At 44.8% G+C, this 71,303-nt stretch overlaps 3 protein-coding genes across 4 annotated transcripts; all 3 read right to left on the minus strand.

Annotated features, from left to right (window-relative positions):
* Positions 1 to 2,158: 2,158 nt before the first annotated feature.
* Positions 2,159 to 12,847, minus strand: LOC117051557 (kallikrein-14-like). Of its 2 annotated transcripts, none has more exons than XM_033158075.1 (6): positions 12,674 to 12,847; positions 9,141 to 9,227; positions 6,876 to 7,056; positions 5,911 to 6,161; positions 4,346 to 4,482; positions 2,159 to 2,769 (listed from the first exon to the last, which is right to left on the minus strand). In XM_033158075.1, the coding sequence occupies exons 2-6, from the start codon at positions 9,181 to 9,183 to the stop codon at positions 2,614 to 2,616; spliced, it is 768 nt and encodes a 255-aa protein (XP_033013966.1). In that variant the 5' UTR covers positions 9,184 to 9,227; positions 12,674 to 12,847; the 3' UTR covers positions 2,159 to 2,613. The 2 variants fall into 2 exon arrangements, with proteins under 2 accessions (XP_033013966.1, XP_033013965.1); XM_033158074.1 differs by having other exon boundaries at positions 6,876 to 7,062.
* Positions 12,848 to 24,853: 12,006 nt separating this feature from the next.
* LOC117051975 (kallikrein-11-like) lies at positions 24,854 to 32,166 on the minus strand. The gene is made up of 4 exons (XM_033158703.1): positions 32,030 to 32,166; positions 28,412 to 28,665; positions 25,410 to 25,555; positions 24,854 to 25,006 (listed from the first exon to the last, which is right to left on the minus strand). Exons 1-4 carry the CDS (start codon positions 32,164 to 32,166, stop codon positions 24,854 to 24,856), a joined length of 690 nt encoding a protein of 229 aa, XP_033014594.1.
* A 7,957-nt stretch (positions 32,167 to 40,123) lies between these two features.
* LOC117051559 (trypsin-like) lies at positions 40,124 to 46,625 on the minus strand. The gene is made up of 5 exons (XM_033158078.1): positions 46,567 to 46,625; positions 44,677 to 44,836; positions 43,137 to 43,390; positions 41,955 to 42,091; positions 40,124 to 40,409 (listed from the first exon to the last, which is right to left on the minus strand). Exons 1-5 carry the CDS (start codon positions 46,619 to 46,621, stop codon positions 40,257 to 40,259), a joined length of 759 nt encoding a protein of 252 aa, XP_033013969.1. The 5' UTR covers positions 46,622 to 46,625; the 3' UTR covers positions 40,124 to 40,256.
* Positions 46,626 to 71,303: the final 24,678 nt, after the last annotated feature.

The raw sequence follows: 71,303 nt of genomic DNA on the forward strand, positions 1-71,303 counted from the left end.
CCATCCAAAGGGGTTTGAGCATGGGCAAGGGCTGCACTCCAGGAGCTTCTCATCAGTTAGAGAAGTGGGATGAGCATAACAATATGATGCCCTTCTTAAAGGCATAGGAGCCTCTGTCGGGGACAAATAATCAGTGATGGGGAGAACATTTCAAAAGCAGATCAAGTGATCCACATGGGCAAGACCTCTCAGTCTGCGCTGCAACTAAGATCTAGCTATCTCCTGCATGTTCCTAGCACTTCCAGATGCTGAAGAGACATCACATGCATGATCTAATTTTAATCCTTACAACAGTCCTGCAAAGGTAAGTCCACATTGCACCCCCATATTGCAGTTGGAGAGGCTGAGGCTGAGGCCCAAGATCGGTTCGTGGTGGAGGTGAGAGTGAAACCGTGGAATTCCTCATTTGCACCTCGACGTCTTGCCCAATGCACCGTGCTCTTCATAGTTCCCAATAGGGGAGGGTCTTCTTACGTTTTTAACTTGAACATTTCCATCTGTCAGGGACCTTATTGCAGTCTCCAGTTGCAGTCAGAACTTCCTTACCTTGGTGGCTCAGACTTTTAATAGGTTCCTGACACTTTAAAAAACTATTTCTGCTTCTGTGCAGCCTGACATAGTGCCGGATTTACGTATAAACTAAACAAGCTATAGCTTAGGGCCCCACTCTCTTGGGGGCCCCCAAAAAAAATTAAAGAAAAAAACCTGGATGTACATTCCAAAATATAAGATAAAAAAACAAATAAAATAAAACCTACATACAGCAACAGTGTTTTGTGTTGTGTAGGCTCCTATGATGTAAGTAATGGTCCCCACCTGCTAGCCTGCTCCCTAAAATATCACTGGTTTGCTCATTTCCATAGCTGTCAACCTTCCCTTTTTTGTGGGAAATCCCCCTATCAGTACTATACTATAGACTATAGTACTGATAGGGGAATTTCCCGCAAATAAAGGGAAGGTTGACAGCTGTGCTCATTTCTATATATAGGATGCCTAAATTCTGCATGGACTGGTTGCATCTAGGCCCATAAATTACCATGTAGCATACATTCAACACAAAAAACAGTGACAATTTGTTGTTCACAAAGAACAGCTGGACCTATAAAGGGCCCCATTACCTTCAGTAGCTTAGGCCCTCATCAAACCTGAATCCGGCCCATCTAAAACAGGGATGGGGACACTTTTGGAGGCCGCATGCCAATAGTGGGTGGGACCAGAGGCAAGAGCGGGTGGAGCAATGAACATAAATTTTACCTTGGCGCAGGAGGCTAGTTTCTACACCCACTCACACACCCTTCTCTGTCCGCCATCCAGGCAAGCAAAAGTAATTTGGACACAATCCAACCTTGCAAACACACTCGAGAATGTGAAGCAAGGCTGGTGAGGGGGTGTGGCCTGGGAAGGTAGGGTATTAATTTACGAAGACCTGCACAACATAGGTCCAGGGTACTGCTTCATATGCCAGCATGATCGCTGAGATCACCTGCAGGGACATCACTGGTGGTTCTCCAAGTTTGCGAGGTTTATCTGAAAACAGCAAGAAACTTTCGTGCCATTGGCACTGTCCTGCGGAATGTCGTGCCAACAGAGAATTCAGAAGGAGCCTTTGCTTTGAACCTGCCAACATTTTCTGCGCTGCCAAATTTATGCAGTAATTGCTATTGCACTGTAAGCTCTGTGGAGAACTCCAGCTGATTTAGGGACAGTGCATTTTGTTAAGAGGACAACCTGTTGTGTTCCATCCACACTAGTGGGAGTGACCAGGTCTGCATTGTTTTGGACTAATGTATGGATGTGAATGCAATTCTCTTTGTGGTTCCACTACTCCAAATGTTGCAATGTAGCTCTCGGCTCAAACATTTTTTTTTAAAGCACATTTTGTCCGAAAATATGTTCCAAAACACATATTTAAGTATATAGATGCTCCATAACAGTTGAGTAAACATAGAGTGGCAATTATAGAGTGAACACCAAGTGTGGCAATAGTTGGCAGGATAATATCGATGAACAGCAGAGCTTATTGAATGGAAGATGTGAATGTTCTCTCAGAGCTTATGAAATGGGAATGGGACTGTTCCTTGGGGCTGCAGCCCTGCATCCAATTGTGTATGCACATAAGAATGAAAGGGAAAGTATGAATGCAAAGCCAGGGCGGGTATTTTCTTTAAATCAACATAATAAAGTGTATTAGTATACTGCATTTTCTTGGTAATCTCCTCCCTCTTAAAACAAGGTCATTCCACAATCACATGGACTTCTCCAAACAGGGACACTGTGTCCTAAACCCTGTCTTAATTTCCCCTCTTACACCCATTCTCATTCACTCCATTAACTTATAACACATACAAATACTGTCCCCCTAATACAACACAATGAGAAATGGGTGGTATAGCCAAACTAATGTTCATTTTCAGCAGAAAAAAATAGCTTAGAGTCAGCCTTGGGTAGTGCCTGGTCAAACTTTGCCAAAGGTGGAACATCCTTCACCAGCAAAGGAAGGAAAAAACTGATGTGCAAGGGGGACAATTGATTGCCAGGGTCTTTTTCCTGAAGCTTTTCCCTCCTCTGATTTCAGGGTCTTTTGGCTGAAGCTTTTTCTTCCGTCGAGGTTCATCACGAATTCTGATTGATCGTCTCCCGGATCCATGGCACGACACAGCACACTTTCGCATACACACCTGGGTTCCCTCTCTGCGCGCACACTTGTGTTCCCCAAGAAACCACACCTTCGAGTTGCCCGCCGCAGGTGAGTGGGCCCCCAGAGTCTCCCTGCATGGAGGAATGGAAGAAGTTTTCAGCAGGTGCACATTTCCATTCTGTGTGTCCCTTGGTGCTACTTAAACTCAGTTAAATGGACTGCTTTGTTTTGCATAACATAGCAAGCATACTTGGGTCTGTTATGTTCACCAGGGGAGAGCCGTTGCTCAGTGGCAGAGTGTAGTTTTGTGCGCTTGAGGTTTCACATTCAGTCTGGTCAGAGTGGTTGGTGGGGCTGCTTACCTGCCTTCCCAGTGCTGAGGCCTATAACCAAGGGGGAGAGGGTAGGAAGGACAGTGCAGTGCAGGTGCAGTGCACGTGCAACAGCAGAGCGAATTCAGTGCACCTCACTTACCTCCCTGCCACCTTGCCCCTCTCCTTCTTGGCTGCTAGCAGTGACCTCCTGCTTTGGGGAAGTACTAGAAGAAAAATAGTACTAGAAGAAGTTGTCCTCTGAATTCTGAATATGGTTCTCCATGCAAAAATGTACAGTGGTACCTCTGGTTACGAACTTAAATCGTTCTGGAGGTCTGTTCTTAACCTGAAACCATTCTTAACCTGAGGTACCACTTTAGCTAATGGGGCCTCCTCCTACTGCTGCCCTGCTGCCGCCGCGCAATTTCTGTTCTCATCCTGGGGCAGTTTGTAACCTGAAGTGTCTGTAACCCGAGGTACCACTGTACCAAAATGTGCACTAAAAACGCATATTTTAGGATAAAATGTGCACAAAATCTTCCAAAAGAAATAAGCTGCCCATACTGGTTCCTTAGTTTGTTTTGACCCTACAGAAGAGGTAAGCAACATACTATCCTGTAGTTAATATCCACCTGCCAAGACCTTTTCTTTCTGAAAAGCTTTCCCCATTGACCCTTTTCTTTCATAAAACCTACAAGTAAGTTGCGTGGCACAGTGGGATTTGGTGGAGTGGGTGCACCTCTGGTGCCCATCGGTTGCTGATCTCTGCTTAGAGACCTAAACACAGATTTGCTATCTAATTAGGGGGGTTATTGGGTTGTTGTTTTTATTTGATGATATATTTTGTGGTTTTATGTTATGATTTTGTTCTGTGAGCTACCCTGAGACCTCCGGGTATATTGGGTGGTATATAAATTCTAATTCTAATTCTAATTCTAATAATAATACAGTTGTATCTTGGTTTTTGAACGCCTTATGCATCGAACGTTTTGGCTCCCGAATGTCACAAACCTGGAAGTGACTGTTCCGATTTGCGAACTATTTTTGGAAGCCGAACGTCCGGCAGGGCTTCCACGGCTTCTGATTAGCTTCAGGAGCTTCCTGTAGCCAATCAGACACTGTGCTTTTGTTTTTGAAGATTTTGGAAGTCAAACAGACTTCTGGAGCACATTCAGTTCGACTTCCAAGTTACGACTGTAATAGTAATAAATCCCATACATTAAAAATAAATAAATGCAGAGTGATGCAGAAATGGGAGGGAACAGGCTAATAAATGAAAATATGTGAATCTGGCAGGGACCAAAAACAGATTGATCTGTCCATGCTTATGACCCTAACCCTTTTTCAACCTCTCAAAAGGTGTAGTCCGTCTTCACATCAGCCCTCCTCTCACCTGGCAAGAGTCTGTGCCTCCTTCCTGTACTCCAGCACACACCATGTATGGTGTAATAGCACCACGATACGCCATATTACACTGTGGTGTTGGGACAACGTTGACATCTGCACACTGTAGCTGAGCTGGAAGCTGAGCTGGAAGATATATGTAGAGTACCGAAAGGTCAGTCAGTGGTGGTGGTGTTGAAACAGAAAAAAAGTGCAAGCAGACAGTAAGCGATGCTAAAAAAATACTTTGAAGAACACATTGCTGAAAACGTCAATACCAACAACAAGAAGTCCTTTAGATATGTTAGTAGCAGGAAACCATCCAGGGAAGCAGTTGGACCCTTGGATGACAAGGGAGTCAAAGGAGTTGCAAATGAGGATAAAGAGATTGCAGAGAAGCTAAATGGTTCATTTGCATCTGTCTTCACAATGGAGGATATAGGACAGATTCCAGTGCCTGAACTAACCTTTGCAGGAGGCAAGTCTGACAAACCAAGACAGATATTTGTGACGAGAGATGTGTATTCCAGGTTTTGTTTTGTCTTTTGTCCTGCTTTTGTTACACTATTGTGCAAGGGCCCTAAGTTCTTATCTATATTTAATTTTTATTTCTTTGTACCATTTATATTGAAATAAATCTCTTAAGCAGTTTACAACATAGGTTGAAGCATTTTCAATAGAAAATACCCCCCCCCAGTCAAATAATTCCTACTTTCTATAAGACACAATTGACAACTAAACAGTGCATCCATGTAAACAGCTTTAAAAAATCTTCTAAATAACAGGAAATAAAATATTATAAATGAATTATCAACTAAAAAGTATAAAATCCACATTTTTAAATAACGTGATTGACCTTCTTTGGAGGTCTTTAAGCGGAGGCTTGACAGCCATCTGTCAGGAATGCTTTGATGGTGTTTCCTGCTTGGCAGGGGGTTGGACTGGATGGCCCTGGTGGTCTCTTCCAACTCTATGATTCTATGATAATTAGGCTAATTAGATTAATCTGCATGTTAGAGATGTACAGATCTGGTTATTTTTTTAGGAATTCGCCAGGATTTGAGTTCCTTGAGAACTCCTGGGCGGATACCATCCAGACCCAATGATTTGCCTGTGCTGACTGGGGGAGGGCTGCAGCTCAGCACTGGAGCATCTGCTTTGCATGCAGGTAAGGCTGGGACTGTCCTCTGTCTGACACCCCGGAGAGCCACTGTCAATTAATGTGGACAGTACTGAGCTAGATAGAGCAATGATCTGATTGGGTACAAGGCAACTTCCTATAAGCCCTATGTTCTTAGGATTTTAAAAAGTGGGTGGAATAATGAAAATGAAATTTATCTTTGTGCAGCAGATTAGTTTCTACGCACACCATCCAGATAAGCAAGAGGCATTACATGAGTTGAAGGCCACATCCCGGGCAGGTGAAAACTCTGGAGAAGGGTGTGAAGCAAGCCCAGGAGAGGGATTGGCTAAGAAGGGGATGTGGCCTGGGGAGAATCCCATGGACCAGTCACAGAGGTTTTTGTCTCCCAGTCCTGAGGCTCCCCTCCCACCTTCTAAAGTTTGCAAGCTTACCTTGAGGAGATTTGATGGTGCCCCAGCCCGAGACACTGCATAGACTCCCGTCATTAGGGCTACCCGTAGGTAGGTTGATAGTCCTTACAGTTTCGGAGAGTCTGGCACAGGGACGAAGTCGGAGAAGCATGAAATCCTTGTCATTTTGTCTCCGGTTGTACCCTGGGTACACTTTAACTTCACCGATATCCAAGCACTGTTCTCCCTGTTCAACCCTCTTCAAGTTGTGCTTTCCTAAGCACACCTTCATTCTGTGTGGGGGTACAAGGCAAATGCAAAACTGAACAAAAGAATAGCTCAGGCATAGGCAATCTTGGCCTGCTAGATGTTTTGGGACTACATACCTGTATACGGTCCTGTATACCTGAAGGAGCGTCTCCACCCCCATCATTCAGCCCGGACACTGAGATCCAGTGCCGAGGGCCTTCTGGCGGTTCCCTCACTGCGAGAAGCAAAGCTACAGGGAACCAGGCAGAGGGCCTTCTCGGTAGTGGCGCCCGCCCTGTGGAACGCCCTCCCCTCACATGTCAAGGAGATAAATAACTACCTGACATTCAGAAAACACCTGAAGGCAGCCCTTTTCAGGGAAGTTTTTAATGTGTAATATTTTTGTATCTGATTTTTGTTGGAAGCCGCCCAGAGTGGCTGGGGAAATCCAGCCAGATGGACGGGGTACAAATAATAAATATTATTATTATTATTATTATTATTATTATTATTATTATTATTACAACTCCCATGATCCCTAGCTAACAGGACTAGTGGTCAGGGATGATGGGAATTGTAGTCCCAAAATAGATAGTGCATGAGCTGTGTGAATGCTGATTACAGATTAAATCCAGCCCATGCCTCTTTGTCTAATGTGCAGGTTGCCAGGCTGTTAAAGTAAGGTTGTTGCTTGTTCCAGAGGAAACATTCTTCCCCCCACCTCCATGTCGCTGCATCTTGCTACAGCCTTCACTTACCCAGGTCTGGGTCTACAATGGGCTGCTGAGAGCACCCAGCATGGATGCACTAAGCTTCCTCCACAATAAATGTTCCAGTTGCCTCTGCGTCCGGTTACAATGGCTGCCTGGTAGGGTCTGGACTGTTGTGGACAAACATACCCTCCAATTATTCGATCAGCTGTGCCTGGCTGGGCAAAAGCTGCAACAAAACAAAACAAAACAAAAACTTTGTGGTTATTTCCATCATGTTTTTTATACCGATGGTTTGTTTCAGGAACTAGATTTCATGTAAGCTTAATGTGGGCAAGATTTAAAAAATTGTGAAATAATGAGACATCCTGAGTGTGTAATCTTTCCTTAACACAGATTGGTGGACCACAGGATTTCTGCTAAAAGAAGGAACAGAAGAAGCTGCCTTAGATCAAGTAAGACCATTGGTCCATCTAGCTCAGTATTGTCTACACTGATCGGCAGCATCTCTCCAGGATTTCAGGTGGGGAACATTCCCAACCCTACCTGGAGATGCTGGGGATTGAACTTGGGCTTTTTTGCATACAAAGAAGATGCTCCATCACTGGCCTGTGGCCCTTCCCCATTCAATGACCATTCTGGACCCACACAAAAAAGTTGTTTTCCCAACCTCTGCTTCACAATTCACTCATCAACATGGTTCGCCAGTGGCACCAATGCTCTTCAGAGACTTGTGAAGGCTAGGCACATACAAAAAATGCCTTGTACCAGGACAGACTATTTGTCCATCTAAGCACAGCATTGCCTACTCGGATGGGCAGTGGATCTCTGGGGTCTCAGGCAGAGTTCTATCACATCACATGACATCTGCCTTCTAGTAAGAGATGCTAGGGAATCAAAGCCAGGACATTCTGCATGCAAGTGTGTGCTCTGCATGCTCTACTACCACTGAGTTATGGCCCCTCCGTTATCTCTATTCAGAAATTTCAGGTGCCCCATTTGTGTATGTGTGCAAAATCTGACCTACAGCAAATGGGAGAGGAGGCTGAGTGATGGGACTTGGCAGCCTTCCCTACTTCAGTAGTACTTCTAAAGATAAAGGCAGGAACTCCAATTGCAACCTGGTAGTTCTCTATCTTATAACAGGGGTAGCCAATATGGTGCCCTCCACATGCTGTTGGACTACAGTGCCCATCATCCATAGACATCAACCTTGCCAGCTGTGACTTATGGGAGACCAATAATACCCAGAGGGCATCATGTATTGTTGGCTACCCCTGCATTACAGTATCATAGCTTCTTCCTATACAGTGTGGGAAATAATACACATGGAGCATATAATTCTTACAACAGGAGCAATTCTTGTGGGACATTGTAGCAGTCAAAGCAACAGCTCGTTTGGGTTTGCCCAATGAACATAAAAATATAAGAGCCTGCTGGATCAGGCCAGTGGCCTGTCTAGCCTAACATCCTGTTGTCACATTGGCCAACCAGATGCCTATGGGAAGCAGGCAAGCAGAAGAACAGCCTTCTCCCTGTTTGTGATTCCCAGTAACTGACATTCAGAGGCATATTGTTTCCAACAGTGGGGACAGAACATAGCACAGGAACACAAGACGTTGCCTTATACCGAGGCAGACCATTGACCCATCTATCTCAGTATTGTCTGCACTGGCTGGCAGTGGCTCTCCAGGGTTTCAGGAAAGAGCCTCTCCCATCAGGAGGTGCTTGGGGGTTGAACCCGGGATCTTCCCCATGCAAAACAGAAGCTCTACCACTGAGCTGCAGCCCTTCAGAACAAACGCCCAGTAAAGCAAGTAATATGGAAGCATTCCAGGATCAGGACTGTCCATTGGTTAAGTAGGGATGTTGGGACAAGATGTCTACTGCTGTTTGACGTTAGGTATCTTTATAATTGCGGTCTGATATGCAACATGTTAACAACCTTGTTTATCATTCCATCAACCTGTCTGGTAGGTCCTTATTATTTCCAGGTGAGAAATTGAGAGAGCGTGCCAGCACATTGCTGCCTCAGAACCCAGTTTGCCCAGCGCTCTTTGATTACCTGTAAGTCTCTCCATTTAAAATCCACATAAATGGTTAAAACACTGTTCTCACAGTGGCCAACCAGATGCCCATGGAAAGCCTGAAAGAAGGCTCTGAGCAGAAGACCACTGCTCTCCCCATTTGCGATTCCCAGCAACTATTCTCATTGCTCCCAACACTATAGGAACAACAAAGGAGGGGGGGGGGAGAAGAAAACAGTGAGCATCGAGCCGTTGCTGCCCCATGTCACTTTGCTTATTTCCTTACCTCCAGAGCTCATCAGGAGCAGCCCAAACACCAACAGCTTCATCGTTGCACTGGCAGATCAAGAGACCAGTCTTCCCAAGGAACTTGCTGCAGGGTAAAACATTTACGGTGAACAATTGTGATGGATGGATGTCAGATTGAGTCACTGATACCAGCACCACAGCACACACCCAAATGACGATAATGAACAACATTATCATCGGTAATTGTTTATGTAAACAACTCACCAGTAGTTATTATTCATGATACATTATTGTTAGCGCTTATGCTGAAGCAAACGTCAAGGTAAATGCTTCCTGTTTGGTTGAGGACACGTGTGACCCCTGAATGGAAAAGAGGGTGTGATTTCTTTCCTATCAGCCTAACAACAACACTAATAAAGTAAATGAAGGAGGAAAGCAATGATAATAACAGAATAGAAGAATTACTATGTTGGTTTAGCTGGCTGTTAGCTGCTTTGGGGATTGAAGAGCAGAATGAAAAGTTATGAAATAAATAGCAAACGGGAGACAAAGTTTTTAAAGCATTTTGAAAAATTGGATATGTTGTCCCTTAGATTGGTACATTATTATGAACCAATGCTAGTCCCACTTAGACCACACCTATTGAAATTAATGGACATGACTAACTTAGGTCAATTAATGTCAATGGGTCTACTCTAGGTGGAACTTAGTTGGATGCAACCCAGGGCAGAGACATTGAAATTAGTGGGCCCAAGTTAACTATGTCAATTAATTTCAATGGGTGTACTCTGAGGATGGTCAACACTAGATGCAACCCCAGGAATCCAAGTGAGAAAAAAGAGGGGCAGTGAGAAGTGATGAAAGAAAGGTTGGGCAACTTGGGGCCCTCTGGGTGTCATTGGACTACACCTCTCATCATCCCTGAGGAGATGGCAGTAGGATAGACAGCCGATACATTCTGTCTGCAGGCAGATGCAAATTCCAGTGATGTATCATTGCAATCAGGTTGTAATCAGACAGTATTTTTCATTCAACATCCCTGGTAATTGGGGGAGTAATTTTATGAGATACAGAGCACTCTGGATTTACCTTGAAGCAGTCACATGGTGAAGAGGCTGCATGGTCAAAATGCAGGTGACTGCTAAAAGCTTTGTTTATTTACATTATGCTGTTGAACTGAATTCCCTTCTGTCCTTTAATCTTACTTGATTAGTGTATTTAGAAGCTCTTTTATCTTATTGTTATCTTATTGATGTTTAATTATATATTGAGTACGATCTTGCAGTTGGAGTCCAGCAACATCTGAAGGACCAAATGTTGTCTATCTCTGTGTTAAAGTCCTAGACTGGGGCAAGCCTGGGGACCCTGTGACCCTCTCATTGGTGTTCATCTGGTAGGTTGGGACCTACTGCTGGGTTGCAGCTTTATCTAAGGCAATCTGAGGCACAACAGCAGTACTACCACCATACAGATACAAGGGGGGGGGAATTATGGAGATCGGAGTCCCCAAATGCATGTTTGGACTAAAGGTGGGTCTCAGATCTGAAAAAGTTAGGGAAGTCCCTAACTCACCGAGGGTTTGAGACCTATCGGCTACCCTCATGTAGTTTAGTTGGCCACTGTTGCATCTGGACAGTTGAATCTGGAGCCACAGGTGAGAGCTAAGCACAGGGTGGGGACCTAAGGTGGACAAGCTACCGCAGAAGGAGCACAATGTGTCCCCCACCAGAGGAACTACCTCTCCCCTAACTCCTCATACACCCCTCCTTGTATAACTCCTGCTCTCTGTATCTAACAGAAATTCAACTCTACAGAAAGCAAGCAAAATTCCAACGAAATTTTCATAAAGTCGTTCAAATAGTTGAAGCATAATTCCAAGAATTAGACAACTTCTTATCCGGGTGTCCATCAATACAACTGCCAATGGTTACCAGAAATGTAATTCTACTGAACTGAAGGGAAAGCCTGTAGTAAACAATACTGTGGGAATAATACTTGGGAATATAGTATTATTTTAAAATCCACTTGGAGGGGGGGAGAGAGGGGCGGGGAGAGAGAAAATCTTTCAGAGTGACCATGTCTTTTACCCCTTGCCTTCTGCAATAGTGGCCAAGGTTGCTTTTACTATTAATTGTTTAAAAATAAAAATATTGCTGCGATTTGTGGTAACCACACAGCTCGACATTCATCAGGCCAGCCAAAAGTTTCAATCAATCAATCAATCAATCAATCAATCAATTATTACGATCACAGATCAGCCATACACATGATATATTTAAAACATTGTCATGCCATTTTAACATTCATAGCTTCCTCCCCAAATAATTCAATGGAATCGTAGTTTGTTAAGGGTTCTTGGAACTGTAGCTCTGTGAGGGGTAAACTATAGTTCCAATGATTCTTTGGGGGAAGCCATGATGGTTAAATATGTTTCAAATATAAGGTGTGGATGACATTGCAGCCAACTGTGAAAGTTCAGACTCATCTGAATTTTGTGATGCAAGTCTCCAAATCATGTGCTTCAAAATTCATATGCAAGATGGGCATAAATGCATATATTTGGGTTCCAGAATTTCACATTTTGGGTTACACATTCCAACAGACCAATCCAGCATAAGCCTACTCAGAATTAGGTTCCATTCAGTTCATTAGGGCCTATTCTAAGGGATAGCATAGCAGTCTAAATCCATGTTCTTATTTTGGAGTAGAATGAACACACACACACACACATGGAGAGACTACACATATTTTTGTGCCAAGACGTGAGCCCCAACAACAACAAGAGTAGCGGTGAACAAAACAACCAAATTTCACCCAAATTCCCAGAATTCTGATACTCAAAAGAAATCCATGCATTCTGAAATCTCATTGGGATGCTTTAGTCACCTGAGTGGGCTTCAGTAAGGAACTCTGAAACCAATGCTGCATGGGTGGTATTCTCAGGTATCAGGGGCATTTCAACTCTGAACTTCAAATTGGAAAAATTCACCAGAATCACACACAATGTCTCTTCAACTCTTTGAATCCAACTACCTTTCATTAACCCACCTTAGCCTGTAGCTCCATGTTGCATTTCTATAATCCAACTGTATAATCCACTTAGAAGCCAGCTGTGGCATTAAGCAGTATACAAAGTAAATAAATAACTACTAGCAGGATTTTTTTTTTAAAAAAAGCAACGAAACACAGGGATTTCCCCTTGCAAAATTGCCTTCCAACATCCTGAGAAACAGTAGCCAAGTCTCTCCTATTGTTTCACTGCCAAGACTGCAAGAGAAGGAAAACATAGGCATGGATGGCTGATGGATGCCTTTGCAGCTTAGCTCCTTGACAGTCATGATGACCGATTAGTGTTTTAATTATTTGAGGCTCTCCATCAAATAGCTCCCCAACGGCAGCCAGCAATATGTCGTTTCATATGTTAAATAGCACTCCCAACGACACACACAAATAACTGGAAATAGCTGAAACAAGAATTGCCTACTGATTAATAAGCACAGTTTCTTTGGCTCCTGGATAACATTCTAAACATAACCCTAAGAGCGAATCTACCGGTATATATAGGCTTACCTGCCGTTCCTGACGGAGAAGCCCTGGGTGGAAGAAGCTTCAACAGTGATGCCTGGTAGGAGAGCAGGTGAATAACTAGTGGAGAAGTTAGCATTTAAATGCCAGGGGAGTAGGGCGGCCTTGATGGATTCCCTTCCTGATGCATCACAGCTTTGAAGGCTCTTGCTGTGACTCAAAGCCATGGCTGTATATCTTCTGATCTCTGAACTCCAACAAGAAAACCCACGTTAAGTGCTGAACGGGCCAAGCTGCTGATGGGTCCACCCTCCACCTCTTCATATGATTGCTCTTGCAGCCTTGCCAAGGGGCATTTGCAGGCAGGGCTCATCCCAGGATATTTATGGCACTATATGCAATGCATGCCCAAGAGAACAATGGCACCTCCAGTGTACCTTTTTCCAGTGAAGGGTGGCAGAGGAAAGGGAAATATGAAAACCATCCTTTGCACTCCTGAAAAGATTGGCACTCGAGAAACCTGAAAGGCAGGCTCTCCTTCACCTCCAAAGGAAAATCTAGATCTCTTGCGTGCCCATCAATGTCAGGTATACAATCCACCCTTGTTAGAAGTTTCTATTATGCATGTCTATTTTTCATTTTCTGTGCAGAGCAATGCTTGAGAAGAGACCTGGGCTTTTATAAATGTTCCAGCTAGACCCTTAGTGAAGTTGGATGAACAATGATTAGCAGGTGACCATCTTTAGAAGCAACATGCCATTAGGTTAAGATTTACAAGATGATTTCTGCACGCCAAGCTTCTGTTCACAACAGGCACTGTGGGACATGTGCAGTTTTGCTTATCACCTGTGACATGCTAGCCATGCTGGCTAAGGATGGGAGAGAACTGTGATTCAGTTCCCATTCAGAGGTATATTGCGTATTGCCACCATAACTTGTTGCAATTTATAAGACTCATCCTCTGTGGTTTTGCCTAATCCGCTTTGAAAGCTGTGGTTTTGCCTAATCCGTTTTGAATGCTATCAACACATCTTGCAGAAGCAAATTCCATAACATTGATTCCATAAAATAATGATACATTGTGTGAAGTACCGTCTATCCTGAGTCTTTTGCAGGCCAGTTTCATTGGATGGTCCCAAGGTCTTCTTTCGTAAGTGTCTAATGAGAAGCCCTTGGAATTGAAGCAGCTGAGTGGTGAAATGGAAGTTGCAATGAGCTGAGTCAACAACCCTGGGCAAAATCAGGAGCTGTTGACACATCCATGCCAGGATGAGAGATGGAGAAGAAAAAGCTGGTGGTTGTCTTTGGTGAGCAGCGTCATTCAAAATACCTTAGAGAAATGCGGTTAGGACAGCCAAGCCAGGATTGATAATAAAAACGTATTGCTCATGTAGGAACAATCCCTGTGATAACCACCTTGAGACAGTTATAGTGCAGCCAGCATACGTCTGTATGTGTGAAGAGGCAGAACCCTCTCTTATGCAATATGGTAAGGGAGGCAGTAGTCTCTAATAATGAGGAGTCAACGGTTCTGTGACAGCAAGTGTGTGGTTGAGCACACTGGTCTTTAGATGGTGGGTTAGGACCCACTAATGGGTCATGACTTGATCTAAGGTGGTTGCTACAATGCACAACCACCAGACGAATATATGATTTTTAAAAAATCAAGAAATGGGGCCAATGAATGTTTGAGTTCAAGGTGGTTCCCAGGTCAGGAAAAGTTGAAGATTACAGGTCTATCTCATCCCTGTTACTGGTACATCAATCTAACCCCTCTTGATGACTTACCATTAATTAGAAAATTGTCTCTTATAAAAGTTATTATAACCGTTGTGCAAATCATGAATACCAATTGTTTCATAAATGAGGTCTAGCAACATCCAGTGACTATCTAGATCAGTGGTTCCCAACCTTTTTTGGCCATGCCTCACCTAAGCATGTCTAAAATCCTGATCCCCCCCCCCACATTACATATAATTCTTATTATTCAAAAAGTGAACTTCTATTCATGTGGAGGAAGCCTAAAAGGCCATTCACTGTTAATAACTCATTGGTCAATCTTAAGCCTGTTGCACCTATTTTGTTCATTTCATTTTTAATTTGTATCTTCCAGAAAGTTTAATAAAGAATTTTAAAAAGTGTGCATGTGGTAAGTTTGCCTTTATAGGCAAGCTGAACTTAATTTGTCTTTCATCCCTGGTTGCTGTACTGATTTACAATTTTATGTGAGGTCCATCCCATCATGGACCAATACTCAATACAGCATATGCTGTGCCATTTAACATGGCCTGTGTGGTGCCCTTCCGGCCAACCAGAAAACATGTTGCTAATCGTTGCTGTGACTTGTGCAGTAATAGCACCACAGTGCAGATAATAACTATGGTTGCAATCTAGGGGAGGGACTGGGTTATAGGTTACAGAAACACACCCAGGGGCCAGACTGATACTTCGAAATCCCAGCTGTGATGTTCCAGGGAATCTCTGTGAATGGAGAAGTAGCCCTAATTGGGGTGTTTCTTTGGGCTGTTCCTCAGTGCAGATGAGGATGGAATAGTAAGAAACTCACCAAATTGCTGGAGAGGATGCACCTCCCCAGGTACATACCTCCACATGTAGAGGGGAATGTCCCCAAATCCAACTCTTCTGGACATCAATCATACAAGAAATATGCAAAATAACTAAGCAAGTATTAGAAGTCACCCCAGAACTGGCCCTACTAAACATCTTCCAGGACAATAATGCCCACTCACATCACAAAGAGCCCATAGCCCACCTACTCTCAGCAGCCAGAAGCATCATAGCCAGACACTGGAGAGACCTGTCAGGAGTAAGCATGGACCAATGGTATCAAATAGTATGGAAAACAGCATTATAAGAAAAACTAACCAATAAACTGAAACTGAAATAGAAGAAGACGCCTTCACCCCGGTATGGTTCCCCTTTATCACATACACAGCCCAACAAGACAAAAAGAAGAATCTGCCAACAGCATACAAATCAATCTGGCTAACCTGATCCAAAAGCATGCGTGCACGCGCACGCACACACACACACAGATACCACTCACACATAAAAACAAATCTCACTACAGACAACCAAAGATAACCAACCAAACCCTAGGCCACCCCCAACCTCTCTCACCACCAAGGAAATACAACAAGCGAATAGTAAGAGAACCCACACAAGTGACGCTGGCACAAAACCCCACACATACACTAAGTAGAAGAATAGGAGCATTGCCACCCGACCCCACCCCACTCACTATTGCCCCCTCCACCTCTTTCCCCCTCTTTTCTTCCTAACCTAACAATGCATGCAACACTAATGTCTCACAACAAATGAAACTGATCTGTAGAAAACCCAACTTGAAAAAGAGACAATGCATTTATTTTTGTAAACTAAGAAATCTTTAATAAAAATATATATTTAAAAAAACTAGGAGGAGATTGCTATTGCCTTCTGTGCATTGAGTATCAATGAGGCAAAAAGATTTCTGCATTGCAGGGAGTGGACCCCCAGGATCACTTCCAACTCTACAATTCTATGGGTCTATGTTTAGTAGAACACAATGCTGGAGGAGACTCTTGAGAGTTCCATGGACTGCAAGAAGATCAAACTTATCCATACTTAAAGAAATCAGCCCTGAGTGCTCACTGGAAGGACAGATCCTGAAGCTGAGGCTCCAATACCTTGGCCACCTCATGAGAAGAGAAGACTCCCTGGAAAAGACCCTGATGTTGGGAAAGAATGAGGGCACAAGCAGAAGGGGACGACAGAGGACAAGATGGTTGGACAGTGTTCTCGAAGCTACCAACATGAGTCTGACCAAACTGCGGGAAGCAGTGGAAGACAGAAGTGCCTGGCGTGCTCTGGTCCATGGGGTCACAAAGAGTCGGACACGACTAAACAACTAAACAATGTTTAGTAGACTGAAAACCACAACAGCAGTGAATATGGATAGTATTTTTTTCTGGATTGATTCCCATTCAAGATGTGGAACGAATAAGCAGACACTATCAATTTCCATTTCCTTTGGAATCCTCTGACGTTGATATTGAGAACACAGCAAAAGTTTTTTTGTTTTGTCTTTTGCAGATGGGATTATCTTCATCACCCGCCTCCGACCAGATGAGGAGGTCAGAGAAAGAGTCAAACGGAAGCAGGAAGTGTGCTGTTGTCGCAAGCTTATCTTAAAGATACTTGTTTCATCAGATGACCTGTTAAGTGCATCTAAGGAAGGGTTCTAGGAAGATAAAGACGGGGTTGGGGGCATGGAAGACAACCAGCACAATGGGCAGAGCATCAAGGTTGACTAAGGTCAGTCAGGGATAGGGGATCCGCCTGTCTGTTTTGTCCAAGAAGTCTGACAATGCAGGAAAGATGTAGATGTCTCTAACTGTTGCCAGCCTCAAGGCCCTGTTGCCACATGAACAGGTACAGAGATAATAATGCAAACACTTGGCCAGGAGGGTGTGGGCAAAGTACATAATTTCTGGGTGTGGCTGTGACAGGTGTTGGCGATGGTGACAGATGTCAGGAAAATGGGAAGCATGAATATGGAAAGTAGCAATTGCAAGTATGCAGGCAGAACGGAGTGTCCTGGCAATGGAGCAATTACTGCCAGGGATGCCTGAATGATCACAGGAAACCTCTGGACTGCACCAGAAAGTTGTTCCCATAATTCCAGGGTGAACGGAATGTGAATTAAGTTCATTTTGGGGTAGAACTCTGAACAATTTCTAGTTCCTCTTCCAAGTTCATTTTCTTACCATTTTTTTTTTTTACTCTTAGGCTTACTCCTGGGACTTAAAGATCATATTAGTTGGGGAGAAGAAATTAAGCAATTGACATCCTACTGGTTGTTTTTTTTTAAGGTTTCTTCCTCTTCTTATTTTATACTTTAGCACAGCAGCTTGCAACATCCCAAGTTCTTGATTGATTGATTGATTGATTGCTGAGGAACATTTGGGTGAACCAGAATTGAACCTTGAACTTAGCGTGAACTCACTTGATAAAGGGACAAATGTGATCTGGAATTAATTCTGTTTTGAGGCCCACCAAGTGATTCTGAGAAGCACACAAGATGGCTATAGTGAGTGGAATGAGCAGTGGCATCAGCCCCTAGTAAGAACATAATGGTGTTTTTGCACATGACGCACAAGCAGAGAGCGAGGAAGTAAGAAACTGAGCATCCCCACCACTGCTGGAAGATACACTGCTCAATGCTCACAGGTGATATCAGGGATGTCAAAAGAAGCATGCAGGGCCAAAAGTGGTGTCTAGACTTGCAAACTCTGTTGGCAATCCACCTACGCTCAGAAATTTATGGAGTTGTAGTCTGGCTCAGCTGCCGCCACCGCCACCGCCGCCACCGCAATCCCATATCCTTCCTCCGCCATTTAAACCCAGACAAACAGCACACACTGTGAAGGCAGGATGGAGAAGAGCTGCAGCTGTGGTGGTGGAAGAGAGCTCTTATTCCTGGCATCTTCATCCAGTGAGGGTAAAGCCAACCTGGGAGTGTTCCTTGGCTGCTCTCATGTCCTTTCTCCCCACGCACATACTCACAGGTACTTCCAGGAAATGATGTGGTTGCATTGCTCTGACGCGGCTTATGCGATGATGCCAACTGCTTTGGAGCAGCGATGCATCTAGTTTGTGGTTCTAAGGCAGGGGTAGCCGATGGGCGTGCCCTCCAGGTGTGCGGTTGAACTACAACGCCCACCAGCCTCAAGCAGCAGGGCCAATGGGCAGGAATGATGGGAGCTGTAGTCCAACAATATCTGGAATGCCATCACATTGGCTACCCCTTCTTTTAAGACCTGTGTTTTTTTGGAAGGGTGGTCTTCAACACTAGTGCTACTCAGAGTAGACCCATTGAAGTCAGTGGGCATAGCTTAGGTTTGTAACTTTTAACTGTTCTACTCTGAGTTGGACTTAGTCAAATACAACCCTCTAGACTGTTAGATATTTATTTCATTTTTGCTATCCATTACACACACACACACACACACACACACACACACACACACACTTTTGTTGGGAAGTGGTTTATAAGGGCTGTATGCAGTAGAGTTCTCCTGAGAGTAGATCCATTGCAATTAATGGTGCTAACTGTGTCATGCCCATAAATTTCAATGGGCCTATGCTGAGTTGGACTAGCATTATCTACAACCCTAAGTCTTTAAATAAATAAAGGCAGAGGTGTATAGGAGAGAGAGATAGATAGATTCCTAGGTGTGCTCTCCACTTGGACACCCATGTGTCCCAAACTGACATCTACCCGGTAACTACAGTATTCTGTAAATTGTGTACACATTTTGGGGTAGGGTGGGGTTATAAGAGAATTGCATGGGGCTGCCTTCCAGCTGTTCTCTGGGGCCACATTCTGCCCATGCACTGAATTTATTCTATTTTTATTTATTCAGTTTATATGCTACCCTTCACCAAGAGATCTCAGGGCAGTTCACAGAATAAAATACAAGATAAAACACAATCTGTCCAGATGTTCATCCATTTGCCATTGCTTAACCACAAGGTTGCTGTCCCTGGTCAATTCAACAGACCTGTGTACAATAACACATCCCTTACACCAGAGTAGGGAACTGTTGGCCCTTTAGATTTTGCTGGGCTACAGCTCCCATCATGCCTGGCCATTGGCCATGCTTCCTGGGGCTGATGGGAGTTTTAGTTTGGCAGCACCTGAAGGGCCAAATATTCCCCAAACCTGCCATATGCGTTCATTTTCCTAATAGAATGGATTCCCCTTGATCCTCATCATGCATAACAATGAAGCCGTCTGAGAATTCGGGAGCTGGTGATGTAGTCCTGGGTGTGTGAACATGAGGAGAGCGAAATGAAACTATTTGATCAGGTGTCACAGCAAAAAAGAAAAAGGATGTAGGCCTTTAATCTTATTTATTTATGCAAACATTTAAATCCCGCCCTTCGGCTGTGAAAGCACCACTTGGGGCTGCTTGCAACATTTAAAATTGCAGTTTGAACCACAATGTGAAACAATGAACCAGGTGTAAAAACACCTGCCACATGCAAGAAAAGCCGGCCAAAATAAAATGGCCACTGGGTATCAAGGCCGAAGGGTGAGTTTTGCAACTCTGTTCCTCCTGCTTCTTTAAATTGACATCATAACTCAAAAATGTCCTGGAAAAACCGGAACAACCCGTTTCCCCCACAAGAGCACCGAGGCCATCACATGAGATCTCACCCTGGGGGGGAAAAAGCTTTTTGGGGGGCTGCGATCCTATGTTGTTGTTGTTGTTTAGTCGTGTCCGACTCTTCGTGACCCCATGAACCAGAGCATGCCAGGCACTCCTGTCTTCCACTGCCTCCCGCAGTTTGGTCAGACTCATGTTGGTAGCTTCGAGAACACTGTCCAACCATCTTGTCCTCTGTCGTCCCCTTCTGCTTGTGCCCTCAAGCTTTCCCAACATCAGGGTGTCTTCTCATGAGGTGCCCAAATTATTGGAGCCTCAGCTTCAGGACCTGTCCTTCCAGTGAGCATATCCTTCAGAATGGATAGGTTTGATGTTCTTGCAGTCCATGGGACTCTCAAGAGTCTCCTCCAGCACCATAATTCAAAAGCATCAATTCTTCGGTGATCAGCTTTTTTATGGTCCAACACTCACTTCCATACATCACTACTGGGAAAACCATAGCTTTAACTATATGGACCTTTGTCAGCAAGGTGATGTCTCTGCTTTTGAAGATGCTGTCTAGGTTTGTCCTATGCGGCACTCCAAAACACATGTTTTGGGGTGCCATGAGAGAACAGCCCCCCAAAAGCATGTATTTGGGGCTCCATGATCTCACACGGGTTACATGACTCATGCAGGAGCATGGATGGGAAGACTTGTGTCCTGGTTCTGGGACTCAACATGATGCAGAGTATGTGATGTTAGTCTCTTATTGCAACAGGCCTCTGTGATCTGCCAGCAGCGACGGCTGCCTCAGGAAACAACTCTTTGACAGGCCCCCTTCTGTGTCAGTGAGGCGGCTGTGGGTTGTCATTTTATATTTCCCTTAATGTGCCTTAGGGGCATTGTGGGAAATTTAAAATGGCTGCTTAGAGACCTAGCCACCTGGTGTAAAGGACTCAGGGCAGGTGTGAGGTGGCCAAGTGTCTTACGTTACAGTCCTCTGTTTTGAAAGGCTTTCATAAGACAGGACTGGTTTCGAAATAATCCTCTGTTTAAAGAAGAAGAAGAAGAAGAAACACTAAAGAAGGGACAGCAGGAAGAGTCTTGGAGTTGCCTGTCAAGAGTTTGCACCTGAGAGACAAACAGAGCAGGTACACAGGTCATTCGGTCATAGTTTTCTCAACCATGGTGAGATGTATTGCATTTCCATCTAAATTGTAGTAATTCTGTCTATGTTTGCATCACTACATTTACATAAGCATATGCAAAAAAAAAAAAAATTAGCGCATATGTGCCTTCATTTCTGGTGATGTATTTCCTCTTCTCTGGTGATGCATCTGTTGCCACCTGAGCTGCGGTTGCCCTGCAGATATGAGCACGTCAAGTCCTCCTAGCTTTGGTCCTCTCTATCTGGCCCTCAGTACTCTTCCCAGGCCACAGAATGTCTAAGTGGCCACCCAAGGGAAGCATCAAGACTGGTGGGCCCTGCTATGGCCTTGGAGCCCCGACAGTTGCCCCAGAGTGCTTTGTGCTGAAGTAAAGCCTGTTGACTAAGCCAAATTCAGTTCACCAGGTTTGCATGGTGGCCTGCCAAGCGCTTGACAAATCTGTGGGTTTTGCATTCCCAGATGGGTAGTGCACGAGTAGCCTTATCAAGCATTCCTATCAACTGTGCGTGTTTTACATCCTCATGCTTGAGCTCTTCAGGAATCAATGGGACTTGAGGAATTCACAGCTGACACCCCCCTGATTTCAATAGAACCCAATCCTATTTATTTCATTCAGAGCTTTTGGCCTGGTTCACCTGCAACTTTTAGCCATGGTTTACTAAATCATTTAATCAGCTGAACACAGCCTAGCAACTTAACCATGGTTAACCACAAACAGACCAAGCCAATAATCCATGATTTGTTGTTGGGTTTGTGTTAATCATGGAAATGGGACCATTGAATGGAAGAAAAGCTGCCATGTGTTACATGCGAATGCAGCCATTATAGGGAAGAGAAGCTGCAATTCCCTTTTTAAGGAAAGTTGTTGAGCTTTTCCATCATTGGGATCCTGGACATGACCAGGAAAATCCAGGTGTATGGCAACCCTAGATTAACACTCACCATAGCTGTCAACCTTTCCCTTTTTTTGTGGGAAATTCCTTATTATAGCATTGGGAAACAGCAGGGAGGGTTGACAGCTATGATACTCACACATTATAGCCTAGAATGCCCAACAATGGCATTCACTCACACCTCCCTCTCCACCCTACATTCAGGCAAGCAAGAGGCATGATGAGCCTTCAAGGACACATTTGAGCCAAGCAGAAAGCTCGGGGTGCAAAGTAGGGCCAGCGAGGGATGTTGCCTGGTGGTGGGGAGTTCCGAGGGCCAAAGAGAAAGGCCTGGAGGGCAACATTTGGCCCCTGAGCCTGAGCCGCCCCCATCCCTCCAACTAATGGAAAAGGCAATCACGTCACCAGAGACACTGAAAATGTGCAGCTACCAAGTGTATGGCAACAAGCAGCAGAGGGAATCTGCCAGGCAAGGGCTGTTCTTCTTGGCAAGTCTCAACAGGTGGTTAAATGAGTGGAGCTGAAAAATAATTGGCCGGTGGTGAGCTGCGATACCATTCCTCACCTGCAGCTCTTTATGTGGAGGGACCTTTCTTGTTTGGGGCAGGCTAGGAAACCTGACTACCAAGAGCATTGTCCGATGGGAATAAGAATCCTGTTAAGTATCCGTGCCCCTCAGTAATACCCTCATGTGCATTAGCTGAGTTAATTATAATGCCTGCAACACAGCAAGCAACGCCTCTGCTCTGCTGGTGGGTGTGCCATTCCACTGCTGCCTCTGCGTCAACAAGACGATAATTATGCCAACCCGGCGACAACTGCTCGCTCAGCAAATCCACACTTCCTGTGCTGGAACGTCCTCTCATTCTTACTAAAGCACCTTTGAAAGATGGAAGCCAGATGCTGTGCCAAAGCTATCATTAAGATTCCACCTCAGCTTGGAATCCCTTTGCTCCGAGGTTTCTGAGACTCAGGCAGCTGGATCGCGTCCTCAAATTTAGCTGGTTGAAATGCCTCCTGGTATGTGTTCATGCTCCCAAACCTGCTCTCTCCTCTCACTTGATTGAGTGCAAACGTTACGAGATGTATCCTTTCTCGCCTGATATATGTATAGAGGCGAGAAGCAGCTTCCGAACAGTTCCGAACAGATAAGTTTCTTATCTCATCCTCTCTAGCACACACCTGTAGTTTACTTCAATTTTTTTAAAAAACAACCCAATTAGCAGGATAACTTGTGCTTCCAGGAATGGGATCGGGGGTCGCGGCAGCAGGAGTGCTCCATGCACCCAGTGCCTTTGCCTGCAATCGCATTCCATGGGGAAGCAAGTACCAGACCGCCACGCAAACTGCGGGTGAGAGCCAGGTTCCTCTTCCAACCGAAGAGGAATGCAGAAAATGCAATTCCCCCATCATTTTCTGATTACAGTGGTACCTCAGTTTAAGAACAGTCCGGTTTAAGAACGATTCGGTTTACAAACTCCGCAAAACTGGAAATAGTGTCCTGGTTTGAGAACTTTACCTCGGTCTAAGAATGGAATCTGAATGGTGGAAGGGCACTGGTGGCGGTAGGCCTCATTAGGGAAAGCGCCCCTCGGTTTAAGAACTGTTTCGGTTTAAGAATCGACTTCTGGAACGGATTAAGTTCGTAAACCGAGGCACCACTGTATCTCTGTCTCTCTCTCTCTGTGGTGTTGGGAGAGGCGTACATCCCCTGGCGCAAACAGGAAGCTGGCAACTTCTCCGTCACATCATGTATCTTTGCACCTGGAACACAGCAAACCTCCCAGGACATCCTGTTACCTCCACACACAGCCCCACCCTCCTCTCTGCTGAATTCTACAATGGCAACGCTGAAAATAAGAAGGAAGAAGAAGAGGAGGACAGGCAATACACCTCCTGGACTGGAAGTAAGTAAAAGGGCAAGCAGATGGTAGCTGGCTGAGGGCAACCTGAGGTCAGTGATGTGGTGTCCCTCTCACCCTAATGAACCAGCCTCCACTGATTTATAGCAGGGGTGCCACTGGTACAACCAACTTCTGGAAGGACACAATGACCGCTCCCCACATCAAATGGGGGTGACGTTTGCGTGGTCATGTGCAGCCCCCTGAATTCCTGGGCGACACCTGGAAGTTCGGCTGGCTGCACCCTCCCCCAGAAGGGATACCTGGGGTCTCCGCCTACCCCAGTTAACCGTCCAATCCCAGCTGGGGGAGGCATTGCTAAGGAATTAGCCAGGTAAGGGGAGGGACTACCTAGCCCACACAATAGAGGATGTAGCTTACCTGGGAAGCAGCAGTCGGCTCCAGAGTTTCTCCCACCCTCCACTCCCTCAATTAATGCTTATTTTGCAGGTTAACCTCATCTTCACAGGTACGCAGGCGCTGCTATGTCAAGGCCACTGTTGAAGGGCAGGAAAGGAATTTCCCTGCATTGGCAGGTTTCGCCTTTCCCGTAGCAACTTGTCACAACTTTGGTGGTTTCAGGCCTCGTGCGGAATCCTTTAGTCATCTTCCTAAATGGGGGGGGGCGGCATGAGGCAGTGACTCCACGCCCCCAGTGTGGCGGCAATAACAGGGTTCCCTGTTAAATGGGTATTGGGGGAGGCTTTGGCCATATGCTGAGAGGTTGTCATTGCTCTCCCCCACCAGTGGCGGCAAATGGGGGGTGGGCTCTCTGCTTGAACATATGTTCTCCAGAGCCAGCCCAATCCCCGCACATTCTGGATAACCCTGACGTTGCCCAGATCCCTGGCTGGGGGCTTGGTAGAAAAACGCCCAATGCCTGAGCCAAGGTCTCCCTACATCTGAATCTTAATAAAGTCGTGGCCAATTTTAATCCCATAGCACATTGTCTTGTGTCATTATTCTGCTCAGGGGTCGCCTGGGGTTTGGGGGACTCCGCCTGTCCACGCAAAAGGCAAAGAGACAATACCCAAGACTTCTTTCAAGAGCCTTTATTTTGCAATCTGAGGACAGGAGGGATAATAGGTTGTATTCCTCAGAGGTGTTAAGCCAAAGCCATTGTCTCCCGCAGCCAGTTAATGTAGTTGCAGACCTTGACAAAGACGCTGGGGGTTTCTACCTCAGAGCATTTTTCGAAGCCCCAGGATGTGATGCCTTGCAGTGCGTTATCGCAGACGAGGGGTGAGCCAGGGTCTCCCTGCGGAGGCAATGAAGAAATGCTGTTATGGAGTAAAAAAAATCCATCAATTCCAAGGTGCCAGTACTGGGATATAAAGCCTGGGACCTGCAGCGACTAAAGGATTGCCTCACCTCTCATTTCAGGAGTGGAGGCCAGATCTTAATCTCATCACCCATGATCCTAGGAAATCCTGGGAACTGTAGTTTGTTAAGATTGCTGGAAACGGTTGGTTTTTGAGGGGGAAACTACAGTTTCCAGGATTCTTTGGTGAAAGCCATGTGTTTTAAAAGTATTTTTGTGTAAACAGCCCTGGGTTCCATGCTTCCTGTTGTCAGCCATGTGCAAGTAAGTATCAAAGATTCTAGGAATAAACCAGGAGACATTATGGCCGGGAGAGGGTGGTAGGAATGGCCATGCTCACCTGGCAGGAATCAGATCCACCCATCTTGACAGTGGCACATAGCATGTGCCCCAAGTGGATAGCGGGATAGACAGCCAAACATTCCTGGTCAGTCAGAGTGGTGATATTTCCGCAGTAGAGGATGTCTGGTTCGTACTCTAATGGGGCTGAGATGGGGTAAGTGATAGAGGAATGGATGAAGTAGGTATTTAACATGCTACAAGAAAATCTCACTCTCTAATTATTTGCTGGATTCCCCACCCCCGCCAACACACTTTTGCCTTTTCTCATGGGGCCGATTCACACAGAGTTTGTGGTGGGTTCCTAGGTGTAAGAAGGCATTGTTTCCCTCTCCAAACCCATGCTAGTCGCATGCAGTGCTGTTTCCATTCAACTGCAATGCAGCTTGCAACAAAACACACACAACGTTATTCGTCTCAGTGTTCACTGCAGCAGAATTTCATGGAATAAACTACACAGGCTCAAATCCAACTAAGTTTCACTCAGAGCAGACCCCTTGAAATCAATGGTCCTTCGTCATATCCCTTAAATTCAGTGGGTCTCCTCTGAGCAGAACTAGCATTGGAGACAATCCATAATTAATCACATATTTATCACAGTATTCCACACCATTCATTTCAATGCAAAGGAAACACAATGCAAATGTGAGGGGGAAGTACAGTGATACCTCTGGTTACGTACTTACCATATATACCCGAGTATAAGCCGACCTGAATATAAACCGAGGCACCTAATTTTCCTACAAAAACCTGGGAAAGCTTATTGACTCGAGTATAAGCCGGTTCACCTTTGCCGCTGTGGAGGAGGAGGAGGAACGAGCAGCCCGAAAGCAGCCCTTTGGGCTGCTCCTTCCTCTTCTTCCTTTGCCAAGTTTGCATTTATGCGAGCAGTTCAGGAATGAAACAAGCTGCCTGGGGAGAGTAAAGAACCGCCGTTCTTGTACGCTTCTTAAGGAATGGTTGACTGGGGAGAGTGGGTGGCGGCACGAGCGGAGAGAAAGGGCTTCTTTCTCGCTGCCCCCACCGCCCACCTCACTCAAGTATAAGCCGAGGGCAGCTTTTTCAGCACAAAAAATGTGCTGAAAAACTAGGCTTATACTCAAGTATATATGGTAATTTGTTCCGCAGGTCCGTTCTTAACCTGAAACTGTTCTTAACCTGAAGCACCACTTTAGCTAATGGGGCCTCCCGCTGCCGCTGCGCCGCCAGAGCACGATTTCTGTTCTTATCCTGAAGCAAAGTTCTTAACCTGAAGCGTTATTTCTGGGTTAGCGGAGTCTGTAACCTGAAGCGTATGTAACCCGAGGTACCACTGTAATCAATTGTGTGTCATTTGTGGACTGAAAACAACTACAGCAGCAAGTACCGATTGTATTTGCTGGATTGAGTTTTGGGCTGAATGTGGGGTGACTCAGCAAACATTGGCCATTTCTGCTCCCATTTCCATTTCCATTTGAATTCTCTGACATCTGTAGACCTCAAGCTAAATGCCTTCAGTCACTGTCACTACTGCACATTTTCATGACCTTCTGCTCTGGGCCCAATGGAAGACTCCTGTACACTCTTTCTCAGCCTGCTGGGGAATGTTAGGGTGTTAATCCTTACAGAAAACCTAACCTATAGCTGCTGTTTATAGATGCTTGGTGGATTTTGGCGAGATAGAAGTTGAGGAACTTAGAGAAGCGAGGAACAGGGAATTATAAGACATTATACAGCCTAAACAATGGGAAATTGCTATAGGATCTGCACGAAATATTTCCTTGGACCTGAAAATTGAGATTGATGAGGCAAGAATGAATATTTCGAGGATAAGAGGGCACTGTTTAATGTAGGAGGTGTAAAGCTGGGAATTTCTATTTGATGCATATGGAGTGGGTTTGTACAGTGGTATATATTCCTTTTGGTCCGAAGTTGTTAGTCACATCAATTTAGTATTGGCATAATCCTCGATATTTGTGGGTGTTCATGTACTTTCAAACTGTATCCCTGTTGTATGGGGATTAATAGTAGTACAACAAGTGGGGTTTTCGTGAGCCCTTATGGTGACTTATAAACCTATATTTGAAACCTGGAAGGATACATACCCACTGTCTATTGCACAACGGTCTGAGTACCCTCACTGTCCTGGCTGCATGTGACCATATTGCATACAGGCTTCAGCAGTGCTATTTTTCTAGAAAAAGAGGTGCCGGAACTCAACATGAACACCTCCCTCTTTCTCTTATAATCGCAATGGCACCCACCTGAGAGGTGCCAAAACCAAGTTTCGGCAAGTTCCCCCTGAAAAAAGCCCTGGGCAACAGTATTGTGTGGCTACCTATCAGGACATCTGGAGGGCTTATATTAAATTATATATTTAATTTAAGATACATATATTGATGCTTACTGTGTCCACAATGTGAACTGATCATGGTCTAGTATTATTTGTATAATAATAATAATAATAATAATAATAATAATAATATCTCTCTTTCTTCTTTAATTTTATTCGACTTTTTCTCTTTTTCTGTTCCTTGTTAAGTTTTCGAATAAAAAATGGATAGGCAGGGTGAACAGTGGAACTTGGAAGATAAGAAAGTGCAGTGATAGAGGCTTCTCCCACTTCATCAGTAATGGGGATTCAACCCTACCCCAATTTTAGTACACATTTTTTTTTCCTAATGAGCACATTTTGCATGCAATTTTGCCAAATGTACACATTTTTTACAAAATAAACTGCCATTATGCAATGCATTTTTGTGTGCTATTTTCCCCAATATCTGCATTTTCATGCAGACTTTCTGCTAATATACACATTTTTGCACCCTTTACTCGGCTGAAGAACCATATTGCAAAATTCAGAGAACTGCCAATTTCGAAAGACTGCCGTGTTTTGGTTTGTGTACTGTTTCAGAAAATCTGAATCGGGTAGATCCGCCTTTAAAAGCAAATTGAGTCAGAGTTCTCCCCCATCCCTGTCCACATCCTAGGTTCCTTCCAGCTCCCCACCCCCACCCCCACTACCTTGCCGCAGAATGGTGGTGCCCCATCCAGCGAGGACACAGTAGCTGCCAGGATCAACACAGTTTCTGGGCAAGGCAAGTGGCCGGACGCTGTCGGTCACCCTGATGGGGGTCAGGAGTTTGACCAACATGATGTCGTTATCCTTGTTGAAGCTGTTGTAAAAGGGGTGCCGGATTGCCTTGATTCCGATCTTCAGCTGCTCTGTCCCTTCAAAGCTCATCAGGCTGTTTTCTCCGAGACTCACATAGAAGAAACTGTGGCACAAGGAGCAGATGTAAAAGACAAAGAGGCACCCAAAGGCATTGCAGCAGGTATGTGGCCCTCCAGGTCTCTCTCTCTGGCCCTTTGGAGTCTCCCTAGACCACACCCTCTCTCCAGTCACACCCATCTTCCCAGGCCATTCCCCCTCACCAGCCCTGCTTTGTACCCTCTTGAGTGCTTATGTATATTCCCAACATGGACACTGTCGTCACGCCCGCTAGTGCTTTTTTATTTTATTTGTTTTAACCTGTACGATTTTACTTCCAATTGTTTTAACTGTATCTGTTGTATTCTCTGCATAATCGTGTCAGGCTACTGCCTGGTCTTTTACTATGTGCTATGGCCATAGGGCTAATGCAATAAATTGATTGATTGATTGATTGATTGATTGATTGGCATGGCTAGAATGTGTCCTGAATGCTGATAATGCTTTTGGCTTGCCTGGATGATGAAGGACAGTTTGTCTTCAGCGTCCGTATATATAAAAACTCCATTTCTCAGACCACTTTTGCCTCTTATCTCACCAGGGCCAGCACTTACCCATGCACTGCTTGAGGCGAAACAGGAAGTCCTGCCCTGCTGCTGCTGCTGCCTCCACCACCACCAAAATACCATGCCTGCTGCTGCTGCTGCTGCTGCTGCTGCTGCCACCTTCACTGTACATTCTGCCACCTCCACCATTAGCAGAGAAGCAGCACAGGCATCGGTGCCAATTTCGGGCGAGATTTCAGGGTGAGATCTTGGACTTTGCACACCCCACAATATATTGGGAGATTTTGGCCAAGATCTCACCAGAAATTGCCCCAAGATTTCTCCTGAAATCAGTGCTGATTCTGGCACTTCTCCACTGCTGGTGGAGGTGGTGGCAGCCTCACCCCACCAAATGACTGTGCTGCTCCTAGGTCTCACCCACCACTGACATGTGGCCTTTGGATGATTGCCCAGAAAGGAATGTGGCCCTCAGGCTGAAAATCACTACCCATCCTTATTTTAGAGCACAAGGCTACCCTCGCTGCATTTGGTTTAGATATATCTATTCCTTTCCCCAGGATTAAAGTCTGCCTCTAAACATGCCACGAATTTGTCTGATGCCCTTTTAAGGCCATCTAAGTGGCCACTCTGGATTTCGCCTTTGGCAGCCTTCTCCAAGCTGGTGCCCTCCATATGTTGTTGGGCTACAACTTCAATCAACCCCAGATAGGGATGTTGGAAGAACACACACACACTTCCCATTTGAGCAAAACGTTTGGGGAAAGCTGACGTGGCTGTTTGCCATTGGAAAATTGTGTAAGAGCTAAGTTGAGCCAGAGGACAGCAAGCTGGAATCTCCCAAGTTGTTTGTGATTAATGACAAGTCAAGGCAAACAACTTCTTGGCACGCCAATAAAAATTTTCCCCAAAGGGCTTCATGGCACTTCAAAGGGCATTCTGAAGCAGGGTGGCCAAATTTGCTCCCCATCCTGCTCCTGCACACCTTTAAACAGCAGCCTGGCATAAAGGCATTGAGCAGGAGAAGCTTTTTCTAGCATAGTGATGCACAAGGGGAGGGCCAGAGCTCAATGGAGAAGCATTGGCTTCGCATGCAGATGGTCCCAGGTTCAATCCATGGCATCTCCAGGTAGGGATGGGAGAAATTTGCTGCTGAAACCCTGGAGAGCTGCTGCCAGTCAGTGTAGACAATAGTGAACTAGGTGGGCCAATAGTGCGACTCCTTACTGGGCATCCCAAGATTGACTCAATGCCTGGGGTATTCAGGGGGGAAACAAGGTTCTATCAAGAGCAGCCACCAATGCAAACCCACTGAAGACTGGCAAGCACCTCACCTCTGAATGGCACAAATGGGGATCCCCAAGAGTATCATTTGCTCTCCAGGGTGACCTCTTCTCAAAAAAGCTTGACAACTTTGGCTGGGTAAAAAGCCCTGGGTCTAACCTTCGTAGACTTGGTTGCATTCCAGCCACACAAAAGCCAATAGATGCACTCCTCTCCCCATCCTTCATCCAGGCAAGCAAGAGGCAACATCACAGTTCAAGGACACATTCCAGCCAGGCAAAGGCATGCAAGGAGGCTGTGGAGCAGGGCTGGTGAGGGGTGTGTCCTTGGCACAGGGGGTGTGGCCTACCCTTCCCTCTCTCAACTAGGGCAGTTCTGAATCTCTGAATAGCAGAATTTCTCAGGCTCTCCTTAATTCTCGAGACCAGGTTCAATACCTGCCAAGGTCCCCTTCTTTACTGACGGCCCCATCTGCACTATACATTTGAAGCTCAGTGATACCGCTTGAAACAGCCATTGCTTCCCCCCAAAGAATCCTGGGGAACCTCGCTCCTTGAGGGTGCTGAGAGCTGGTAAGGTAAAGGTAAAGGGACCCCTGACTGTTAGGTCCAGTCGCGGATGACTCTGGGGTTGCAACGCTCATCTCACTTCACTGGCCGAGAGAGCCAGCGTACAGCTTCCGGGTCATGTGGCCAGCATGACTAAGCTGCTTTCTGGTGAACCAGAGCAGCGCACGGAAACGCCGTTTACCTTCCCGCCGGAGCAGTACCTTTTTATCTACTTGCACTGTGTGCTTTCAAACTGTTAGGCTGGCAGGAGCAGGGACCGAGCAACGGGAGCTCACCCCATCGCGGGGATTTGAACTGCCAACCTTCTGATCAGAAAGCCCTAGACTCTGTGGTTTAACCCACAGCGCCACCCACGCTGACAGGAGGTCCCTACTCCCCCGAGAGAGCTGCAATTCCCGGAGTGGGTGAACAGTTGCCCAGTTTCTTTGGAGGGAGCTATAACCAGGGCTGTCCAGCCCATGGTGCTCGGTAAGGCAGCCGCCTCAGGCAGCAGGTTTGGGACAGCTGAGAAGGAAGGCAGATCTGGGCCCATGAGGAGCATGGTGGTCACTGCCTCCGGCGCTTGTCACCTGCTGCCACTGACTCCTCTTCCTTCTCCACCAGTAGTGACAATGACTCATCCATCCCTGCCTCTTCTTCCACCACTGCCCACCCCCCAACTGGCCTCCTTTTCAGCCTTCTTTTTTCTCCCTTGCCACCTTCAGCATACTGGGCCACCTCAGGTGGTGGAGGCAGTGGCAGCAGAGTGGAGGAGTCATTGTCATTAGTGGCAGTGGCAGGGGAGCATGGTGGTGGTGGTGGTGGTGGTGGAGGAGGAGGAGGAGGAGGAGGAGGAGGCTGTTTTCTGTTTTGCTTCAGGCAGCAAAACGTCCTGGTTCAGCCCTGGCTATGACGGTGCAAAGTGGTAAGATGCAGCTTTGACTGTGTAGCGCAGGCAGAGCCATAGTTCCACAATAACAGGCCTCCAGGTTGTCCTTTGCGATGAATGCAGCCCCTGCCTCCCAGTCACACATACCGATTTGTGAAGCACTGAGCAGCGGTGACCAGCCACTGGCTGTCGATCAGAGTCCCCGTGCAGTGGAACTTCCAGCCATCAAACAGTGCTGCTGTCCAGGGCTGGGAGTTTTTGTTGCAGTGGAAACCCCTGAGCATGCCGGGTCCGCTCTGTGCAGCCACTATAATAGTTTTTAAAAATGGACAGGGGTGTCACAGCAAAGGGCTGGGGACGGAGGAAAGCAAACAATGTTCTTCTAGCTCTGCTGCAGCAAGGAATGGTCGCATCTACACACCCATCCACCCTCCCAGCTGAGCGGAGAACACTGGTGAGGGCAAACGCAACACTGCTCCACCAACCTCAGCCAACCCTGCCTGCCTGCCTTCTTATTTGCTCCAAATCCAGGGTCTAGCACTGCCTGGCTTGCTTCAGTGTTGCCCTGTATAACTCAGCAGGGGGAGGATGGAGTCAAAACTAGAATTAATTGGCTCTGTTTGTCGTTGGCTCTAGCGCCACCCACTGTTGGTCTTCCTGCCTTCTATCCCACCAGTCCCAAAAGCGATACTGATCAAAAATGGTACTCATTTGTCCAGGTCGGCACCAGTGGGTTGGCACTGTTCGGCACTTGCTAAGAGCAACTCGCCAGGAAGAGAGCAGGCATTGCCAATCTTTAGAGGCCCCTAGGCCCTGTTGCTTAAGAATACAGGAAGCGGCCTTATGCTTGGGAATGAATCTGGGACCTTCTGCATGCAAAGCAGATGTTCTGCTGTTGAGCTATGGCTCATCCCCAAAGGAGCAGAGATACGGGAAGCTGTCTTACACAGACCATTAGTCCGTCTAGCTCAGTACCATCTCTACACTAACTGACAGCATTTCTCCAAGATTTCCAACAAGGTTCTCTCCCAATGCTACCTGAAGATGCCAGGGATTGAACTTGGGACCTTTTGATTGCAAAGCTGATGCTCTACCACTAAGGTACAGCCCCTCTCCTCTTTGCTCCCCCTACCTGTTCATCTGCCCTCTCTGAATGCACAAGCCGAGAAGCATGCATTGACTGTCTTGAATTCCTTTTGGCTGTATATAGTTTTCAAAAATAAATGAACAAGCATATCTGCTCTTCAAGTCTGACTCCCAAATGCATGATCTCACCTGCTGTGACCAGAAGTACAGCCATCGCTAGAAGCTCCATGCCTATCATCAGAACAGGCAGCAAGAGTAGGCTGTTGGGTCAACAGGCACTGGAAATTTTCTGAAGGATTGAAGGAGAACTGTCATTGCCAGCTTGGGAACAAGGCTGTACAAAAGGGGTGGCCAATGTAGTGCCCTCTAGATGCCCTCCTCCACCTGACCTCCGGTCATCCATTTTTGCTGCTGCACATCAGGACAGGGAGGGTTGAGGTCAGCATGGTTCAAAGGCACCAGTGGGAATGCCAAATTAGCCCCACTGGTGCATTTTCGCTGTGCTGAACTCACCAGTGCCTTGCATTAAGCGACAACACATAGTATACATAATCAAATGAAAGAAATAAATAAAAGTTAAAAAATTGTCCAGTAGCACCTTAGAGACCAACTAAGTTTGTTATTGGTATGAGCTTTCATGTGCATGCACACTTCTTCAGATACACTGAAACAAAAGTCACCATACCCTTATATATAGTGGGAGGGTGGGGTGGGGTTTTTCTCAGAAGGGTAGTGGGAGATGGGTGATTGACTCAATGGGTATGGTAAACCTGTTGACGACTGTTAACGACTGCAATTAGTCCTACAGGAAAAAGCAAGGGATAATATGCAGATGACCAACAATAGCTTTAGCCTATGTAATGAGACAAGAATCCAATATCTCTATTCAGACCAGGTCTCTCCATAGTTTTCAGTTTAGTAATAAGTTGTAATTCAGCGACTTCTCTTTCAAATCTATTTCTGAAATTCTTTTGTAAAAAGACAGCTGCTTTGAGATCCTGTCTTGAATGTCTTGAATGTCATAAGCAGTCCTTCATATATTGTTATTCATTCAATGGTTTTTGTTGTTGTTCAGCCATTCAGTCATGTCCGACTCTTCGTGACCCCATGGACCAGAGCACGCCAGGCATGCCTATCTTCCACTGCCCCCCGCAGTTTGGCCAAACTCATGCTAGTCGCTTCAAGAACACTGTCCAACCATCTCATCCTCTGTCGTCCCCTTCTCCTTGTGCCCTCCATCTTTCCCAACATCAGGGTCTTTTCCAGGGAGTCTTCTCTTCTCATGAGGTGGCCAAAGTACTGGAGCCTCAATTTCAGGATCTGTCCCTCCAGTGAGCACTCAGGGCTGATTTCTTTAAGGATGGATAAGTTTGATCTTTTTGCAGTCCATGGGACTCTCAAGAGTCTCCTCCACCATAATGGTACACACACACAACAAATAGCACTCCTCCTGTTTCCAGTGTTCAGGCTGTGGGTGCCATTTTTTAATGTACCCAGGTTGTGAGGAATCTTTGGCCCTCCAGATGTTGCTGAACTACAACTCCCATCAGCCCCAACAAGCATTACCAGTGCCCACCCCCCACCCCCCACCACACACAGAAGAAGAGATTAGTAGGTTGTGGGGTACACATCCAGTTTTTGCAGAAGTACAACAACAAAAAACTTTAGGAGGAAGAAATCTGAGAGGGTAGACACTAAAGAAATCTTAGGCAAGATTGAGCATGCTCAGTGGGCACGGGTTGCTGACTAACAGTTGGGGAGGGGGAAGGGAATGGACTGGCCAGAAACGGAGAATGGAAGGAGAGAAACATGGCCCCACTCCAGCCTAAGAACCAAGAGGTTTGAAGGCTTCCCTCAGGCAAATGCACAACATTTTGTTATGGCCCCCACAAACTTCAAAAGGTGGTATTCAACTAGGTTTTGCTCAGAATAGTTCCATTACTGACATTAAGAGACCTAGCTTCATTCATTTCAATGGGTCTACACCGAACAAAACTTAGTTGAATACCACACCCATAATCATGATCACCCAGCCATGATCCAGCATGCCACTCAAAATGTCCACCGCCACCCTGAAACAGCAGCTCAAAGAAGATGTAAACCCGTCAAGTCACCTGAGGTCCCAATTTGGGATTTTGCTTTGAGGGAGGCTGTGACGGTCAGAAGCAGAATCCACAGGTAACAGATGATGGGGAGAGATGTTCTCTTGGGCTGATCTCATGCAATGGGTTAGAGAAGCAACCATTCAGAGCAGAGCTTCACTTTCCTCCCCGCCCCTTTCACTGCCCAATACCCATTGCACTGTTTGGAAGCCCAACCTGTCCCTCCTTCCATAACTACACACTCCTTAGATTTTTAACTAGCTGTGCAGGTCAAGGGCACGAAGCAGCCGGTGGAACCTCTGGGATACCACCCCCTCCATCATTAAAAAGCTTGTGCTCATTTCAAAAATTCTGCACAGTGACTCATTTTTATTTGGGGTGTTGCTGCTGCTTGGCCAAACTCACAAAGTGGGGTTACGCCACTGATCTCATGCTGCAAACATGCACCAGTTGAGGAAACGCAGCAGCTGATTTGCTTCTTTCTCACGTCAAGCACAACCAATAATTGCCAAGCGTGCTGGGGAGAACCAGGGACTAGGGATGGAGCGGCAGGCAACATCCCGCAACACAAATTAAGGTTGGAAGCTTCCGTTCCTGGTCTCCTCAAATTGCACGGCAGTTAAATGCAGAAGAGCGAGCCTGGCTATTTTATCGTCCGATGAGGTGGCAACTCGGACCAATGGCATTCCAACTGATGGAGAACAACTAAGCAGATTGAAGACGGGATTCACACGGACACTGGCAAACGAAGCCGCTTGGCCACCTGGAGCGGCAAACCCAGGGGCACCCCCCGGGGGCGGGGTGTCGCTCCGTAGCGCGCATGTGCAGCATCGCTGCATATGACGCATGTGTTGCTACAAACAATGCATGCGTCGTACGTAGTGATGCTGCGCATGCACGCTACAGAGCGGGCGGAGGCGAGGGCGAGCCAGGGAGGGGTGTCAGCAGCTGACGCCCCTCCCTGGCCCGCCCCTCGCCTTCCCCCCAGCTGGAAAAAGGAAAGCGTGCACCGAGCAGGTTTGCAAGCAAGCCGTCTGCACATGCTTTCTACCGGGCAGCGGGGCCCGGCTTGGGCGTTGCAGGGGGTGCGTGCTGAGTGTCACCCCCCCTCCAGGTTGGTACACGGGTCGACCCGCCCCCAACGCACCCCCTTGCTCCGCCCCTGCACACAGACATGTCCAATGGAGCTGACCAAGCATTGTGTGCATGAATCAGGGGTGGGAGACCTCAGGCTCAACGCGGGTCAAACGTGGCCCTCCCAAGCTGCACCCCCTCTCTCTAGAACACACCTTCCACTGACTTTGCTCATTTAGCAAAGCAGAATGCGACCTGGAACTGCGATAATCACTCATGCTTGCCTGGATGGAGGGTAGAGAGGGATGCGCATGTGTAGAAACGAGCAGACTGAACTATGGTACAAATTAAATCCATTACTCTGCCCAGTTTTGCCTCTGACCCTGCCTGCTACTGGAGTGTGGGAGGTTTCCCAGAAGGAAATGGTGGACCCCAGGCTGAAAATTTTCCCCTACTCCTTGTATCAGTGCCAGGACTGTGAGTGGTGGCAACAGAAATGCTCAGCATCAGCCCCAGGCAGCTGGGATTTGCCCTTTTGAATTTCCCCATGTTATCCTGGAGTCATGCTATTCAGGAGACATTGAGGGTAACTAAACTGGCAACTCTCAGACCCAGCCTTATTTAAAGGAGCGCAGGCTGTCCAAGCCTGCTGGTTCCAGAATTCAAATAATTACTATGTTTGTGGCATTTTACAGAGGCAAAGAAAGACTAGGTCCCTGCCTTGAGGCTCTTACAATCTAAACCACTTTATTTATTTATTTATTTATTTATTTATTTATTTATTTATATAAATTCCAACAGTGAGCGTGAGGCTACAGAGGGTGAGGAAGGAAGGGAGTGGCAAACGGATGAAGGCTTATTTGCATCAGTGTGCTTAATAATGGTTTGATTTCTCTTTGCGTTCGAATACAGTTTGCTTATTTGTTTTTAAAAGGCTGGCAAGCAGGTATGGGCAATGCAAGCAGGTATGTGCAACACGGCCCTCAGAGATTACCAAACATGTAGGATGGGGTCAGTCACATGACATCGTGTGACATCACATAGACCTGACATTCCACCATAAATTTGCGCAGTGCACATTCTAAGGTTCCCAGTGGATCCTTTGCATCTGTGGCTTCACTAGACACACTGTTGACATCAGATGGCACCAGGTGAGTGACAGGTGGGTGTGGCAGGGTAAATGGTCTCGTGGTCCTCATTTGACCTGTGGGCCAGAGGTTCCCCATGCCCATTATAGGGAAAGATCAGAAGATCTTGTTACATTTGAATATCTTGATTGCTATCAATGGTCAGGTGATGAACAGCCAGGGATTTAATGAACTGCTGTTAATGTTCATTTAATGAACATTTAATGCTAATTTAATGAACTGATGTTAATGTTGGAAAGGAGCACACACTCTCCTGCAGAGAGTTGGGAGCTGAGAGTCAACTGAGGATAAAGCTCTTAGAGATCCCAGGAATCTGATGCAGCTTAGGAACTCAGCTATACAGCTGCAAATAAAATGTTTTAAGTGTGTTGTAAGGTGCAATATGCAAATGTGACACTACATGGTGAAAGAGAGCTATGGCAAATTCAATATATTTTTCAAAACTTTTTATAAAGCATTTTCAAAGTGTTTTTTTTAAATGTGTGTAGATTTCACCTAGGAGTGTTTGCTGCCTGCTGGAGGAGTCTCTGCTTGCATTATTCTCTGCATGCATTGTTATAAATAAAACAATACTGCCTCAGGACCAGCAGCCACACATTTTCAAGCCCATCTTTTGTAGGTGTGCTAGCTGGAGCTAATGGGAACTGGAGCACACCAAGTCTGTGAAGGCTGATCTTAATATGATAGATAATTGTGGGACTCATCCACTTTGGATTCGCCCTGCAGCTTGTGTAAACTCATGATTTGGGTGCTAAAGTTCAAATTCCTTGGTGTTGGGACACTGTGTGACAGTTTCTTTATGCATGGAACAATTGTCCCAGTGACTCCCTTCTCCTTCTTGCGAGGAGAGGAGTGGTTGGTCACCCACGGCTATGGGTGATCTCACACTTCCAGGTTGTCATTCAGGATGTTCCAACCTGGGGCATTGTTGCAGGGGATCATTAATGCATGTTTTATGGTTTACTGTGCTGTAGAAGAAGCACAATGACAAGATATTGTTGCATGCCTCCCCAATCTCTGAGCAATGCAAGATTCCAGGGCCCATGGGGCCAGGGAGGAAGTGGTTCTGAGCACAAAAGTGTTGGTGTTGATATTTAAAGCCCTAAACGGCCTCGGCCCAGTATACCTGAAGGAGCGTCTCCACTCGCATCATTCAGCCCGGACACTGAGGTCCAGCTCCGAGAGCCTTCTGGCAGTTCCCTCACTGTGGGAAGTGATGTTTCAGAGAACCAGGCAGAGGGCTTTTTTGGTAGTGGCGCTCGCCCTGTGGAATGCCCTCCCCTCACATGTCAAGCAGATAACCATTTATATGACTTTCCAGAGACATCTGAAGGCAGACTGTATCAGGAAGATTTTAATGTCTGGTATATCCTATGTTTTTTATATTCTGTTGGAAGCTACCCAGGGTGGTGGGGACAATCCAATCAGATGGGTGGGATACAAGATGATGATGATGATGATGATGATGATGATGATGATGATGATAAGTTCCAAAACACACAGGAGCCTCCATAAGTACAGACTTCCCATGCTGCACACGGTTGCCCTTGAAAATGTGGAGAGTGCTGAGGACAGGGGGTGATTGTACATGTTTCCCCTTTCTTGTCTGCTTATTTAAGTTTGGGGTGGGACATCTCAGACCTGGGGGCCACATGCCACCCCTTGAGCCTCTTTATCTGGCCCTCAGACCACCCTTCAGGCCCCTTCTCCTCAGGCCACTGGCTCTGCTTCCCACCCTGAGTGTTCTTGCCTGACTGGAATATGTCCTTGAACTCTGATAATGCCTCTTGTTTGTCTGGATGGCTGATAGAGAGTAGCTTTTGAGAATGTAGAAACTAGAGTACTGTACAAAGGCAACATTTACATTCATTACTCTACTTGCTTTTGCTTCTGGCTCCGCTCGCCACAATAATGTGGTCCTTAGAAGGTTGCCCAGAATATAGAACACAGCCCTCAGGCCCAAAATGGTTCTCCTTTCCTGAGGTAATTCCTATTATGAACCCATTAATAGGGCTTGTGAGTTTGTGTATATGTGCACATGTAACAAACTGCCTCCCCCCCCCCCCACCAAGAGGTGCTGGTAACTGTAGTTCTGTGAAGGAGCTGGGGATTTCAAACAGAGAATTTTGGGTGCCCTAACAAAAAAGTGGGAGGTTTTGCATAAATTGATCAAAAGTCTTCCTGTTGTTAAAAATGAGATGTTCCAGATTTCAGGCAATAAGAGTCGCATCACTGAGAGCTGCTACACACACACACACACACACACACACACACACACACTTTACACGAGTATATGTGTTTTTGTACACTACACGTGACTGGAGAAACGCATTGCAAAATTTTGGATTTTGAAAAATGGCTGTATTTCAGTTCAGATCTTGTTTTGGAAAGTGCAGATTAGATAGGTTTGCTTTTAAATGTGCCGGGAATCAAATTTCTCCTCCATCCCTAACCCCGACCTGCATGCTAGGGTCCCAGTTCAGACTGGGGGGCCCCACACCTGCAATTTACCTTTCAAAAGGCATTTGTTGTTAATTGCACAAAAGGTGGTGTGTCTAATTTGGCCCTTTAGCAAAAAAGCATTCATCAGCTTGAGCTGGTTTCAGAGGGCAGCAGAAGATTTGGTGGTCAAGACCAGGTTTTATTATTGTACATTTTTACACAGCGCCACAGAAGTGTCACAAACACCGCAAACCAACTTGGGGGAGTCTAGTGAAGTCCACAACAAAACATCAAGCGTGTTCCCCCCTCACTTCAGAGTTTGTTCAGGGCTGGAAGAGCAGCCGTAGCTTAGTGGTACAGCACTTGGTGATGGGTTCAGTCTTTGAGATATCCAGGAAAGGGTGGATTGCTTTAAAACAATGGAGAGCTGCTTCTGGTCAGTGTAAACAGTACTGAACTCCATGGAGCAGTGCTCCAATTTGGTATAAGGCAGCTTCCTTTGCTCCAACTGCCACAGGTTCATCAGTTATTGCGGATAGTTTCTCGGATCCAGTCCACATATCTGCATACATTAACATAGACGCCAGGCCTCCTAGGCTGTGCACAAATCTGGGGCCCCCAGGATACAAGCCCTTGCAGCTTCCCATTGCAGACAAGGGGGCCGCCTGAATCACCCTGCAGAAAAAAACCAAAACAAAGCACAATCACTTCTCTAGATCCTTCACTGACAGTTCACCTGTGAGGTAAATAAAGCTCAGGGAGAATGATTTGCACAAGCCCATGCAGGTGAGCTGAGTGGCAGATCTTCAAAGTTTCTTATAACTAATGAGTGGTGTGTGTTTATTGTTGGGACAGTTCCTGTCCTACTATTAGGCAGATTTGGACGGCCGCCTCAGGTGGCAAATGCTGGAGGGCGATATTGAGGTGCAGCAGACGAGGAAGCTCCATGTACTATATATGGCTTGCCATCCTCATGAGTAGTGGAGGACTATGGGTTGTATACAACTAAGTTTTACTCTGAGTAGATCAATCAAAATCAGGCATAGGCAAACTCGGCCCTCCAGATATTTTGAGACTACAATTCCCATCATCCCTGACCACTGGTCCTGTTAGCTAGGGATGATGGGAGTTGTAGTCCCAAAACATCTGGAGGGCCGAGTTTGCCTATGCCTGATCAAAATGAATGGATCTGACATGTTTGTTCATTTCAATGGGTCTACTCAGAGTAGGGCTAGTCTTACCTACAACCCTATCAGCAGTATTGAAGTAAGATTAAGCTGCCACTTTGTTCAGTTTCTGTATGTGAATTGGTGAGGGCACCATTCTGTCTTTCATCTCGGGCAGCTTGTTAGAAACATCAAGAGTGAATCTAGAACAGAAGATGATTTGAAGATTATGCTGGGAGTGAGGAATTTCCATCCCATAGGCTGAATGTGACTCTCCCTCTGGCCCTTGGGACTCTCACTGGGACATATGCACCCCCCCCTCTAGGGTATGCCCCTTCTCATTAAGGCAGGCCCCTCACTGGTCCTAATGCTGATTGAGGAGGAGTGATGTCACTTTTGGGAGGCCAGCTTCATGGCTCAACCATACCAAACAGAGCTATAGTGAAACAGGAAACCCAAATTAACCACCAACATGACACTGATAAAAGCCCAGATAAATGAGAGAAATCGCAGAAGCGCCAAGCAATTATCTTTCAGTGGCTAATTCTGGTGGTTAATTCAGTTTGTCGTGTGGTTCCGTTTCTTGTTTTACTGCTTTTGGTGGTTAATTTAAGCACTTGATTCAATTTGCTCTGTGGTTTCATTTCTTGTTTCACTGCATCTCTGCCTCATTTGGCTTGTAGAGTTGGTTTCTTGCTGTATGGGAAGTATAATTATATAGCTTCGTCACTAGGTGGCACTGGACTTAGTTCTATCTGCTGTTTTGTTCTTCTTCAAGAGGAACAATAAAGTTCTTGTCTAGCTTCCTGACTGGTACAGGTCTTCAACTGGTGGGATGTGACCCAACACTGGATCTTAAGAAAGATCACAACAGCAGAGCTATCACAATAAGATCTAAAAACCTGAAGAACTGGGTCCTCAAATGCTTGATTAGGCTAAAGGTGGATTGTCTGAATCCACTAATCTACAAGATTCCAGAAAACACTTTTATCCACTGGCATTCACCTGGTCCTCAAGAATATTCTCAGGCTTAGTGGAAATCAATTCAGCTCACCTGGCAAGCATCTGTGCCTCCTTCCATAGCGCCAGCGCAGACCATGTTGTCGCTGATACGATTAGGGTAAATGGACCGGCAGACGTCCTGATCAACAATGGTGACGTTTGCACAATGCAAAACACTGGGGAAGCTTGCTGTAAAACAACAACAACACAGTGTTTGGAGAGAGCGTCAAACTTTACAGAATGGGTGGGGACAGAGCAGTATCCCTCCCCCCTTCTCATAGTATTAGGATTTGGGGTCATTCGGCCCGATGACTGGACGGAGATGCAGGACCTGACATCATATGCATTTCTGAACACCTTTTTTCTCAAAGTATGCATTTCTAAATGCACTTTATCCTAACACACATACACACTTTTTAAAGATGAAACTGCAGCACAAAAGTCAGAGAAGCATGAAATCTGCATCCCAGTCTGCAGGTTTTACTGGAGATTGCAGTTCAGATTAGTTCGTATCAGAATCCACAAATTCCTCAAGCATTCAGACCATCATCACAGCCATCTCATTCACCCAGTGATGTTCTTATTTATGTCTTCTAAAGAGGAAGTACATAAAAGAAAAGGTGGGTTTGTGGTAGGGGTAGGGGCAGGGGTAGGAATAGGCACTAATACATGAAATGAGTAAAGGATTGCAGCCTTTGTGGTACAATTGGGGAAGTACCAATCTATTAATTTCGGTTTCTCTCAGTTTTTCATTTTTTCCAATCTTAAATTCAGTTCTCCACATTTCCACATAGGCTTTCAAACTTTTTTAAAAAGTCCTCATGAAAAATCATCAACATTTTAGCACAAATTTCTGCCAATGTACACAACTTTGTAGGCAACTTTCACAAATATACATATTTTACCAAAGACTCTTCTTATCTCTGCAGCTACAATCACCTGGGTGATGTGGATGCCATTAGGCAGTTGAATGCGCATGCGTACTCCATTAGTTTCCCGCCCTACAACCCTCCCTCTGCCTGGCTTCGGACACTGGCAACCCACACTACGCCACTGGTTACAAGTATTTAGTGGTGAAGATTGTTTGAAAAATGGATATTGTTACTTTGTTTTTAACTGTTTTGTAATTTGCCATTCTGTGCTCCTTTGGGAGGAAGGGCGAGATTAAAATGTCATGAAATAAAATAGGAAATAAATGTTAGGTTGAAAGGATGTGCTTTAAAAGGGAACATACCTTGGGGGCTTGACGTTGTGCCCCATCCTGAAACGAGGCATTGGGTCCTGGCCACGGGGCAGCTGGTGGGCAAATCAATGACGTTGACTTTTTTGTTTAAGCAAACCGGGGTCAGCAACTTGACAAGCATAATATCGTTGTTCTTGGTCTGAGAGTTGTAGCCCGGATGCACAATGACTTTTGACGCTAGTTTCAGCTGCTCAGACCAGTCCAGATGTTTGAGGTTATGTTCCCCGAGACGGACAGGAAAAGGACTAGGAGCAAATAAATATAAACGGCAAGTTAGGCTGGCAGGAGTGCTGCCGACAGTGCTTTGCTTTGTTTTTCTTACTGGACTTGATCCTGCACTTTTAACAGCATCGCAGAAGTCCAGCAGATGCAACATTTTCCAACATGCATGCCGGACTATTGCTAAAAGACTATTGCTAAAAGACTATTGCTAAAAGCAGCACCTTTAGAAAAGTTGGCAACTCTACCTGGCAGTGAAAAGAGAGGTGGTGGTGGTGATGATTTAAAGTTATATACTGCCCTATACCCACAGGTCTCAGGGCGGTTCACAGAGATGGTCAAATATATCCACTTTTTCCCCACAGGAGGGCTGGGGAAGCTGTCACCCTCCAGATACTGCTAGACTCCAACTCCTATCAGTCCTGAGCATTGGCCTTCCTTCCTGAAGCTGATAGGAGTCGGAGTTGAACAGATTCTGGATGGCCACAGACTCCCCCATCCATGCTTTGTATGAACTGCAGTGACACAGTGCAGGCGAAGCTCAATGAAGATTCAAAAGCACTGTGCAAATGCCCATTATTATTAGCTCTTTTGGATGCAGCTGCTGGACGCCACTTATGCAGGATTGAGAGCAAAAGCAAGACTCCATTGCCGAGTGAGATCACTCGCGGTGACTATGCATGAGATTTACATTAATGCTTTGTGGGAATGCCTTCCATATTGACGTTTCATAATGCGTGGCCTTCAGCTTGGTCGACACAGGCTTGCATATGATTTGCAGGGGCCTTGCTAGGTACTTAAAGGCTTGTGTCACAAGATTGCAACACATTTGCATATCCTAATTTGTCTGTATCGATGCCTCTGGAATATGAAGACTGTGGGTGGCTGGAAGCAACACAGTACAGTGCTCAGCCTTCCTAATCAAAGTAAAACCATTTTTGAAAGGTTTTTTTCCCCCCATTAAAAAACAAAAAGCAGGGGTGAGGCCCCACTGTAACAATGCCCCTGAGATTAGATGTGAAGAGTTCCCTGGGGAAAGGGATTGATTATTAAGACTACTCTGGAAAAATGAAGTTCTGTGAGGGGAATTTAGGGCTGTCCTAACAACTCTCAGCGCCTTTAACAAACCACAGCTCCCAGAATTATTTGGGGGAAACCATGACTGTTTGAAGAGGTAGCATAGTGCTTTAAATGTACGGTGAGTGTAATAATATGGTGTCTCTCATGCCCACAAATGCACAAGTATTTATATTCATATGTGTGCGCATGCAAACACAAACCCCCAGCCCTCTCCCTGCCCATGTACACTTACACTCCCAATTTACAATGGGCAGCAGTGAGCACCCATCTGTTGGTGATCAGAGTCCCTCCACAGTGCAGTCTGAAGCCTGAAAAAAGTGCGGCCTGCCAGGGCTGGGAATTGATCCGACAAGGCCCCCCGCCAATTATCCGGGTTTCATCTGCTGTGGCAGCTGGAAGAACATAAACCACAAATCATTACCATCTTGCCACATAAACGAAGCTCAATATGTTACTACAGACCCTCCAGAGTGTCCCTTTTTTCCAGGGACGTCCCTGATTTAGAGAAGCCGTCCCAGTTTCTGATTTGATCCCAGAACGTCCCACTTTTCCTTAGGATGCCCCTATTTTCGTTGGAGAAATGTTGGAGCATATGTTAGTATTAAAGCACTTAACAGCTGGGGACCTGTTTACTTGTAGGATTGTTTTACCCCATATGTGCAGAACTTGCACTATTACAAGTGCCGTTGCAACATATAATAAATACACATTCTGCACTTGTAGGAAACGGATCTTTGGAACTCCCTGCCTGTTGATATCAGGCAGGCACTTTCGCTGTGCTCCTCCCAGCACCTGATTAAAACATTTTTCTTTAAGCAAGCTTATCCAGACACGTAGAAGTTACTTGTGTTTTGTTTCTTTTTAGGTACCATTGATTTTAATCATCTTCTGGATGTTTTCAAATACATGTTTTTACCAATCATTTCAATGTTTGGTTTTATATTTTTGTAAACCACTCATAGGTTTCCTTACAAGCAAGCAGCAATCTGAATATTGTTAAATAAAGTAGACAAATCAAACAACTTTGTGTGATCATAGGCCTGTTCACACGGTGCACAGAATGCAGCCGCAAGCTGTCTCTGCACACGTACAAGCATTTGTGTGAAAGAGTGTACACTAGCTGATCTGTACAGCTTAGCTATTATGTACACAGACACACAGACTGTACACTTGCTGAACATGTTGAATATGACATGTGAATAATTGTGCAAATGTACATCTCTACTTTTTGTGTATGCTAGGATCATCATATTTCAAAAAGTGAAAATCCGGACAGAAATCGCCAAAAGCGACACTGCCAACATGGGTTGCCAAACATCCAGACTTTCCCAGACATTCCAGCGATTTCTGCCCGGACACTGCTTCCAATGGCTGACTGCCAGCTATGTCTGGGAAATTCATGTACAGACGGTACACTAGTCAAATGTAATTTGTGAACACCCCCTAAATTGCATTTTTGTGAGGAATGGATGCATGACCAAGGCCTACTTCACAAGTTATGTTTTTAGGAAATACCAGTTGCAATACTAGAAAAATAAACATATATATTGGGGTTTGATGGAGGAGGCAAAGTTCAATCTGGGGTGGAGGGAATTTTGGCTCATATGTTCAACTTCTGAAAGAGACATTTATTATCTACATATTTGTGATATTTGCGTCCTGCTTTTCCGACTAACCTCACAAGGCGGATTACATTAAAATATTGAGACTAAAAGCATGAATTAAAACAAATAAGACAAGCAACTGGGGGTAGCCTTTATGAAAGCTAGATCTTTCCTTTCCTCAAAACATAATGGTTTTTGGATAGCCTTGTGATGGCAATTGAAGGAAGAAGAGACCACATCCGCAGCAATACTGAGAAAGCATGTTGCTGTTAAAGATGGGGAAATCTGCCAGTTTTCGTTTCCCTCAGTTTCTCATTTTTAGTCCAGTCTTAAGATAAGTTCTTCACATTACCACACCAAAAAAATTAAAAGTAAAACCTTCAGGGAGAAAAAAAGTCCACTCCCTGTTTCCATGTTTTTCAACCACTAGATGCATCCTACGCCGTACACTCTCAAACATATTTACCACACCTAAAAATACAACAACAACTTCACACACTGTGCCCTACAGATCTTACCAGGAGACACCAGGAACAAAATGGCAGCCAGCAATTCCAGTAAATGAGACGACATGGTGGTTGGGGTGCAATTCTTTCCAGGAATAAGCTGTACTGTAAGAGAGGAGATAATAATTGCAATCATTCCATTGTTCTAGGAGTTCCAGAGACAAGGAGAAAGCAATGGGAGAAAGGAGGACGGTTGAAGATAGCAGAGAGCCTCCAAAAAACCCGTTCCTTTTCTTTTCACCACAACTCTACAAATATGAGATGAGAATCAAAATAACTGAGAGCCATTCTGCCCTTTACACAGAATGAGTTGTTGTTGTTGTTGTTGTTGTTGTTGTTGTTAATTACTGGCCCTTCACCCTAAGGTCCCAGCATGGGTTACAACAATTTGAAATGCAACATGAAAACAGTTTTTTAAAACATACAATTCTGAAAAGCGCAACCATAAAAAATAGGGTGGGTCATAAAAATTTACATCTCAGGTGTCCAAGGTTAGAGGAAAGAGGTGCACCTTTAGTATTTAGGTGTGGGACCATGATCTGGTAAGGATTTGCCACTCAGAACCAGTGCACCATGCAGGGTTGGTTATTGGTGGCGACAGCCTGTCCTCCTCACCCACTCTCAAGCAGTCGCTACGAACTGCTCAAGGGAGGAAGTCACCAGCGGCAGCCATGGAGAGGCCATGGAGAGGCAACAGGATGCTTCCTCCCAACCACCACTCAGGGCAAGCATCAGTACATCCTCCTCCCCAAGCTTGGTGGCAGCAGCATTGACAGAAGAATTAGGGACATTCCAGGATCAAATCAGAAGCCGGGATGGCTTTTGCAATTCTTGGACTGCCCCTGGAAAATTGGGACACTTTTCCGCATGAGCAAATTCTGCTGCTGTCAGATTTTCTGTGGTCTGGGGTTAAAAAGAAAAGAAACTGAACAGAGAAAACATGAGAGGAGGATGTTCTGATTAATGCATCGTGAAGATGCCCTCTAGAAAGCGAGCAAATAAAGATGCCAGGATCTAGATCTAATCAATCAATAGTTCTTGCGGGGCAACAAGCAGAACAAAGAAACAAAATAAATCACTCCAGAGTGACTCAGTCTATGCCATTCTTATCATACAACATAACAAACCTTTTAAATTCCTGACTGCAGAGAAAGCTGTTGAGTAGACAGCCTAGAGATATATCTATGGTTTGCAGACTGCAACAGGAGAGCAGAAAGACGTATCAATTTGAGTCAACAGCAGGCAGCTCCTGGCTGAGAGGTTATGCTGGGGAGACGCTCCTTGACTGCAGGCTGCATTCAGAGGAATTTGTACAGCCTGCCCAGATCTGTTCAGATCCACAAAGTTGCAGATATTTCAGATAAGCAAACAAATAAATCAGGGTGTTGGCTATCAAGACGGAGATCTCCTGTCAGCTAACTCCCACTGCCTCCAGAGGAGAACCTGAATAGATGTCCCAGAGAAAATGCGCTGCCCAGAAAATAACACACCTAAGGTGGTTTTCAGACCTTGAAAACAGAAAGCCATAGAAGGATAGAGATGTCTTACCCCCAAAGGCTGCCGGAATCCAAGACACTGTCTCCCAGGCCCTTCTTGGCTTTTATTTCAACTAGTCCTGCCCAGGATTTACCGGGCTTTGGCTTTTCAGGAAGTGTTTGTTAACACCCCCGCCTTGCTCTTTCATACCCGAGTGACTAGGACCAAATCCATTGTTCGGATTAATGCAGACTTCCCGGTGATATAACAGGTGATTGTTAGAGGAGGAGGAAGAAGATGCCCTCAGAAATCGCCTGTGTTGAGGGCTGAATCACACAGCCTCTCTCTGCTCACCACCGGACACCTGTTCTCTCCCTTGAGCAAGTTGTCTGAATCACTTGCCCCGTAGCATCAGCCAAAGATGGGCTTGCCCCAAACTACCTGAAGCAGAGCCGGCCCTCCCATGAGACAAGGTGAGGTGGTTGCCCTCGAGCAGTATATTATGTTGGCGCTGTTATTTATGTGTGCATTCATTCATTCATTCATTCATTTTACACATTTATTCAAAACATCTATTTTCTAGGCTACTGTCCATGTCCTATCTGACCCTCAAAGCAGTGTATAGCCAGCCTCCATAAAACAATAAACAAATTCAGTTTTAAAACACACTACTCCTAAATCTTGAAAGCAGAGACAACCAATAGGGTGATCTCCAAGTTATAACCCTGTTGTTGAACTCCAGTTCCCATCAGTGCCAGCCAGCATGGCCAGTGGTCTGGGGTGCTTAGTGGGTCTGTGACTTCATAATAAATGATTGATGGGTCTGGGATGATGGGAGTCCAACAACATTTGGAAGCTACCACATGGGCTTCCTCTGCCTTAAAGAATGGTTTTAAGATAATCAATAGTCGTAATTCAAACATCAGTAACCTTCAAGACATAAGACTCCTTCACCTGTGAATTTCATGATGGGACTTTGGGGCTGAACCTCTAACCCTGACCTTGAGGCCACATGGCTCCCCAACTTCCACCCCCAATATCTGTGTATTATCGCTGGACATCTGCAGGGGAAAGCTAATGGATGAAGATCTATACATGCGTTGGCTTTCTGGTCCTGATTGCGTTGGGTTCTGGTTTGTATGAAAAACCTATGCATGGTGAAGTCTACAAGCATAGGTCAATCCTCAATATGTCCATGCCTACCTCATGGATGGCCAAGGTGGAGCCAAGGAGACACATCCTCTCGGGAGCTGTGATGTGTCTTCATGAGATTCCTGCACTGGTAGCACTTCAAAGGACTGCACAGAACCATAAGTTTGAGGAATACTATTATTAAAACAGATACAAACTTCCTGTGGATCATCTAAGATTTGATCTCCCTCTGCAAGATCAGAGCTTTCTTTGAGTTAAAAGGAGATAAAATGCTTCCCATGGCCCCTGGGATGTCCTCCCAAGGTCTATAGAATTGCAGGGCCAGTCTCACCCCCCACAAAAGTAGCAACTAACATATCAACTCATACAGAAAGTCAATAAAACGCTACGTGGAAGACAGAAGTTTTAAAGTCCACTTACAGAACAGAATGCATACAACATGAACATTGCCAGTAGTACATGTGAAAAGGATCTAGCTAAATAATATTTATTAAGAGTTTTTCCAATTAAATCTAAATTACAATACATGATTAAATTTTTCCAAACTCCCCTTTCTCTCACCAAGGGGAGCATACAAAACAAACCCCCCTCTCACTGGGGTGATCAACAATTCTTTCCCAATTTAACCACTTACTTTGCACATATCATCTTTACCTTTTCCGACTTCCCCAATTCCCCCCCCCGTTGATTTCCAGATTAACCCTAATTCACAGTTATTGCCAATTAATCCCCATATTACTTTTCCTCCTTCTCACATTTTTCTTATTTAATTCTTTTACTAAATAGTTATTCATCTTACGCATCTTATTTATCATTTTAGCCTATCCTCTGCATTCACTATATTCCTGAACCTCCATTGCCTAATTCCAAATTTCATTACAACAACCCATTTTGAAATTATTTTCATTTTAACTCTTCCCCCCCTTTCCTCCTATACTCCCTACAATTATATTTCTTATTCATTAACCATTATCCATTACCAAACCATATGTCTATACCATAACATAAAGAGAATTTCCATAAAGACATTCATTTTTCAACCCACGCCCACCCTTTCAAATTCCAAAACCCCACAATCCTGGGAAACTGGCTTCTGCTCCTTTCTTATCTCATATGTCCTTGAAACTTTTTCAACATTGTCCAGGCTCTGTACTGCCTCCGATTGAGCTCTCTTCTTTACTGCAGCCTTCCCATTCTTGCTTCTTCTTGTTTTGACCCTTCTAACTTTTCTCTTTCGCTTTCTTGGATTGAGACCATAATTTTTTTTATCCTAGATCTTCTCTTCTTCTGTAGTTTTATTCTCATAACTTTCACAAAAAGTCATAAATTCATTTTCCTGCAAAGCCAAGTCCAGAGTTACCACTGTCCCCGTTAGCTGATTTAGCTGGTTTACTCCCACTGTTAAGTTGTACAAAAGTTCCAAGACCTTTGTTTGAAAGTCCTTCAACCGTTTCCTTTTAGGCATCTTTAAAGTCTAAAAAGCTTATGCAGTCCAAATATGTTTCTTTGCTGCGCAAGCAGCCATCCAAAGTTTCCTCAAAGAGGGTAATAGTATCTTAAAGGCTTCTGAAATTTCCTTGACACAAAGTTATTCAAAAGCTTCGGACTTCAAAGTTACACTGTATCCTTTTGTTTCAACACTCCGGGAGCTGACTTCCGTTTTTAAAGTTCCCAAAACAGCCGAATTTTACGATTGCCTTTTTTCCTTTTAAAAAATCAGTACTTACGAGTCCAAATTAGCTGAATCTTGGAAGAATTGGACGCTCTCTCTGTCAGCAGCCGCTACTTCTCGCTGCGAGGATAGCGGTCGATCCACAGCCCCTGCGCCTCAACCTCGCCCGTCACGACAGCCCAGAGGAAGGCCGCGAGAGAGAGGAGACCATAGAAGAGAAGATATTACTTCTAAATGTTTTTTTAAATAACTTTTTTTAAAATAACTTTTCTCTCTCTCTTTTTTTTTTTTAAAAGTGTCCCCAGATTCTTTGAAAAAAATCTGGTAACCTTAATTTAAAGGGTTTTCATATGGAGCAAACTTGTTTTCTCCTGCTCCAAAGGCTAGGACCTAAACCAATGGCTGCAAGTTACAAGAAAGGAGATTCCAACTAAACATCAAGAATAAGTTTCTAATGAAAACAAAAATAAAAAAAATAAAAAAATTCCTTCCAGTAGCACCTTAAAGACCAAGGTTTCTGATGGTAAGAGCTGTTCGACAGCGGAACTCAAGTTGGTGGACTACCCTTCATTGGGGGGTTTTAAGCAGAGGTTGGATGGCCATCTGTCATGAATGCTTTAGTTGAGATTCCTGCATTGCAGGGAGTTGGGCGAGATGAACTCTATGATTCTATGATTGAAGCACATATAAAGTAGCTTCCTATGTTCCTGTGTTCTTATGTCCTTCTGATGTGTGTTTGGTGTACTCAGCTGGCTTTGCTTTATATTTATTTCTATACAGAAGCTTACTATGTTGGGCATGCTGTGAGTTTGGGGGCAAGGTTTTGAATCCTCTGGAAAGGTCATGGAAAGCTCCTTCGTTTTCCAGAAGAGTTCTGCTGGACCAGACCAAAGGCCCATCTGATCCAGCAGCCTGTACTCACAGGGGCCAACCAGAATGCCATTGGAAAGGCCCACAAGCCGGACTCATATCCAGGATGGAAAGGAACAACCATAAATTGGGTCATTGCATGAAATAGCCCCTGTTTAATGGCATTCACTTTCAGGTGACTTGACTAACAGAACACCAAAACAGCGCCACTAGTTATGATTCATGGAGGACGTATGCATGGAACCAGCAAAAAGGGCGGTAATTTGATACCATCAAATTACCCAGCAGTGCTTTGGGTTTCTCTATTTCTTTGACTTAATTATAATATATTTACTTCCCAGCAGTGCTTTGGGTTTCTCTATTTCTTTGACTTAATTATAATATATTTACTTCCCAGGGCCCTGACATCTAAGGGTTGCTCAACAAGTTCAGTTTCAGCGCCTCCTGTGAAAGGGAACCCCCAAAGCTGGGAGACAGTGGCGAGACAACTCTCCTTGAGAAAATGGTTAGAAAAGGGATAGGGTGAAATGTATTAAGGATAAAATTAGGATGGTTTATTATGGTAACCTGAAGCCGGTGTGTTAAGATTTTAAGTTTTTAAATTAGAGAAGAGATATTTGAATTTTGTTTTTTATTAACAGCAGTCTAAGTGAAAGAAGAAGTTTGATATGATTTGATATAAGAAGTAATATGTTATGTTATGAAGTTGTATTATTAATTTTCATGAAGTTATATTGTGACTAGATCTGATTTAAGTTAAGATGTGATAGATTATTATGAATTAAAATAAGATTTTAAGAAGTATGTTTAGTTTTTTATTTTTAAATGAATTTAATTTTAGAGATGAGAAGTTATTAAAGTATAATTGGAATTGAAACCAAAGGAGAGGAAACGGGGGAAGTCAATTAGTAATGATTCAAACAAGAAAAGTTTTTTTGTGTGTGTAAACAAGAAAAAGAATTGTTGGTATATTTGTATTTGCTGTGTTGCGATTTGATTGTTGGGTTTGTGTTTGGGTGGGGGTTGATATGTGTTTTATGTTATTCTTTGTTTGGAAAAAAACCAATAAATTCTTTATAAAAAAAAAACTCTCCTTGTGTCTGATGAAATAAATAAATTGGCCAGACCACATTATTACAGCCACTTTAAAAAGATGTCTTCCATTGGCTGTCTAAGGGCTGATCTTCAACTTGACTGCTATCCTTACAGGAACCTGGGGTTGATGTGGGTGTGTGAGCCTGTGGCGAAGCTCTGCATGCTTCATCAGAACCTCTTATGCGGCTGCAACAGGTTATTTAGTCTAACACCTGTCCTAAGGCTGCTTGTGCACTAGGCATTTAGTGTGGAGTTGGCATGCCTCTTCTGATCACATTTTGCAGGGGTCCACGTGACCCTTGTCATCCATTTGCAGCCCACCTGCATTTTCCCAGCAACATGTGAGTGAGAGTTGGAGAGCTTCTCTAAACAGCGATGTGCTATGGAGATTCTGATTCCCCCCCCCCCAAAAAAATATACTGTTGATTCTCTGATGTGTTGCATTCTGATTTTGTAGGGTTTTGTTTTTTTTAACATGCTCTGGTTTGTTTATCCCAGTGCATTTATCTGAGGTACTTATGCATAGGAAGGAGTCCCAGAAAGAAGAAGAATTCAGAACCTCAGTTGAAGCATCATTGGAAACAATTAAAACAGTAAAACTGCTCTTTAAATCAGACAGCAGCACAGTTTAAACACACTATTCTGATTCTTTTGTGGGGAGGTTATCTGACAACAAGCATTCAGCTTGTGGGGTGTTAACACATCTTCCCATTAGTCATTTGTGCATTCCATACTTTTCAGTGTCCTTCCCTGATGCTTTTCCAAACCGCAGAAAGTCCAATTCTTTTTTTAAAAAATAGATTCGTTGTTCTAGAGCAGGCATCCCCCAACTCAGCCCTCCAGATGTTTTGGGACTACAATTCCCATCATCCCTGACCACTGGTCCTGTTAGCTAGGGATGATGGGAGTTGTAGTCCCCAAACAGCTGGAGGGTCGAGTTTGGGGGATGCCTGTTCTAGAGCAACAGAGAGCTCAAATCCACTTTAACCAAGCAAACCTGCGTGTTTTTTTTAATAGGTGCTTGAATTCTTCCCACAAAACTATGACAGTCTGGAGGCGACAGTTCTTTCATTTTAGGCATTGCCTCATGCTATGTGTCACAGCTGTGTCACCTGAGAAAGGAGAATTCCCCATTCCCCCCCCCCCACACAGAAGGGATCCTTCTTTCAAGATAGTGCTTCTTGTTGGCAGCTTTTATAAGTACTTAAATCTACTAAAAACATCCTAGTGATTAGCCGGAGCTACATTTTTAGTTGATCAGAATTATTTAAATTGATTGACTTGATTCATCTTCTGAACGCTGCAGCCCTGGTGGTTACTGTATGTGATCTGGTGGTTAGCTTTATCTGTAGGCAGATAGGAGCACATGAAATTTCCTTACACCCATTCAGGCTATTCGTGCATCTAGCTCAATATTGTCTACAGGAGGGATAGGGGAGAATTTCACAATCATCACATCATTAATGTGATCTCTGCAGCTGTCCATTCATTCACCAAGCCAGCAAGTCAGTCGCTTTCCATGCTTGGGCTGAGTGATTTGTTTTGGATCACATGTGCTGAAATGTGTATTCTATTGAACTCAGTTTCGCTGAGATGATAATGGTGGTGGTAATATAATAATATAATAATAATATTATATAATATAATATAATATAATAAAATAATAATAATAATAATAATAATAATAATAATAATAATAATAATTTTATTATTTATACCCTGGCCATCAGGCTGGGTTTCCTGATATACAGTAGATATAAAACATGATGAAACATCAAACATTAGTAACCTCCCGATGTCTTCTAAAAGCTGTGTAGTTCTTTATCTCCTTGACATCTGAAGGGAGGCCATTCCGCAAGGAGGGTGCCACTACCGAGAAGGCCCTCTACCTGGTTCCCTGTAAATTCACTTCTTGAAGTGAGGGAACTGCCAGAAGACCTCAGTGTCCGGACTGAGTGATGGGGGTGGAAACAGTCCTTTCAGGTATACTGGGTCGTTGGCATTTAGAGCATTAACATTCATTGTTATGTTTCTTATCCTGTCTCCTTATTTACATAGCGCTCCAGTACATGGGTTTTTTTTTGGGGGGGGGTGTTGTTGTTGACACCTGTCAGACCATTGGAGAAAGACAACACCTGCTTTGGCTGTGTAGACTGATAGAGGAGAGACATGTTTTATTGCAGGTGGGGCAGATGAAGGCGTTTGGTTTTGCTGCTACAGGTGCACCATGGCATTTCTTCTCAGGGTGTGGGGTTAAGGTAAGAATATAAGACAAGCCTGCTGAACCAGGCCAGAGCCCCATCTAGTCCTATTCTCACAGTGGTCAACCAGGTGTCTATGGGAAGCACTTGTGCAGTAAGCTAGCAACATTTGGGGCTTTTCCGTATTTCTGCTTGTCCCATGCCTAGGAAACATGGGTTCTGGGGCAGTTCCCCCTTTCCCCACTCCTTTCCCAGAGAAAACCCACTCTTTGGTGCTAAATCAGAGCAAACAGCAATGCAGAGAAAACCTAAAATCTCCGATTGAGCGCTAAAGAGCGGTTCCCACCCCACCCCACCTCCCGAGGGAAAGCAGCGGGACAATAGGAAGGTGTGGGAAAGCCTTTAATTGTGGTATCGTTTTCACAAAGAAATGAGCAAAAGCGTTTCAACAAAAATAATTGTTCTCTGAGCTTCTCAGGGTCACAGCCTCTTGCGTTGCTGTATGGAAGCTATGTCAGTTTCACAACCGCAAAGTAACTAAGGAAAAAGTCAGCCAGCTCAATTCACCAAGTCTCTTCATCATTTCGTTGTTTGGGGGTGGGGGTGGTGCAATCCCAGCCAGGTATGCTTCATGTCGTTGCTTTCATCATCATCCGTGAGCCTCATCCTGTCACACATGTACCCCCATCCCAAATATTGGCAAATGTTTGAAAGAGTTGGCAGGGTAAATTGCACAAGAACAAGAGCCTTTAGTGTCATCAGCTCAGTATTGTGGAATACTAAGCCAACAGAGATTTAGCAGGTGCCTTCTGCTTCAACTTTTTTCTTCTTCGTCTTCTTATTCCATCAGGCCTATGCACAGTGACTCAAGGAAGCTTTTGCAGGGATGATGGAACAGAACAGCGCCTCAGGTGCTTTGCCCTTGTTGCTTCCGCGGGCCACACCTGCCTCAACCTCACAGTGACAGGTGGCAAACCCAACTCAATGGCACCCATACCTGCCTTTGTTGAACTTGGCTGTCAAAAATGCCGTGCTGTTTGCCCAGCCAAGCAATGTCATTCAGAGCCATAATTACGGTGCCTGCGACCTTTGTGCCAGGGTCCCATTTGCATATCTTCTTCGTGGTATGCAGAAATCGACAGCCAAAGCTTCCTCTTCCTTCCCGGTCTCCCCCACCCAATTGCCACATAGTATTGCATTTACGCAGAGAAATGAAACGAACCACTATTGCCAAGGAATGTTGTACTGGGGACTGGCTGGACATTGAGGATGAGTGGTGTGTGGCTGGGTGAGTGGGCACCCGGAGAACGATGGATGGAAACTCTGTTGGAAGAAGGGGTCCTGCCGTTTCAAGTAACCCAAAATGCAGTGCCCTGTTTCAGTCCTTAACTCTGCCAATTAGATGCAGCAGTCTCTAGGTTTTTAACATTGCGGTATATAACCAGCTAAACATCACCATATATTGATATATCAATATCTTGCCCAGCCCTAGCAATGTCATAATCCGAAATTAACTGTAACCAGAGACCTTTAATCTGCCCATCAGCAGCACCATGGCAAAAGTAGCCCAAAGTCTATGACTTCTAAAAAAAACCAGAGTCTTGTGGCACCTTTGAAGAAACTGGCGTATAGTGGCAAAAAATGCTTGTGGGCAGCTATCCTATGGATGTCCATTCAGATGCGAGTCCCATTGAGTGCAATTGTGCTTACTCCTGGGTGGATGTGCATAGGATTGCAGTCTCAATCTGTTTGTCCTGAACATACCACAAGACTCTTCGTTGTGTTTGTTCTGTTGTACCACAATGGAAATTGTGACTTCTGTTTAATATGTTTCTATTTATTTGTATAACAAGCGGCGAGTGGAGGAGAGATTAATACTGGTTCTCAGTCTTTTAGTAGGGGTGAGCAGAAGCCCAAATCGCCATCAACTGACAATTGGCGGTAAAATATAAAATAGAAATGGCATGATGACCATGCAAAGGAGGGACCATCGCTCAATGGAAGGGCAAATGCTTTGCATGCAGAAGTTCTCGCCTTCTGCCCCGACTTTTCAAGCTTAAAAGGAGTCAGCTGGTAGGTGGTGAGAATGACCTCTTCCTGACTGATATCCTGGAAAATGGCAGAGATTACGAGGAGCATATTCCATGCTAAGGATTTTTAGGAAAGGAATTAAAAATACATCTGCCAATAACCATAATGTCGCTATGTGAATCAATGGTGGTACCGCATTTGGGATACTGAGCATAGTTCCGCCTACTGCCCCTCAAAAAGGGTATTGCAGAGCTGCAAGTGGTTCAGATAAGGGCATCCTAAATGATCAAGTGGGTGGAGCAACTCCTTATGAGGAAAGGCTGCAGTATCTGAGGCTTTTCAGTTCATGGGGGGAAGGTGAGTAATATGGGGTCATGATTCTACCAGGTGTGTAAGATTGTGAAGAAGGTTGATAAAGGTACATTTTCCTTCCTCTCTTGTAAAATTTGAACTCGGGGCCACTCAACAACGCTGAATGTTGGAAGTTTCAGGTCAAATCAGCGCTTTCTTTTGCCAGTGCCATCTGTCATTCGAAAAGTGCAAGCAGGTCACAAGGACACGTTTAGGGTACATTGGGTTGTAGTGTTTCGGAACCATACCTATCCTAAAGAAAATATTTGCTCAACTAGGTTATCAGTGCCATCAGTTCAACTCTTCTGAAAGTTAATGATTCGTACATGCTTCTAGGAGCAAAAAGAGTTGCTTTTCACCAAGTCAGACGGTTCTCCTTCCAGCCCATAATTGTCCAGAGCAGGGGTCAACAACCTTTTACAGCCATGGGCCAGTCCACCGTCTCTCAGACCATGTGGTAGGCTGGACTATATTTTGGGGTGGGGTGCGGGTGGGAATGAAGCAATTCCTAGGCCCCACAAATAACCCAGAGATGCATTTTAAATAAAAGGACACATTCTACTCATGTAAAAACACACTGATTCCTGGACCATCTGCGGGTCGGATTGAGAAGGTAATTGGGCCGCATCCGGCCCATGGGTTGTCTACCCCTGGTCCAGAGCTTCAAGCAGGAGTTTCATGCCATCTGCTCTTTGATCCTTTCCAGTGTTGCGGGGGTAAATTTTGAAGTGCAGGACACGAAAACATTTGGGGAGGGGGGAGACCAGATTGACCAAGACTGCAAAGGGGGATTTTGTGGGGTACTTGGCCCCTCTTGAATATTTGAGTTTCTTTCCCAGAATTTTCAGTTTTCATCTTTCTTTCTTTTAAAAATCTCTCTTCCTTTTACTTGTGAAGCTTTAACCCAAAGCATGCAGACAAAATTGTGCAGATGGGTTACTTTTTTATATATATTTCCAAGCCAACCCCAAGTTTCTAGTCCTCTCTGAGAACTTCTTGTTTGATGCATACTTTAATGAGGAGTAAACTCCTTCCCTGTGCACCACACCATAATTAAAGAAAAACTGGAAGCAATTTTCAGAAACTGGGTTGTTAACTCTGTCAATTTGACACAGAAGTGTCATAATCCAAAATTAGCTGTACTCAGAGACATTTTAATCTCTTCGTGCTGCAAAGTCACAACAGGGAAGTATTAGAATAAATACTCTGTTGGACGTAGGGTGGTGGCTGTTCTCAGGATTTTTCACAGTAAATAACCCACAAGGAACCACCACCAACAACAAATGCATTGATTACAGCACTTTGCTGCAAAATCAAGGTGTCTGGTTATGTGAGGTTCAGGCATACATTCCCTTTGGGATGTTGAGCTTTTGAAACCCTTTTATTGTTGTCTTGCTAACCCTCATGGTAGAGAAGAGGAACTTCTGGCCTTCCAGATGTTGCTGGACTGCAACTCCCATCATTCCTGATTCCGGCCATGCTGACTGGGGCTGATGGGAGTTGAAGTCCAACAACATCTATTTATTTATTTATTTATTAAATCTTTTAAGGGTTTTTACAATTTAAAGCACAAAACATTACATGGTTAAATTTTTTCATGCTCCCCCCTCTCCCACCAAGGGAAGCAAATATCCAAGCCCCCCTCTCACAGGAGCACTTACAATGCCTTTTCAAATTTAACCAATTAACTTGTATAAATCATTGCTTAGGCCTGGCCCTTTTCCTGGGCCAGACTTTCTTACTTTTCTTAATTTCATCATCGATTGACTTCCTCTGATCCCCCCCCCTATTGAATTCAAAATCAAACCTAATTCCCAGTTTTCCAGTTCATCCTCCCTTCTACTTTACACACTATAACTTTCCTCCTTATCACTTTTAAACATATTTATTCATCTGACTTAATTACTTATAATTTTAACTCAACCTCAGCCTCCAAATACCTCTGAACTCTTCTAAGACCTTTATTAAAATTTTCAATATCCAAACAAATTTTATATAACGAAATTTTCCTTTTTTCCCTTTCCTTTCCCTCCCTCCAGTCTCAAAAATTTGGCTAGTAGTTATTAACATTTTCCATTACCGCAATATCCATATCCATCTGTCAAAACCATAAAAAAGAGAAAAATACCCATAAGCATGTCCAATTTTTTAACCCACTCCAACCCTCTCCAAACCCTGAACCCAAAAGTCAAAGCAAAGTGGCTTCTGTTTCTGACTTGTTTCTTGTAGCATTATCTCTTGTCTTGTCTCTTGTAGCATTGTAGCATTCTCATGATGAAGTGCATCCCCAAATGGCTGCACCTTCTTGGAATTAACAATGGGAAAATTTTACTGCAGAAGAAAAAAAAATTACTGCAGAAGAAAGAAGTCCAACAACATCTAAAGCAGGGGTGAGGAGGACATTGGAAGCTGCCTTATGACTGATCATACCGTTGGTCCATGTAGTTCCGTATTGTCTGCAGCAGCTTTCCACAGTTTCAGGTGGGATTCTCTCCCAGCTTTTCCTGGAGATGCCGGAGGTTGAACCTGGGATCCCTTGCATGCAAGGCAGATGCTCTCCTGCCGATTCATGCAAGGTAGATCAGGGATCTCTACCATAGCTGAGATTCCTGCATTGAAAGGGGTTGGGCTAGATGTCCCTGGGGGTCCCTTCCAACTCTATGATTCTATGAAATATCTGGCTGATGTGCTGTGGATCAGGAAGTGTTTCTGACTCCCAATTACAGAACAGAACTTTTTATTGCACCTGAGCTCAGTTCAATTCTGAAAACAAACTCCTGGGCTCAGATGGGGAACGAGAGAGAGAGAGAGATGGTGCAGCTCCCACTGAAAGGTGAAATTGTCTAATTACCACTTCCAAAAATGAGAGGCAAATGGGAATATATAGCCATCCCTCAAAATTTGTGCTTCTCTGAATTTTGCAGTGCAGTTCTCCAGCCAAGTAATGTGTACAACAGTGTCTATACCAGGGTGAAGTGTGCATGAAAATGCATACTGTACTCTTCAGGCCCAACCCACCTGCAGAAGTGCCTGTTTGCCACAGACTCTCCCTGTTTCCCATGCAAAGAGCTGTGCCCACTCCACTCTTCAAAAGAAAGGTGCAGCATTGGTATCGCTTGTTGGAACTACATCTTTGCTTGCACCTAGCCATGCATCTAAACCTTCTTTGTACCTGCTATAGTTGCAACCAGTGCCTTGCCTATGTACCTATCTGATTTACCCTTGAAAGACTTTGGCAAAAGCAGAACTGAGAATCCAGCAGTGAGGGGCAGGACATTCCCTTTGGATTTAGATGGTGCTTCTGCCTCATGCCCCCAATAAACCCCCACCCCTGGGGGGAGCTGATGTTGCGGGGAGAATTTACAAGAGCTCTTTGCTGAGAGGGGATCTCACACCCGGAGCTGGCCCTGGAGTCCATCCCAGTAAGGCATGAATTGTCCCCATTGATCAGATTGACCTTAGGGCCCCATCTGCACAAAGGCTTTACTTGCACCCCCCCCCCCCCAAAAAAAAAGATGTAACGGCTCTGCAGTGTAGTCTGTATGTTGCATATTGGTAGAGCGCAGGGATTGCCTAGGCCTCTAAACAGATGAGTTCTCAAACTCACAAGGGCTGGGTGTGACGAGGGGCAGCAAGGCCAGGGCATGCAATCCCAACCACTGCCTTTGCATGCCAGTCCATGCCCAGGACCTTTGCATCCCATGCTGTTGAAGTGGGATGCCATTGCCCCCACTAAGTGTTACAAAGGTCCTTCCATGCATCGTGCAGCACCATACTTCCAGAAGCTGGGTGGGAACACATTGCCCATTCCTGGAATACAAGGGCAATTTAGCTTTTGTCGCAGAAGTGACCTGCTGTTTCCTTTTCTGCAAGCTGCAGTGGAATCTGGAGGTGGCAATAGTGGGGTGAAATTTGCATGTGTTGCCTATGACCCAGAGTGAGTGGCTTCAGAGATGATGGCAACACACACATTCTTTTGGGATTTCACACAGCTGCCTGCCTGTTTGAAGAATCACATATGCAGTTATTTTGCCACTCCTGCACATTCCTTGGTGGGAGAACGGCATTGCGAAATTCAGAGACGCACAAATTTTGAAGGATGTTTCAGTTCGCGTGCATTTCAGAAAGTGCAAATTGCATAGATTCACATTTAAATGTGAACCGAATCGCATTTCTCCTCCATCCCTAATTTTTATATTGATGGGCAGCAGCTCTCGAGGGCTTCAGACAGAGATCCTTCTCAGCGCTACTTGGGGATTGAACCTGAGACCTTCTGCTTGCAAAGCAGATGCTCTGCCCCTGAGCTATAGCTGCTCCCCTTCCAGTTTCCTAAAATATTAGCCATAGGACAGTCTTCATCACACTGGTGATCTCCAGATGTTTTGGACTATAACCCCCATCATCCCATGGGCCTCCTGAAATGAATGGACCATCATCTGAGAGCAATGGCATCACAATGGGGGGGCAAGGTACGCCCCAGGTCCCATGTCTGCGGGGGTGACAAGCTGCAGCCACATGTGGAGGATCCTCCGTTCATGGCTGCAGCTGCAAGTAGAGGGTTCCGGCACCGGCAGCAAACCGCTAAATACAGCGCATGTGCAGCGTCGCTTGCATGCGCTGTACGTAGTGACACCGCACATGCGCTGTATAGTGGTTTGCCGTGGTGGTGCTCCAGTGCTGTATGGACAGTGCCGGTATCCCTCCGTTGCCGCTACAGCCGCAAACAGAGGATGCTGGCACCGTCCGGCACATGCACCCTACATAGTGACGCCCGCCCCGGGTGTCACGGCGCCTTCCTTCGCCCCTGTCTGAGAGCCAGCTGTTCCTCTGCCCATGGACCGCAATTGCAATCTGCACTCTTCCATCTCCTTTCAACAGCTGGGGGAAATTGTAGGAAATAATTCAAAGCAAATCTCTGTCTGACCTCTTGACCTGGAGGAGAGGAGACTGTGCAAAACCAGTGACCTGCTCACCACCCTTATTCTGACATGTCATCCCTTATTCTGACATGTCATCCCACTTGCCGAAAGTGTAGCCATTTCCTGAACACCAAAATGATGATGTGGTTGCAATCAGGAAATATGGTATTAATTGAAAGACAAGTAGAAAATGTGCCTCCAGCAACAGAGTCATTCTGGGAACTGAAAGCTAGTTTCACCCATAGTGACAAAGGTGTCAATTTACCAGTCTGTGCCTCCCATTGCCCGTCAGCTCTGAGTGCAAATTCTGCCCTCTGTGACATCTTCTGTTGACCCAGTGGCTGTGACCCTGGAACTATCACCTCCTTGTGTCATGGGACAGATTACTATTTCTTTAAAAACAACTAGCATATGGCATCTGGAAGATTTATTATTATTTTATCATTATTTTATCTATTTCATGGGTAGGCACACTAAGGCCCATGGGCCAGATCCGGCCCAATTGCCTTCTAAATCCGGCCTGCGGACAGTCCGGGAATCAGCGTGTTTTTACATGAGTAGAATGTGTCCTTTTATTTCAAATGCATCTCTGGGTTATTTGTGGGGCCTGCCTGGTGTTTTTACATGAGTAGAATGTGTGCTTTTATTTAAAATGCATCTCTAGGTCATTTGTGGGGCATAGGAATTCGTTCATTTTCCCCAAAAAAATATATTCCGGCCCCCCTCAAGGTCTGAGGGAGAGTGGACCAGCCCCCTGCTGAAAAAGTTTGCTGACCCCTGAATTCTATTTATTTCAACAATTTGTTGTATACTGCCTAGTTGAGAGCCAGTGTGGTGTAGTGGTTAAGAGTGGTAGACTCGTAATCTGGTGAGCCAGGTTCGCTTCCCCGCTCCTCCACATGCAGCTGCTGGGTGACCTTGGGCTAGTCACACTTCTCTGAAGTCTCTCAGCCTCACTCACCTCACAGAGTGTTTGTTGTGGGGGAGGAAGGGAAAAGGAGATTGTGAGCCGCTTTGAGACTCCTTAGGGTAGTGATAAAGCGGGATATCAAATCCAAAAATCTTCTAGTCACAGTTGTTCCTAAGCCATGGATAGGAGACCAAATAAACAAAGCTAGGGGTGAGTTAAAACTGTAATACCAGACTTTAATTAAATAGCTTGCTAGGGGAAAATAAAACAAATAGCCTTTAGGAAGCACCAAAAGTTCTAAGCGGTGGAGCCTGTCTGATTTCAACTGGAAGGGACATCTGATTCTCCCCCCCCCCCCGCGTGCGCGCGCGAGAGCACAGCAGCCATGTTGACTGCCTTGCTCTCTTGCAATTTCAGGCCAAGATTTCACCCTGAAAAAGCATTTTTCCAGGTCTGCAATCTCATGCAGTGCCTCAAACATGACTCACATGGGATTTTGGACCCAGAAAATGGCGTCCCAGATTTGGGCCATATTGCGTTGGGGAGTATGGTATTGTGGGGCAGAGGAAGCAAACTTGCTGTGAAATTGCACCGAACCATCTGTGCAACCTGAATTTGCTGGTATGTGGTTGAATCCGACCCAGAACTAAAGACCGTCTGGAAGTGCCCCTAATCATTTTATTTCACCCTGTGGAAGAACGATTCTTTTCAAGATCGCAATACAGTAAAGGGGGAGGATTATCCTGTTGAAAACATACATTAGATTAAAACACAACAAAAACCTCATAGCCAGGCACTACCAGAGAGCGAGTTTTACAGTCAGTTGTCTGGAATATACATTCGTTATCATCCTTTTTACCAAGCAGCCTTTTACCAGTTGAAACTCCTTGTTCACGTGTCCCAGAATTGTCTACTTTGATTGACAGAGCTCTCCATGATCTTAGGTGTAGGTTTATCCTCACCACCCTGATCCCATCACCCTATATAGGGTTGACATATTTCAAAAAGTTAAAATCCAGGCACAAAAGTTGTTGAGCATTTTTACAAAAATCTCAAAATGTATATGGAAATTCGCCAAAATCTAGACATCCAATATGGGTTTCCATATGTCCGGATTTTCGCAAACATTTCAGCAATTTTCGCCCTGTTTCCGACTATGTCCAGGAAATTCTGGACATATGGCAACCCTAATGAATGAGCTTTTAAAAAGTCAACAAGACTTGGTGGAGGCAGGGTCTTGATGCATTTTGCTTATATTTTGAGATCTGTTTTTTTAAAAAAAATTAATAAATATTTTATTGTATTTTCGACTTCTTACATCCGCCATTGTCTCATACAATTTTATACATACTGTTCATTTGTACTTATTTTACAAATTAAATTCCACTATATAAATTAATAAAATGTATGTACTTTCCCATATATAATTTCTCGTTCGTTGGTTCATTTCCCTTGATTCCTTGAGATCTGGACACACACACACACACACACACACCAAAGTGCAAAAGTGTACTGCAGTCTGCCTCCAGACCGACTGCATCCAGGTGCACCTTCAGACCAATGACTGGCACTTGGACCAGTTCAAAGGAGGAGAAATCACTGCGGGAAGTTAAGGAGGTGTTTGGAGTGTCAAGTAACGCATGCAGTTAGCTCCCCCTAATGGATCAGGGAAGAATGACAGAAATTCATGATCTTATATAAGGGATGAACGAGGTACAAACATTTGGCCCTTTACCTAGTTTATCCCTAGTTTCCCTTTCATGAATTATGATTTGCCTACAGGGACATTTATTCAAAGAACTCCATTCCCATGTTTTTAATTCCCATGTGGCTTAACTGCAGGGATGGGTGGGAAAGGGTAATCACTGATAATTGCTGTGCCCTTCCGGGCTGTTGTTGTTGTTGTTGTTGTTGTGTGGGTGTAATTCTGCAGCATGTCACTTATGCAATAATAGTGCATTCAAGGTGAATTTATACTGGACCAGCAACACACCATTCTGCTTTATTAGTTGCTCTGCAACGCTTCCCCAATGTTCATCCATTATTGACACCTTGAAGGACATTCTTCTGCTATAGCACCATGAGAGTGAGACACACAGAAAACAGAGAGGAGCATTTGCGGCATAAACAGTTACAGGATTTCAGCAGCAAGTTATGGACCCTGCGCTGGTAGGAAATGAAGCAGGATGTGTACCCTGAAACTTGTAAGACCAATTGCAGTCGTTAACAGTCATCAACAGGTTTTCCACACCTATCAGCCAATCACCCATTCCCACCACTCTTCTGAATAATACCCCTCCCCACCCTCTCACTATATATAAGGGTCTGGTGACTTCTGTTTCAGTGTATCTGAAGAAGTGTGCATGCACACAAAAGCTCATACCAATAACAAAATCAGTTGGTCTCTAAGGTGCTACTGGAAGGATTTTTTTTTTATTTTGTTTCGACTACGGCAGACCAACAGAGCTACCTACCTGTAGCTAGTCATCAGTAGCCTTATCCTAGAGACCCTTTGGGCACAATCCTGGACTCCTGTTTTCTATACTTATGCTATGGCAGCTGAGCAGCTGTAGGAAGTGGTGTAACTGCTACTGTGCCAGCGGTGATGGAGCTGTTCTGGTAGCAACAGGTATGTTGATGAAACTCACCTGGAACACCTGAGGCACGTCTGCAGCCACCCACCCTGGCATAGCTCTGGGTGATTATTATGAGATCAGTGATCCTCATGCATGCAAGCTTTATTTATTTTTTTGCCATTTAATCCACATTTACCCTTCCTGGGAGGAAATGCAATAAGTAAAAAAAGAAACCTGTTGCCACCAGTGGCACATTTGCGATGTCTCAGAAACCCCTTGGCAGCATTAAGCCCTTGTCCGGAAGCTGTCTAAGGGCATAGGATTACTCTGTTAGTTCAGTGTAATTAGAATTGAAATCAGTGGGACTTACGTCTGAATAAGGATGGGCAAGGTCTAAGATCAAGGTACAGACCATTATGGGCTGTGCACTGTTCCTCCAGGGATACTGCTGTTAGAGGTACATCCTGTATCTGCACAAACCTAAGATGACTAATAGCTCTCAGAATCTGTGGTTTGGTTTCTGTCATTCTGTTTTTACATGTTTTTATTTTGTTTTTAATTGCATTTTTTTAAAAAAACAACACTTTGGTGTTTGACGCCCTGGGAAGGAAGAGCAGGATATAAATTCAATAAATAACTCAATATCCTCCTAGGCCTTCCTATTTTTGTTAAGCTGTGTGTTTATGTACTGGTGATGGCACAGGTGCTAGCCAATACGTGCCCACTACAGCTGGCTTTTCCTCCAGTTCCAACCGAAGTGGACCAAAAATCTGGCAGAACTAGTTTCCCCAAAGATTGCTGCACAGCAGGGGAAATGTATGTCAGTTTGGAGTGCAGCAACAACCCTATAAAGCCATCTCCACTCCCTTAAATGTTACATCTGTGTTTGTGGGTCAGACTGTTCCCATCCCTTTCTCTCACTTGTTGACGTTCAGTTTGAGACATCCCTGTCTCTTCCTCTCCCTTTGTTCTCTGCGTAGGGACCAATGGAGCCCCTCCCTAATGTTCATGAAATTCAGTGCTGTCCCTTTGACAATAGAACAGTAGAAGATGAAGGACGGGTTCAGTCAAACCCTGCCGTGTGCTCTTTCAACACACAAGGAGGCTGAGAGGTTGCCCAATCATGCCGCCTTGCTTGCCCCCATCACCAGCTGTGTGTTTGGTGGCCGTGTGAATGGGCTACATGTAGGGAGAGGGGAGAAATCTGACTTTGAAGGTGGCCCTCCCTTATTTGTACTTTCTGGAACAAGAAAGCAAAATTCATATTTCTTTGAATTTTGTAAAGCAGCCAAGTAATGGCTAAAAATCTGCATATACAGTAAGCCTGCAACTTATGTGGCACAATGATATGCAAGCTTTATGAGCTTAGCATATTATTATTATTATTATTATTATTATTATTATTATTGAATAAGGGGGCAGAAAGGGGTCCAAGCATCCAGGCAAGTAAACTTTGGCAACCTCACCCACCACTGCACCCAAAGAACTTTGATTTGGGCTTTATGCGTGGTCCCTGTAATGTAAACCTCACATAAGTTTTGGGCCTACTGTACTTCTGTGAAGTGTGCATAGCAATGCATAGATCAGTAAAAGTAATGTACACAAATGCATTTTACAGTATTAGAGGAAATATAAGTATTAGGGAAATATATGCTTTGGCTTTTATGCATGTTAGGCAAAAAGGCATACAAAAATTAGGAGAAATTCACTCTACAATGCTAACGAATTTTCACAAGGATTTTTTTTTTTAAGAAAGATATTCAAATGCTAATTAATGAGGAGAACTGACTTTAAGATTGGTAAAATAAGAAACAGAGAAACCAAAACTGATTTAGTGACTGATCTGTCACTAGATGCACTAGATACACTTTGATAAATGTGTACCACACACATAAGCTCTCCCTTGACAGATTTCCCCTCAAATGGAGACCCCTGTGTGTGAATACAATCCTTCCAAGTGGCTTGCGGCACATCATGTATCACTTAAGATGTTAAAGGATGGTTCTACATTTGAATGAGTCCTCTATTTGAAGAGCTGCCCAGACAAAGCCTGATCAAAGTCTCTTTATTTTTGCTCCTGATGTGTGTGTCACAGTTTTGCTCATTTTGGTGGGGGGGGGGGAGCGGTTCCTGATTCATGGATCATATTCTTGCTCTCTCTTTTTTTGAGTCCTGAGGTCCCCAAAATGAGAGAAAACGTGGCCCGTGTGTCAGAGCAAAAAAAGTGAGAGAAATCACAAGAGTGAAATCATTCTTTCTAGTCCAGATCTGCTGTATCAGGCCCATGGCATCCTTCCCCCCACCCCCAGTGGCCAAGCAGGATCTGGGCACAAGAATACTCTCTCCTTCTGTGGGTTCCAACAACTGGTATTCAGCAGCATTATTGCCCCTGACTGACCATGGAGGCAGAGCATAGCTATCTTGGCTAGCAGCCATTAGATAGCGTCAGTCTGCATTTCTTAGTACAGAAAGTATTGATCCGATGTGTAGAGATCTTTCCCGTTCTGCTTAGTTAAAGAGGGTTCTGGAAAGTTTTCATTCTATGTGAAAGAAACAGGCAGAAGGTTCTTGTTTGGGTTATTTCTTCTGGGAAGCTGAGTACAGCTGGTTTAAACTGGTTCTATTATCTTTCTGTCAAGGTCATGCTGGCTATAATAGTAAAGGCCAGGAGGAGCCTGGGTCTCACTTACTTTTCTCCTTCTGTCTCTCTGTTCTAGTGTGGTGTTCTATATGCTATAGTGCTAAGGTTAAGTCTTATGATAAGTCATTAAAAGTTTTATATTAAGTGCTGCAACTGGATTTTTGTGGACTATGCCAATCCTGAATGTATTGGATTTGTGACCATGATGCTCATTTGCCTTCAGTACCAGCAAAGCTCAGCTGAACAACAGATAGCTCTATCGTCCATAAATTTGTCCAATCACCTTATAAGCCACCTGGTTTGGTGACCCTCACTGCCCCCTGGGGGAGCAAATGCCAGAGTTTAAGCTTGTGCTGCATGAATTATTATTATTATTATTATTATTATTATTATTATTATTATTATTATTCCAAGGATCACAGGGTGGTTTACAATGTAAAAACACAAAAATGCATAACACAGCACAAACAATAACAATACCCTCTCCCCTATACACATACAGCTTAAAAGGCCATAGGTTGTTTAATTAGCCAAAGTACTTTCTTTCATCTGTCTTGAATCTTCCAACATTCAGCTTCCTTGGCTGTCTAAGGAAGTTCTAAGTATTATGAGAGAGGGAGAAAAACTTCATCCATCTACTTTCTCAATTTTATAGAATTCAATCCTGTCCCCACTTACGCACCATTCCCCTAAATTAAAAGCTCTCAAACACTGCAAATGGGATGCCCTTATATTTTGGATGTTCTCCTGGTCGGAAGTAAGTCCCCCTAAATTCAATGGGATTTAGTCCCAGGTAAATGTGCAGGGTTGCAGCTTTACTACCTCTGATTTTGACCCATTGCTTCTGCTGACTTTAAAATTATTTAACGACTTTAAAATTATTTATAGACTGCTCCAATTGCTTGCATCCTCATTAAAGAGCCAAATCGCACGTTTAACGTGGCGTCTGCTGAGTCATGATGAGTCGACCGAAGTCTCGAGAATGCTGCTGTTCCATAGGTTCCCTGGATGTTTAATGGCTGGACCATCTCAGTCTTAAATTAGAGCACACAAAGGCAATTCCGCACAGCGATGATGCACAGGAAAATAAGTGTCAATTATACGGTAGTGTGCTTAGTGATGCTAGAGGGCCCCGGTGTGCCAAGAATCCTGCACACCGGTCCATTCCTCTGCTATTAGGTGCATCTGCCCATGAGGCTATTTCATTTCCAACCGGGATGGGAAGGTGCCAGCCTGAGAGATGGCACAAATGATAATGACAGATCAGGAGGCGTCCCCCCAGCCAGTAAATGCCACCTGCCACCTGAGGGCAGCTGCTGCGGGGCCCAGGGCAGGTTAAAAGCATGTGGCATAGGGAAAGGCCAGTCGTGAGTCAGAGGCTATAGGAGCCTGGCTATCGGCAAGGAGACAAGCTGCTGGGAGGTCCTGCCAACAGAGGGTTGCGTCACGGGGGTTTTCCTTCTAAGCTGGTAAGCGCAAGGGGGGGTGTTACTAGGGATAGGGGAGAAATTCAACTTTGTTTGCATTTTGGTGAGAAGCAACCTAATTTGAACTTCCAGAACCAAAACCTTTGAAATTTGAATTTCTCCAAATTCTGCGACGTGGCTCTGCAACCAAAGAACGTGTATAGAATTGCACGTGCTAATGAAAATAACTTACCGAAATACATTATATGGGGGGGAATGCTTGCAAAAATGTGTTTTATGTAGAGTAATTCCCACTAAAATGCTGACAATTTTCCTGGAGGATAACAACAACAACAACAACAACAACAACAACTTGCTGTGGAAATGCAGAAAACTGAATTTAAGATTTGAAGAACGAGAAATTGAGAGAAATGAAAATTTCCAGATCCATTCACCTCTTATGTTCCAGAAGAAGCCTTCATTTGTTAAATGAATGGCATCAGCACTTGGGCAGTCCCCTATTTTTTAGAAAATCCTCAATTTGAAAGTCTGTTTGGTCCAAGTCCAATTTAAAAATAGTGACCCATAAGAAGGAAGAACCTTGAAGTTTGCCACCAGCAGTTAAAAGTACCTGGGCAACAGACTGAGCAGGCAGGCAGCTCCTTTGCTCAGTCTTTATAACAATGGGTTATCTCCAGTGTTAATCCTATTCAAAAGTAGTTTCCTGAAAAATAATGGACATGAATACCTTAGATCAGTGTTTCCCAAACTTAGGTCTCCAGTTGTTGGACTACAACTCCCATTAGCCCTAGCTAGGAGGACAAGTATTATGGGAACTATAGTCCAAATACAGGGATTATGGGAACTATAGTCCAAATACAGCTGGAGACCCAAGTTTGGGAAACATTGCCCTTGATCGTTAATAGTAAACCTGATGCTAAATTGGCATCAGGGCATTTTATGCAAATTGGTGTCCTATTTCAACCCCTAGTGCATGCCCTCCTTTTTTGCTGGAACGTGTCCAGAAGAGGGCAACCAAAATGGTCAAAGGCCTGGAAACAATGCCTTATGAGGAACGGCTTAGGGAGCTGGGTATGTTTAGCCTGGAGAAGAGAAGGTTAAGGGGTGATATGATAGCCATGTTCAAATATATCAAAGGATGTCATATAGAGGAGGGAGAAAGGATGTTTTCTGCTGCTCCAGAGAAGCGGACACAGGGCAATGGATTCAAACTACAAGAAAGAAGATTCCACCTAAACATTAGGAAGAACTTCCTGACAGTGAGAGCTGTTCGGCAGTGGAATTTGCTACCAAGGAGTGTGGTGGAGTCTCCTTCTTTGGAGGTCTTTAAGCGGAGGCTTGACAGCCATCTGTCAGGAATGCTTTGATGGTGTTTCCTGCTTGGCAGGGGGTTGGACTGGATGGCCCTTGTGGTCTCTTCCAACTCTA

The sequence above is a fragment of the Lacerta agilis genome, chromosome 8, assembly GCF_009819535.1.
Source record: "Lacerta agilis isolate rLacAgi1 chromosome 8, rLacAgi1.pri, whole genome shotgun sequence".
Classification (NCBI taxonomy): domain Eukaryota; kingdom Metazoa; phylum Chordata; class Lepidosauria; order Squamata; family Lacertidae; genus Lacerta; species Lacerta agilis.

Excerpts from the sequence above, each read along its gene's own strand:
- LOC117051557 (XM_033158074.1), bottom strand. The coding sequence starts at position 9,183 with ATGAAGCTGTTGGTGTTTGGGCTGCTCCTGATGAGCTCTGGAG. Across the intron at positions 7,063-9,140 it reads GCTCCTGATGAGCTCTGGAG|TTGCAGCTTTTGCCCAGCCA; the intron begins GTAAGGAAATAA and ends TGTTTTGTTTTG. Across the intron at positions 2,770-4,345 it reads GAGGCACAGACTCTTGCCAG|GGAGACTCTGGGGGCCCACT; the intron begins GTGAGAGGAGGG and ends TCCTCCATGCAG.
- LOC117051975 (XM_033158703.1), bottom strand. The coding sequence starts at position 32,166 with ATGCTCAGGGGTTTCCACTGCAACAAAAACTCCCAGCCCTGGACAGCA. Across the intron at positions 28,666-32,029 it reads GCTCAGTGCTTCACAAATCG|TTTCTTCTATGTGAGTCTCG; the intron begins GTATGTGTGACT and ends CTTGTGCCACAG. Across the intron at positions 25,007-25,409 it reads GTGGATCTGATTCCTGCCAG|GGAGACCCTGGCTCACCCCT; the intron begins GTGAGCATGGCC and ends TTGCCTCCGCAG.
- LOC117051559 (XM_033158078.1), bottom strand. The coding sequence starts at position 46,621 with ATGTCGTCTCATTTACTGGAATTGCTGGCTGCCATTTTGTTCCTGGTG. Across the intron at positions 44,837-46,566 it reads TTTGTTCCTGGTGTCTCCTG|CTGCCACAGCAGATGAAACC; the intron begins GTAAGATCTGTA and ends ATGTTCTTCCAG. Across the intron at positions 40,410-41,954 it reads GAGGCACAGATGCTTGCCAG|GGTGATTCAGGCGGCCCCCT; the intron begins GTGAGCTGAATT and ends TTTTTTCTGCAG.